At 38.3% G+C, this 72,089-nt stretch overlaps 3 protein-coding genes across 10 annotated transcripts in view; all 3 read right to left on the bottom strand.

Moving 5' to 3' along the window:
• Positions 1-9,024: 9,024 nt before the first annotated feature.
• LOC141427295 (pyruvate kinase-like) lies at positions 9,025-27,639 on the bottom strand. 3 transcript variants are annotated; one of them, XM_074086609.1, is made up of 10 exons: positions 27,526-27,639; positions 15,866-15,992; positions 15,172-15,395; positions 14,483-14,705; positions 13,951-14,057; positions 12,054-12,200; positions 11,102-11,203; positions 10,271-10,516; positions 9,591-9,813; positions 9,025-9,205 (listed from the first exon to the last, which is right to left on the bottom strand). In XM_074086609.1, exons 1-10 carry the CDS (start codon positions 27,556-27,558, stop codon positions 9,030-9,032), a joined length of 1,608 nt encoding a protein of 535 aa, XP_073942710.1. In that variant the 5' UTR covers positions 27,559-27,639; the 3' UTR covers positions 9,025-9,029. The 3 variants fall into 3 exon arrangements, with proteins under 3 accessions (XP_073942710.1, XP_073942711.1, XP_073942712.1); XM_074086610.1 differs by lacking the exon at positions 27,526-27,639 and adding an exon at positions 27,011-27,121; XM_074086611.1 differs by lacking the exon at positions 27,526-27,639 and adding an exon at positions 24,035-24,211.
• A 394-nt stretch (positions 27,640-28,033) lies between these two features.
• Positions 28,034-50,864, bottom strand: Usp1 (ubiquitin specific protease 1). Its single transcript, XM_074086613.1, has 11 exons — positions 50,598-50,864; positions 49,649-49,829; positions 48,321-48,528; positions 38,377-38,527; positions 37,617-37,731; positions 36,844-37,046; positions 36,150-36,310; positions 35,347-35,438; positions 34,127-34,237; positions 32,953-33,154; positions 28,034-32,286 (listed from the first exon to the last, which is right to left on the bottom strand). The coding sequence occupies exons 1-11, from the start codon at positions 50,854-50,856 to the stop codon at positions 32,116-32,118; spliced, it is 1,854 nt and encodes a 617-aa protein (XP_073942714.1). The 5' UTR covers positions 50,857-50,864; the 3' UTR covers positions 28,034-32,115.
• An 18,310-nt stretch (positions 50,865-69,174) lies between these two features.
• LOC141427299 (tachykinin-like peptides receptor 99D) overlaps positions 69,175-72,089 on the bottom strand; it is a 37,881-nt gene continuing 34,966 nt past the window's right edge. For all 6 annotated transcript variants that reach the window (XM_074086621.1, XM_074086618.1, XM_074086620.1 and 3 more), the window contains one exon: positions 69,175-72,089. This exon is cut by the window's right edge and continues 267 nt beyond it. The gene's annotated coding sequence lies outside the window, so the exon portion shown is untranslated.

A 72,089-nucleotide genomic window follows, 5' to 3' on the forward strand; every position in this document is an offset into this window, starting at 1 on the left:
GCTGTTACCGCCAGAGCGGTGCTGTGCTGTGTGGAGCATAGGTAGGTAAATGAAGCGTTTCTTCTTCATTCGTTTTTCTTACCGCCCAACTTAACTTTTTCTTTAAAGCCATACCTAACATATTATTAATAAATAGAAAAAAAACGGTCCAGCCTCTAATTAGTAAAAAAGATCCTGCCTGCCTGAGCTCCCTGCATCTTCTATTATTTCTCCATATTTCGGCTTTTAAACTTCAGAGAGAATTGATGAATGGCCGTAAAAATCACATTAATAAGTAATTAATGCATATGTGGCCCAGATGGGCATCCTCTCTCATCTACCAGGGGTAATCAATCATGCAAAGCTCAATATTTAAAAAGAATACATGTCACCGAGGCCACCCACGGAGTCGACAGACAGCCCCTTTCTTAATGTCAATGAACTTTAGCACCTCATTTATTACCAAACTGTGTGTGTACATAAATAATAATGTTAAAAAATTGACATACCTAGTAGATCTTTGTAAGCTTTCACGCAAACGTTTAAGTTAAATAATAAATTAAGTAGGTACGTTGTAATCACGATCACCGCCATCATCCTTTACTCTACATAATTCAGTATCATATCGAAAGGTACTTGGGACAACCGAGTGGACGTAGACTGGTTGGTCGTCCCGGGTACCGTTGGAGGGACGAGGTCCAGAGAGAGCTCTAGATCTCGGGGTCAAAGGCTGGCTAGAGCTGGCCCAAGATTGTAAAGCATGGCATAGTCTAGTGTTGGAGGCCCAAGACCCACTTCGGTCACTGCGCTGCGCCCAGATAGTAAGTCCCTACATTGAAAGTATAAATATATCACGCGTGAGCAAACTTAGCTTATTTATCAATTTTTTTTTGTTGTTTTTTTTTCATATGTAGAGTCAAAAAAGTTCATTCGCGCAGTCTAAAGTTTTTATCGAAGCATTATCATAAATAACATTTTAAGGAAATCTCTACTCTACTAACTTTAGGAATCAGGGACAGCATTGTAAAATGTCAGCCGTTTTTCCCACTAGGTACTGTTGGGTAGAGCAGAAACTTTCTCTTTTAATGAAAGATTCTGTGCTTTGAACTTTAAGAAAAGAAGAAGTATGGATTGGGAAGTTCAATTAAATCATAATAAGCTGCTTCGCTGCACCGTTGCATTGTCTCCTTTCATCAAAATAGTAATAAACTCGTAATAAAGTGTAAGTATTAAGTGAACTAAAATAATTTCCTTGCTCACCCGCGACCTTAAGCAAGGAAATTATTTTAGTTCATTGATATGGACCTCCGCAAAGTAACGCCTGATTCAATAAATTATTTAAGTATTAAGTATATATAGTTTGTTGTTCTTTGTTGGTTTGATCAATTTAATAGTAAAAATTCCGTGCAAAAATCTATACGTAATAGCTATTCATAAAATTTCGTCTCTGGATTCCGCACCTTCGTTATTAAATAATCAAGGTCAAAAGTTAGAAAATTTCGCCCTATCTTGTTTTTCCTAGTTACATCAAAAAATTATAGAGGATTTTAATACTTCGCATTCGATCATGTAGGATGTAATCGAAGTTCAAATAAACATCCCAAAGGACACATATATATATATAATAAGTGAGTACAGATACACATTAATGCACACATTCGTATTGTGGATAAACATCGTAATGTAGATAAACTAGGATAGGAGCCAAGACGAAAATATGCTCGACGCGTTTTTCCACCGGACTCGGCGCCCACAAACACATTGTTAAATCACCAAAAATGCAGGATTTTGTGCAATCATCACCTTTTCTGATGCATTGTAATCATTTCTGGTTAATTAGAGCTTATCCTAGAAACAGCCTTAGAATATATTTTTTGCGGACGCTTCAGTAATTAAGTACCTATAATAAAATTCCACAGCGGGAGTTTAAAAATTTATTCCGAAAAATAATTAGCAGTTTTGCCATAAAAGGATTCCGGTACCTATTAAGAAAATTTTAATAGGCATTCACTTGTCTCTCTAATTCAGTCATTTCTTAAATATCTACTTTCTCTAAATAAAACTTTAGGAAATCTAGTATTAACGAAATATTACTGGAAGATAGTTGTAACTAAGAATGGTATAATAATTGACAGAAATAGATTTTATTGTGTTTGATCTGTACCTACCTACGGGACTTTGAATCAACAGTGAGAACGCGAAGGAAAGATAGTTTCTAACAGTTCTTTTCTGTAACTATGCTATCTAGGTACTTCGAGACCAGAAAGCGTAAATCACGAAGAGTTAGCATGCAAGGTACAGGTACTCTATCGCAAATTTTCGAACGTACTACAGCTATTTGAAGTTTAATGAAAGTAAATAAACCGCAGTTATAGAACTTGTTTCATCGCCAAATTGTACGCTTACCCTTTCGCACTCGCTTGCTTAAAAGAAAACTATAATAGGTATCCATCTTAAACAAGCAATTGTTTAGATGAAATATAATTTCTTACCACAACAAATACGGAACTTGCGCTATTAAACAATGTTATGGCAAAGGGTATAATAGGGTATATTTTTGTATATTATTTATCTGTATTTATTTCGGGGGATTTGTAAACGATTACGGTGCTCTGTGGGGGCTTTTGGGGGCGAACGATCGATTTAACTTGGTCATATCTCTGAGAAAACGAGTGATTACAAGTAGCCCGAGCGAAACTCGGTCGCCCAGGTACTTACTGTGGCTTATGTTTGCAATAAAACGTAGCGTTTTATGCCCACACGAACTTTAAGGTCTGAAGGTGGGAGCTTCAACTATTTTGACGACCAAGCAGACTACACACTACTTTTTGTAAACAACTGAGAATGCATTTTTACGATGCTCTGGTTGATGATGTGAAATGTTTGACAGAATGGTTTTGTGGAAGATGCGGCCTTTAATAGAAGTAACGCTGTTAAGGTATCTAATCCCTGATTTCCCTGGCTAGAACCTTGTCACTGTCGGTGTTTAATTTCTTTACTTCATGGCTTACCTACTGTTACTGTTGCTTCATTTACTTTATGGCTTTAATCCAAATGGTAATTAAGAAGATACCTAAGCAAAATTGTAATGTAAATGTATGCATAAAAATACCTTAATAATAATACATCCACGACATCAACACGCCTTGTTATTACGAGTATACAATGTTTCTGTCTTTAACTGAATACCCCTTTAATTTTTTTTTCTGGATTTTCTTCTGTGGTCAATAAATGTTTCCACACATTGGTTGATGTGAAAAGTGTGCAGAGTCAAAGAAATAACTACTTTTTGAATCAAAACATACCTATGAAAAACCTTTATAGGCGTAGTCAGTAAAACTAAACGAACCATCTGCTGAATTATCATTTTAAAGGCATCTTGTATAGTGTTAAAATGACTTTAATGTATGTGTTAGTAATTAATGAGTGATAATCGTCAACATTTTAAACATTATGTATATCTTGTTGGAAAACTAGGATATCGTTACAGCAGCGTGTGCCGCCTTAAAATTAATTCTATGTCCACAGTATTGAACACATCGTTTTATTTTCAACGCACACCCGACATTATTAATTGTTTTGTATGTCAGTTTGTTGTTTCTTGAGTGCTCTTAAGATTAATTGTGACATTTGTCCTTAGAGCTCATTTTTTAAGGTTATTCAATGTAACGATCGTAGGACACCAGCTAAAAACCATTGTTTTGTCTTTAATCTGTGAGAGAAATTAAGATACTTATATAGATAGAGTGCTATTTTGATATTCAGAATCAAGAAAACATTTGGATAGTTTTAAAATAAAGTAACAATAAAAAGAGTCGCATAGCGATTCGGCCATAAAATAAGAGGCGTTTGATCTTCTGAGTGACAGGAGAGGGCGTCACACTGAGCCGTGAGAACGCTTCGAATTCCGAAAGATCTCTTCAGCTGCAGTTAAGATAAGTCTGAATTGAGGGTAGATTTGTGTGTTCGTATGGTGTGGGAGATGTGTTGTTTTGAGTGGTCTAAGAACTAGGTAGTATCTTTGTATAGTGTACCTAGCTGCATTGCTCTTAAGTTGTGTTCCAATTCATTGTGTTGTGCTGCGCGCTGTGCCGGCGCAAGGTCGCGCGGGAGCATCACGAGACAGGTCGATGCACAAGTCAAGGTGGGTACGGAAAATTTCATTCAACCAACTGTTCTATTTACATCGCCACAAATTATAAGTGGCGCATTGCGCGCACTTCCTTCACTGACGTAGAACGAACGGACCTTCGCATACCGTAGTACCGTTTGAACCACTTGAAATGTAATAGACGAGTTTAGATGCGTTCCTGGAACGTACATCCGGACTGACAAAAGGGACAACGCGATGGCTATTCGGGTGATACGGCTCGGCTTCATCGTGAGCTTCCGCGTTGTGGATGGGATAGTTAGCGTTAGCGCTCGTGTTTACGTTCGTGTTCACTGTCAACCGTGTTATGTGAGCAGGTGGCTGGCGACGCCGCGTGCTCCCGGCGGCGGCGGCGGCTATATTTGTGCCGCGCGGGCGTCGTTACATAAAACCATTGCATCCTCACCTCCTCTATCTTGAGGCTGGTGCGGACCACCTTGCGGGTGACCGCGCTCTCGTAACTCTCCTCAATAGTCTCCGCCATGGCTGGGTTTCGCGGGCGCTGCGAGCGACGCGCGCGGAAGTTTCGGCGGTACTGAACGGCGCGCGGTTATTTTTAGTCACTCGCTCGTGTTGCGAGCCAGCTGCAAGTCTACTGACGATCGGGAGTCGGGACGCGGGATGGCGCCACAGTTCCCACTGACAGTAACTAGTGTACTGTAGAGTGTAGCCCACAGTACCGAGCCCGCGTCGCGGCAGTACGCGTACGCTCCTCCAACTCCAAGGAGTTCAGAATCTGTACTGCTTCGGAGCAGCGTCATCTGTCGTGACGACTGCGGATGTAAATGGATGGGTGCCACGGGATTGATGCCTTTTGGATGCATTCGAATTCTAAGCCCGCTATTAAACTATTAAGATCATTGAAAGAAAGTTTCTGACAAACGGGACTGCAGATGTCGGCTAAACGAGGTTTACGACGTTTACGACCATCGATCCAGGCATGACTAATGCACCGACATCTGCCACTGATAAAAATAAGATAAATCACAGCGAATGCTTGATCGTCGGGGGTTGTTAGTTCGCTCTCATGATTCGAGTTGGCACTGATATCATCTGCCTACCTAGATTTTGTGGATTTTCTATACTATTTGTCATACCGTCATACGGTACTGCAGTAACATCGTCACGAACATTTGCAAACTTTCGTCATTGCAGTTATTTACTTACTCAGTTTAGCTATATTGATAGAAAGATTGGAAAATGAAATAAATACCTCTACTTATATACGAATATTTAAAAAATCCCATTAGCGTACTAAATAAATAATGTAAAATTGGTACCTACCTACTTAACTTACTTTCTTAAATTTTGAACTGAAAGGAAAATTGAAAACTTGACATGGTTTGTTGTAAAACGATCATTATTTAAGTATCTGTACATCTACATATAAACCTCAAAGGTTAAACTATTAAAACTTGTTCTTTTACTACAACCATATTCTTTACCTTACTAGGTTTTTTATATAATCATCGTCACAACACAGTCTTATAAAAGATACAGCCACACTAGACATTGACGAAAGTCTCTGTATGAAAACCCGATAATCATGATTGGTCCTAGATTTAAAAAAAATGGCCGAATTCGAATCGGACTCGCGCAGTTAGCATAGCCTGGCTCCTATGCAAAATATACGCAGTGTTGGTGTTGGGGTCATTTAGCTGTTTACCGACATAGACGAAATGACATAAACAAATCAGACTTTTCTTAGGGCCTGTTGTTTGATCAATAGTTAAAGATACTAATAGTCAAATTTCCTTTGAAATGCGTTAACTATTGTTATGTTTCCCATACAGTTTAACTATTAGTTTGTTTAACTACTTATCAAACAACAGGCCCTTATAGTACGCTATTTGACAGAGCTACCTTCATATCAAAAATCATTTTTCTAGGACTATTTGGAAGTAGGTACCCGTATTTATCGAAAGTATATTTTAATTGCGTTAACTTAGATTCTAAGTCACTCCTTAGAGATTTGAGATTTTCACTGCTCTAAGGAGTAGTAGACCTGATTACTTGATACCTCCATGTGTTCCTGAAAAAAAAAGGGTCTTGACTATATTTTATCAGAACTACATCGTAACGACATCAATCCAGATTCAGGTTTAGATGGCGGAGAACATTAACTCGGTTCCCCAAACATTGGCATACGTAGAGTTATTAGTAAATAACTCTACGTATGTTTACGTATTTGTGCATACGTTTTGTTATGTCTATTGTATTTTTTTTTAATGTGGCAATAAATGTCTTTTTTTTTAATATCACCAACAATTTATTTTGTTGATACTGAATCACTTATCAAAATTTATTAACGTCTATTGAAATATGGTACATACGGCTATCCGTATCTTGGTCAGGAAATACACCAGATGCTCGATTTCGATCGGAAACATACAAAGCTAGTGAGCGCCTCGTTGAACATTTCAAAAGACAGGCATGCATTCCAGGATCACAAATCTGAATCCCTGATCAGCATTATCAGCAAACCTGACGAGGAGAACGAACGTTTGCGCACACCCTAAGAAAGATATTGAAAATGTGGCGCCATCTCTTGAGGACCGGCTGAACTATCTAGAAAGACTGGTGCTGTGCGTTCGGATAGTTCAAAATAAAACAAGTGAATAACATATATGAATGACTAAAACTTTATTCTGCGTACGCAAACACGCAACAATACTCTTGCAATGTATTCACAATAAATAGAACATTATCCTAGCACTAAATGTATAATTTCGAGAAACATTTTTACAGATATCCATTTATATATCACTGGTAGCGTTCGCTTGGCCGCCGTGCTAATACTTAAATTACGATGTTTCTTCTTAACATAATACTCCATTTTTCTGTAAAAAAAAAAAATAGATTGTTAGAAATTTGCTCGATACAATCTGAATCTTATTTCACTCTTAGGGGCTGTTTCACCACCCATTGATTAATTTTATTTGACAGATTAATGTGATGCCGTCTCCGTCTATTCGAACAAAACAAACAGAGACAGCATCACATTTATCCGTCAAATAAATTTAATCAATGGATGGTTAAACAGGGAGTTAGCCTCATAATAGGAGCGTCGCCGTTTCTAAACATGCAAACAATGATTTTACGAATTAATAGAACTTGTTGGGCCGTCACGGACAAAACACGGTATGCGAAGAGCAGAGGCCGTATTGTCTAAGGCAGGGGTCTTAAATAATAAAAATTATTAGCTAAGTAAATATTTTTTTTTGTAATGATATTCTGATTTATAATAAACAGCTTAAATTTTTTTTTTCAAACTTTTTGACTCAAGGGCAGTGTGGCACTTAATCTAACTTCGTGCGGGCCAAGACTTTGGCTGGTCATGGGGGTAATACATTAGTTAAGTAGACTTAGGGGCTGTATCACCATCCATTGATTAGTGTTAACTGACGGTTAAATGTGATGCCGTCTCCGTCTATTCGAACAAAACAAATAGAAACGGCATCACACCTAACCGCCAGTTAACACTAATCAATGGATGGTGAAACAGCCCCTTAGTCTTCAGGGGGTACCTAGATAAGAGTAACGCATAAGAAACGCACGGTGTTGATTATGTTCATCGAGTGGCTATCTATGATTATGACCAATTACCGTCAGTGGCGGGTCTTCTAAAACTAGTTACTTGTAGCTTTATAAAATCGGACCCTATCGCGGGCCGAACCCTGGGCTCTCCCGCTTTCTTTCCGCGGGCCGGACTTGAACCGCGGGTCGTAGTTTGGCGACCCCTGGTCTAAGACACTGACGTTCGCGATCACATTGACCATCTCTTTGTACTTTCGTCTAAAGCTCATTTCCACCAAAATGCGCGAGGATGTGTTGCGAGAAATGAATGTGTTTTTCATTAAGAGCGTTTATACCTGCTGAGCTGGCAACGTTGCATTTTTGTTAGTTATTCTCGATTATTCCATAAAAAATTAATGAAAATTAAAAATGTTGTCTGATAGAACACTTCTTAATAATAGGTTGATGTGTCTACTCCAATAATTATTTGTTAAAGACTTTTATTTTCTTTAAAAACCGTTTATAAACATTATTTCGTTTTGCGTTTCGCTTTGCAGTCCCTCTACCTCCACACTTTAAGAACACACAAATCACACAAACCCATCCATCAAACCCATACGTAGACGACCAGATGGCATAGTGGTTAGAGAATCTGACTACGAAGCTTGAGGTCCCGGGTTCGATTCCCATGTCGGGGCAGATATTTGTATGAAAAATACGAATGTTTTTTCTCGGGTCTTGGGTGTTTAAAAGTATTTAAGTATGTATCTATATCTATATAATTATATTTATCCGTTGCTTGGTACCCATAACACAAGCTTTGCTAAGCTTATTTTGGGAATAGGTCAATTGGTGTGAATTGTACCGTGATATTTATTTATTCTAAACCGACGTGCATGCATGAAAAGATTGATGAATGTAGAGGAAGCGAGAGTTGTATGCCAGAATCGTAGCAAGTGGAAGGATGTAGTCTCTGCCTACCCCGTTGGGAAAGAGGCGTGATTTTATGTATGTATTTATTTATTTATCACCACCACCACACTACACTGACGCGTTTCGAACACAACCAGAGCGCATCTTCAGAGCAACACAACCGTTCACCATGTTACCAGATGTTACATTCGCATCTGATTGAGTCTAACACCTGCATGGTGAACGGGTTCGACTAACGCCTAGGCCGCACTAAGGCTAAACCGCCGCGGTTTTTAACCACGTGACTTTGTGAATCAAGTAAACTTAAAGCCAGCAGTGCGGCCGCATGTATAGTGTACTTGATCCACAAAGTCACGCGGTTAAAAACCGCGACAGTTTAGCCGTAGAGCGGCCTACGTCTAACATCAGATTGAGAGGACTAGAGACAACACCTGGGTTAACCTAACCTGGTCTACTGGGGCGGCACAGACACGACACGCATGGTGTTGGTGAACCCGGAGCCCTGCTGCCAGCCAGTCACCACCACGATGAGGTCCCCGGTCTTGATGAAGCCGCGAGCGCGCCCGAACCTGAGGCCGCATTGCACGCGGTCGTCCACGTCTTGCAGCCAGTTGCCACCCGCCGGCGCTGGGGAGAAACCACAGTTTAGTGGAAGACTGGAAGTGATGGGTGATGATGGAAAACAGCCTAAACATAAGTGTAGCTCTGGATGTGAAGGTTAAGAGGGGAAGCCTTTGCCCAGCAGTGGGACACAAATTCCACGAAAATTGTAAATGCGAAAGTATAAAACAAACAAATAGACTTACAACTATTTGTTTGTTACCTTTACACGTTTAAACCGTTGAACGATGAAATTAGATTAGATGAAATTTGGTACACCGATAGTTTGAGTCTCAGGGCATATAATAGGATAGTTTTTGTCCCGGAAAATTGCATAATTCCCTCGGGTTAGCGATAAACGAATTCTACGCAGCGGAGTCGCGGGTAACAGGCTAGTAACAATATGTCTCACTCTGGTATACTATGGGCAGCACGCCGCGGTAGAGATGCGCCTGGCGCGCCGTCTGCGGATGCCGCGTGACCGCTATGACGGGGCAGCGCGGCCGGTACTTGCTCAGCAGATGCGCCGAGCGGCCGCTCGTCGTGATCACAACTATGGCGGACGCGAGACACTTGGTGGAGGCTTCTACGGCCGCGATGGCGACCGAGTGCGCCGGGTCGATCGGGGCTTTCACCTGAAAAGTAGAACATGACGTGGTTAAGTATACATGGAAATACAATTTATACGGAATATTTCAGAAGGTATATTACATTGGTACTTTCAAAAAAAGGGCTTATACTTTCTTAAAAGGTCGGCAACAGACCAATGACTCTATCCTTGATTAGTTGGTATAAGTAGTGCCACGAGAGTTGAAGTGAGTGATTACACACACACACAGCTAGATGAAGAACTGATTGCACAGAAGGAGAATGAATGAGTGAATGTCAAAATCCCACGGCGGCTCATTTTCCTATAAAGGTTTTAGGATAGTTTGGCGAACACCCTTGTAAAGGTGTTTCATTTCCTTGAACGATTAAGCAAGCCCAAATAGTAGTTTAAAGGCTTAGAGCCTTGAAGGCCTTTTTTCAAGACTCGCCTCGCTTTTTGACGCGTACAGTTCATTGGGTGTAGTTGAGCGGAGAGTTTCTTACCTCACTGACGAGTTCAGTGAACAGCTGCTTATGCCATATGGCAGCTTCGGCCTCCTTGCAGATGTTAGCCATGGTGAGCACACACTCCAGCGGGTAGTCACCCTTGGCGGTCTCTCCGGAGAGCATGACGCAGTCAGCGCCGTCCAAGATGGCGTTGGCGACGTCGGAGGTTTCGGCGCGGGTCGGCCGTGGCTTCTTCACCATAGACTCTAACATTTGCGTGGCGCAGATCACCGGCTTGCCCACCTGTGGGATGCAATTATAGGCTATGGAGAATGGTAGCTGACACTTAACCAATATTTATAAATCATAACTAAAATCAAATTTTATTTGGATTTCATGGCTAAAAAAGTTGTCAGTCGGTGTTTTCAAACACGATTTCCAAGTTAACCAAGAATAAGGTTCATTACTCTCAGCTCCATACTCCTTCATATGACCATGAAAGGGTGACTTACTATGTAAAGTGGCGGATACCTATGATGTTTAAATATTATATATACGGACACGGAAAAAACAGAAGGAAAGAGAAGTGAACCAGGCCCTAAATAAAACATTTTTGGCCCGAAATTCCGAGTAATTTTAAATCAAGTTGTTCTTAGACGAAGATTTCATTTTAAGTTTAAAAAGTATTTTTATGCCGCTAGGTCAGCATAAATAGGAAGTTAACGAACATGAGAAGTGCAAAAAATCATGGAGGAAAGGAAAATTTCACAAGTAGACTCTACTCTATCTCTCTCTCATACTCCAAAATGGGACAGCTAGACTCTTCTAGGGACTTATTTGATTATTTTTATTGACTATAATCATGCTACTTATAGCAATGTGACTTACCCTGTTGCACCTTGAGATCATTGTCTTCTGCGCGAGGAACACCTTTTCCGGGGGGATTTCGATACCCAGGTCTCCACGGGCGACCATGATGCCGTCAGAGGCCTGAAATCATCATTTAAATCTAAAACATGTCAACAGACAAATTGGTGATGGTTTTTTTTGATATTCCGTATTGTAACAGTTGCTATCAGATATTTTGGAGAGGCCAAGGTGGTCAAAAATATCGGCACGTAAATGGGCTTCGCACACGTAAATCATTAGGTCCAGCAGCTGAATTGAAATTCCGGGATTTTTTTTAATTGTTGTTTTCATTGACGTTATATTAAAAACAATCACAGTCAAATTTCATGACTCTAAGCCCAGCGATTGTTGTTTCAAGGTTTTATCCCTATCCCGTGGGAATATCGGAATAAAAAGTAAGCTATGTTTTATTCCAGATGACCAGCTATCTACATACCAAATTTCATGACGCTAAGCCCAACGGTTATTAGTTCGAGATTTTATCCCTATCCCGTGGGAACATCGGGATAAAAAGTAGCCTATGTGTTATTCCAGACGTCCAGCTACCTACATACCAAATTTCATGACTCTAAGCCCAGCGGTTGTTATTTAGACATTTTATCCGTATCCCGTGGGAATATCGGGATAAAAAGTATCCTATGTTTTAATCCAGGTTATAAACTAACTTTTTGCCAAATTTCATCCAAATCCTTCCAGCCGTTTCAGCGTAAAGATAGGTAACGAAACATACTCACTCACAACTTTGCCGCACATTTATATTATATTAGTATTGATGGAGTAGAAATATATAAAATTAGAGTTCATGCTTCGATATTTTTGATCACCTTGGCCGCTCTGAAATATCCTGATGGCGATAGTACAGGTCGGCGATTTAACAGCGCTAGTATTGTAACTGACTTACTGATTGACGGAGATAGTTATTGGTACTCACAGCGATGATTTCGTCAAGATTGACCATGCCCTGGTGGTTCTCGATTTTAGAGATGATCTTGATGTTCTTTCCCTTCTCGCCGAGGATGGCCCGGATCTCGGCCAAGGCGGCTCCGTTGCGGATGAACGACGCGAATATCATGTCCACCTGAGCAAACGAACTTGGTTAATAATATAATTACTTAATTTAAATACACCCCGCAAAACAAGGAAACATACTAACACTAAATTTAAAATTAATTGTCTTTTTTTTTATTTGCAACTAACACCACTTCTTTGTAAACTTAGATTCTGGAAGAAATAAAGGCTTTTTTATTTTTATTTATTTTGTTTATTTATACCCCGCATACGCGACGTCTGTATATTATTAGAAAGAAAATATTCTTAATTAATAATATGACCCGCGTGGGAACTACAGCCTCTCATTCTGAGAGGAGGCCTGTGCCCAGCAGCGGGATGTATTATAGGCTGGGATGATGAATAATATTACGTAAAAACCAACTTGGGCGACTTTTCTTAGCTTGTTTTTGATAACAAGGGGGAGGGTCCGGATGGTAATTGTGTCAGCAATATAGAAATTAAATTAGCATAAGAATACTCTATAGGTAGTCCGTAAATTCTCTTTTTTTCACTTAAAAACTGCTTCTCAATAATAAAATACCACTATTCAATTTTAGCTCGAAAATCCCTATGTTGTAGGTACAGTCACCAGCACCAATATCTGACACAACAACCGTGCATAAATATATGATACGACTCTATTTCTAGCGCCGGAAGGACGTGTCAGATATTTTGAGATTTTTGCACGCTCCGCTGTGGCAGATATTAATGCTGGTGACTGTACCTACTTATCCCAAAACAGACAACGGATGTGAATGCCATTCATTTCATTAATCTGTCATCTCCCAGGATAACAGGATCAAAGGAATTTGGGCACAAATTTGTGCCTCTGGAAGAGGACAGGTTAAACGCATTAATATCAACTTTATCAATCCCTAGCAACGTGCTTGTAAACACCGACAAGCAATCACCTTACTATGACAACGTTCCATGTATGCTTTACATAATCCTTGCACCCAAGATAAAATTAATCAGTATCGTGACACTAATCATCGGTTAGGTCATTGGTCTGGGGCTTTTTACGATAATACATGCAGTTGGTCTCTCACTTATCATCGGCGAGTGATTTCCGCGTGATAAAGAGGTGCGAGATGCGTGTTGGGTTTATCAGTTTTATTACTCATGTTTATGATAAAAGTGATTCGGCTATGTCGCGTAAATAAAGTAGGAATATACTTTGTAACAGTTTAAAAAAATATATTTCTGAATTAGACTGTGCACTTACAGTCCACTAATTTTATTTCCATGCCACCATAGAACCCTGCCATAATGAAATTAACAAATAGACAAATAAAATTATTTATTGTAATCTTTGAACTAAAAATGAAAAAATGAAATGAGACACGGATATAGATCATAATCGGCTTCCCGTTAGAAATTATCTTGCGAAGGAGCCACGGTTTGGTTCGAAACAGGTCCGGCATATCTCGACTAAAGGAGCGGCCACACCACTGCTTAAAAAACGGTAACGGTACGGAATCGCAGTGAGGCATCGTATGCGCACCGTTTTTAACGCATGCCCTCCACACTGCGATTCCGTACCGTCGCCGTTTTTTAGTATGGCCGCTCCCCCTTATTTTAATGGTTAAAGTTGACACTGCACCTACGTTTATTTTATGTTCGTCCCTTGATATCTTAGACGCCTGTAAATGGTTTTCAAAACAATTTGTGCTGCTTTATCTACTCCAAGGAAATTATGGTCCTTGGTCTACTCGTAAAAAATATATTATACGCAGCTAAATCCCGGAAATTGTACTAATTATTATAGATATACTCACGCCCTGTTCAACACCAAACAGCAGGTCAGACTTGTCCTTCTCTGAAACAGCGGGCAGGTCTACTGGGAGTCCCGGCAAGTTGACACCCTTCCGGGAACCAAGCATACCTGCGGCAAGAAAATGTTGTGGAGACAGGTCACTTAGGATACTTTGTATACGTAACTTAAAGCTTAAAGTATATACAAAGCACTAGCGCAAGCGCGCTTAGTCCTTGTGAAAATATAATTAATTCTAATTATCTATCCCGTTTTAAAAACCTTTTCTTTGCATGTCTATTGTCCCGAGGACCACCATAATAAATAATAATAAAAAAATGTTAAAGTCATTTCGGGAATAAAGTCAAACTGATGAGAAACAAAAGATGTTCTACTATGTTACATTATCATAGGTCCATAATTCCTTTGAACTTATTGTGTACCATCTATTGTATTGTATATTTGGGCTGCACGAGATCAAAATATTCAAGGTATATGTCTGGCCATTTTCAAGTGTCTAGCTCCGGTAGTTAACGTGGTAGGTAGCAACATCTTACCTCCGTTTTCAATGGTGCAGACCAAACCGTCAGCTTCAACGGTCTTGCAGATCACAGAAATCAAGCCGTCGTCAATGAAGATTCTGTTCCCAGGCTTCACAACGTTAGTAATGTTCTTATAGTCGACGAACACTGCTGTCGCTGTGCCCTTCTCTCCCAGGGAGGGGTCGGTCGACAGTTTGATGGTCTCGCCTTTCTTTAACTCTACTTCCGCTGAACCACCCTGGAAAATAGCTGATTATAAGAATTATGGTTCTTTTTAAATCTTCCTCAAAGACAACTTCATACGACGATAAACTCACATTAGTTTACATTTAAAAAAAAACCTAAGTTTAAGTATCATCTTTACGATTTTGTAATGCCTATGAAAAAATTTGGTATTTTAGACAAATTACATCAACTTTTCACATCAATAGATACTAATACCTATAGATATCCTACCGACTGCACCAATAAAACAAAATCAATAGCAATACAAAACTCTGCTTTTAATAGTCGAAGATTTACTTTCATTGTTCGCTTATATTCATCAATATATTACTCATCTAAAATAAAATCCAGAACAACAGATTCACAATTGATTTAAAGTTTAAAAAGAGTCCATATCTCTTCTTTGGGGTCTAGAGTAAAAAGTAAATTGACTATTGACTATTTGGCTACATAAAAGTTAAAAGCTACAAACAACTTACTCCCTCTAGCAGGCCAGTCCTGATCTCCGGTCCCTTGGTGTCCAAAGCAATGGCCAAAGAGAAGGGGAACCCAAGCTTAGCGCTGTAGTTCTTCTCAGCAGCGCGGCAGTTAGCGATGGTCTCGGCATGGTACTCATGCGAGCCGTGGGAGAAGTTCATGCGGGCAACGTTCATCCCAGTCTCCATCATTTTCTCTAGCATGGCTACATCGCGGGATACAGGACCTGGGAAAAACTAAACAGTTTAGATCTAGCCCTTTATTAATCTGCAGTGACTACCCCTACTATATATTCTTTTTACAGGATAACCTTTACCTTTAATGAGCTTGAGTGATATTTTTAGGCGAGTTCAGTACGGTTATCACGTCCCCATAACAAACATTATCTAGTTCACCGCGAATCATTAACAACGAGTTCACCTCTTGTTGGTACCTAGGGTATCGTGGCCTGCTTTTTTTAATGGCTTTCACTCTTGCCGTTATAGCAAGACGTATTTTGTCAATGTCGACGTAGAGACATTACACACATGAGGAAAATGTTCGGTTTATGAAATTTTCATCTTGGGGAAGGAACAGCCTGCTTTAATTACAACTCACACACTCACGCACACGCACCCTCTACTTATCTACATAACTATATTTTCAATACAAGTAAGTATTTATATCTGTAGATATTTCTTTACAAGGTTCACTTACCAATAGTGCAGATGATTCCCGAGAGGCGCACATATGACGACTTGGAGTCAATATTGAGAGCGCAGATGTGCTGCAAATGAGTGCCCACATCGGCCGCCGCGAGCTGCATGCCGGGCTGATCTCCTGCCTGAGCACATTATATTAATATCAGTATCATCATCCCACTATATACGCCCCACTGCAGGGCAGGAAGGACAGGCCGCTTAGAGCGTTGGGACCGTAGTTCCCGTACGCTTGTACTTCACTTACACCGAATATCTTCGCAGGTGTGCGCAAGATGCTTATGGTAAATTTCGCACATAAATTCTGGGACAGAATCCTATATTTGTTTATATCTAAATTGATTCAGTGGTTTAAGTGTGAATAGGTACAGAAAGACAGTTCTTTTGCATTTATCATATTAGTAAGGATGGAGGTAGTACGTCTATGGATGTTTTTAGTGGTAGTCAGTCAGTCAGGTCTCTACCGAGTTGGTCGCTGGTTCGATGTATTAAAAAAGAAGTAACTTTATTCGACCTCCAAAAGTAGAGTACCGACTCTTAAAATAACATCTGAGGACGTCGAAAAACTTGACTCAGCATAATGCTGCAGTATATGTGCTTGCTACAGCGCTGATTCAGTCAATACCTTCATATCTTTGCATCTAACGTGTTATAGATAGTATATGGTATAGATTCAGATTGTATATCTTGGACAAAGGGAGTCCATGAACAACGGCGATTGCTTTGCTTAGCTTATCATCATCCGACCTCTTGCAGATCCAATGAATAACGATTTTTCATTAGCTTCATAAACTTCAGCTAGTTGAGATAGCACGATAATACGCACTTTTCCGACAGCATACGATGGCAAAACATGGTCCACTATATCTATACTATTACCCCGATAACATATGCCTTCTATTACGGCAGGTTACAAGGACAATATACGTACTGGCTGAATATTCCTCAAATTCTTGCTAACAGTTGAAACCACAGTGCAGTGCAACATGGCTGAAGCGGTATACTCAACTGGATACTGGGCTTACCAACATTCACAGTATTGAAATTTGAGACTGAGATACTAGATCGAACCACAACCACAAGTGGTTAAGCTACTAAAGTGTCAGTGAACAAAATATATCTACAGCAGTAGCGTGGTGCTTAGAGCTTGCGCTGCCTGGTATATGTATTTAAATAATTTATAGAATCAGGCGTTAATTTGCGGAGGTCCATATCAATGAACCAAAAACAATGACTTTACTCATCTGCAACCTTGTGATAGCTGCATCTATGCACGAAATGTGTGTTCATGCATTTCTTCCACCTCCATACTGCACTGTCGCGTTTCGATCTTAACTGATCTGGAAGCATGGTGAACGGTTGTGTTGCTCTGAAGATGAGCTCTGGATGAGTTAGAACCGCGTCAGTGTAGTCTTGAGGTGGTGATAGATGAGTTTGTGTTATTTGTGTGTGTTCTTTCTTACAGTGTGGAGGTGGAGGAACCGCATGAACACATATTTCTTGCATAAACGTAGCTATCGTAAGGTCGTGGGTGAGCAAAGTAATTGTTTTAGTTCATTGGCAGTCATAAATAACAATTTGAGGGGCATGTTAAATGTAAGTATACCGGATAACTCACATGAAACTACCGTGAGGTGAGACTCACTCATATTAAATGATACTATACCGGATAACTCACGTCTTAAATCGAGTTTAGCTCTACATGTTTCGGGCTAATCCGGAGCCCTTCCTCTAGGAGCAACGCGACCTACGCACCACCGCTCTGCTCGCGCGACTCACCGACATGTCGAACCAGTCGATGTGTGAACATGTCGAGCTTAACTCGATTTCAGACGTGAGTTATCCGATATACTATCATTTAATATGAGTCTCACAGTAGCTTCATGTTAAAAATATAGGCATAAAGTTCAATGAGGGTTTTCACAGCGGCGAAGTATCGCTAGATGGCGTTAGTATCGTGAGGTATATTTGACGTATGACGTTTGCTTGCGATTGGCTCATTTAGTTTTTTAACGTCAAACGGACCTCACGATAGTAACGCCATCTAGCGATACTTCGCCCCTGTGAAAACCCTCATTGGATGTAAAGGTAAACCAAAAATATATGACTATTGTCAAGAGGGCGCTATTGTTCTTATTTATATGGCAATAGTTCATATAGTCGGAACAATGACATCTTGACTTGTCTACAACGTTTACCTTGTTAGCTCTGATGTTAATTTGGAAAGGTTTTGTAGTGAAATTGTTTCATTCCCCAAGCGTTTTTTTTTTCAGTATTGGGCATGTTTGTTATTGTTCAAAGAAACCGCCACAGTGACACTGACAATCATTAAAATTATTGCCAGTGTAAGAAATTAGTTCCAATTAAATTCCGCAACATGGCGAATAATCATATATTTCTGGTCAGGCTTTAACTTATGTTGATTGTTTGCTGTTGTGTAGAAAAAATATGGCATTTACTACACTTCCTATGTACACTGTCGAGAGTGGCATTAAGTCCATTTTATTCAATAAATTATAGTCCATGTATTTATATAAACTTACGTTTTATTTATTTAGTATTTATTTGTGTATTGTATTTACTGGTAGAGATCCCTTAAAGGGATAAGTCCGCCTTTATACAAGTATCTCAAAGTTTGTCAAGTGTGTTTTGTTTCTTTTCTTTTTAACCCCCGACGCAAAAAGAGGGGTGTTATAAGTTTGACCGCTATGTGTGTCTGTGTGTGTCTGTCTGTGGCACCGTAGCTCTTAAACGGGTGGATTGATTTGAATGCGGTTTTTTTAATTGAAACCAGGTTTTCTAGCGATGGTTCTTAGACATGTTTTATCGAAATAGGTTCAGCCGTTTTTGAGGTATTGAACTTTGAAGTGACAAAGTCGGGGGTTTTCCAACTTTTTGTTGGTTAGTTTAGGTTATGTACCTACAATAAAGAGTTAACATACATGCATACATACATTTACAAAAATAATATCTTGATGTTTGATAAGATATCGTGACGTCACAAAAATGTTGCACACATTCTAAGTTATTATCAACTTTTGATGTCTTGACGAATCGTGGAATATTTTTACCGTATGTTGACTGTTTCTGATAAAAGTTGATGCTTGGCTGCGATTATTCATTACATATTGATCTAGATTGGCATATATATCGATTCTAAGGAATCCCACGCACGTATTCGGTAGACGATCAAGGACATTTAAAAATTACCTAGGCGATGGCATTCCTTACTATCCGCGGCCTAAAGAAATTCCTACCCAATCGTCCTGCATTCCTATTCCTAACGCGCCTAACGTCATTTACAATGTACCTACATATTATTCAAGTTTTTTTTTAGTTCTTTAAAAATTCATACATTTATAAAAACATACAACATACTGCAAGAGAACATACAATACACTGTAATCATAAGTAAACTTTTCAATTTCTTGAACAGAAAGAATAGAGCGTAGTACAGCATTTAATATCCGCAAAAATATCTGACACGTCATGCATGACGTGACCAGACGTCCCGTTTTGAATGGGACTGTCCTTTTTTTTGATTACGAGTCCCGGTGTCCCCAAAATGAAAACCGGTACGCGAAATTGTCCCGTTTTCAAAAATCGCGCGAAAATTCAGTTCTAAAGGCGATGTTGATAACTAAAAACGTGCCAAGAGTTTCATTCTTACTTAAAAGTATCACCAGCTGTGTTAAAGCAAATTTGTTCCTCTGATCCAGTCAATTAAAAAAAAAAAAAAAAAAAAAACAACATTTTGAATATATTTTTTTTATTTGTTATATAAGTAACAACAGTTAACTGTTTTTTTTTTTTCATCGACTAGGTACCTGTTAATTGACCTAAATAAACTAATGTCCCGTTCTGAATCAAAAGATAAATGGTCTGCACGTACGTAACACGGCCCTCCCGAGAAATAGAGTTGTATCAGACATTTAACCACGCTTTGTCGTGTCAGAGATCTTCCAACGGTTTGCTTTCCTCAAATTGGAACAGCAAATAGTCACTGCACATTGCAATGGGGTAATAGGGCTCTAACTATGCTCTAACCGAGTTGGCATTGAGACCAATGTACAAAGCTTGCTTTTGCTAATAGAAACCAGTTAAAACCGACTCGACTTCCTGAGTTAGGTTCGTAGAATATAATACAGCTACTAGTCTTCATACGCGGCTTTGCTCGCATTAACCATAAGATCCAGCAGTTGAATCGAAACTCCGGGATCTCGCAAAAATTCCCGCGGGAATTCCCGAAAATTATATCGTGGTTTTCCTTAACAAAAAATACAAATTTGAAGCCTTCGTGATTTTATCCAGATCCCAGGGAATATCGGAATAAAAAGTAGGCTATGTTTCATTCCTGAGATCCAGCTATCTGCATACCAAATTTAATTCAAATCCGTGCAGAAGTTTTAGCACACATGCACACACGAACTTTCGCATTTTATTAATAGGAAAAAAGATGGGTAGTGGCAAGAATAATAAAAAAAAATTGTAGGCATAATTACATCCTAAGGTCAAAAAAATATCCTACTATTTTGGTATAGAGCGGGTTGTGGAGGGAGTTGTGTGTGTATGCAAAATAATAGGACCGCAGTCTGTGAATAGTTTTTAACTCGGAAAAGCTTGCAAATTATGATTCTGAATGTTGCCAGGAGGTCCGGTGGCCAATTTTTTTATTATACCTGAACCCCTAAGACATCATGTATATGTCGAAAATCCAAACTGAGATATGGATACACAGAAAAACCAGAAAAAGAGACCAGCGCTGGGAATCGAACCCAGGTCCTCAGCAATCCGTGCTGCGTGCTATAACCCCTACACCACCGCTGGACAGGAATCTAGACACGAATTTTTCCTATGCATACATATCTCAGGTTACTTATTTCTACTACGCTACTTATGCAGCAGCACTAGCGCCATCTATGTGCCGCTCTCGTCGAGAGACCCAGCGCTGGTCGCTTTTTCTGGTTTTTCTGTACATCCATGTCTCAGTTTGTATTTTCGTTATGGTTTCACGGGATACCCGTGAAAGTAACAAATTTTGAGTTGAAATAAAAAATACAAAAAGACTCCAAAAAACCAATCATAATCAAATAAATGGACTGAAGAAATGCTTTTAAACAATTTTTATAATTATTTTTACAAGCTTTCATTTAACTTGCAATGTATGTATGTATGTCTGTCTGTATGTACAAATGTGCGGGTCAAATCTTGCAAGCTGAATTTGACCCGCTTCCAGTAGCTGGATTGACTTCAAATTTGGCATACTTATGTAAATCTGATGACAATACAATAATTGGATAGTGACATCCTGGTAGTCCAACTAGGATTGTCTCTGAAGGATGAAACTCTTCAACGGTTAATGGCATCGACTTGAAATTTGGCACGGAAATGTAGTTTAGATGACGATAAAAGTACAATCAACAAAAAGTACAGCCAGCAAAAAGCTTGTATTAAAAATATTTTTTTTAATGAAATACTTTTTTCTTATTATTAAAAATAAAAGTTATCAACTGACTGACCATATGTATAAAAGCTTGTAAAAAATTAATATTATAACGAAATTAGTCATTAAAATGTTCCAAAAGCAATTTCTTCAGTCCATTTACATGATGTTTTAAGGGATGGGGTATATAAAAAAAAGGACCACCGGATCTCCTGGCAACATTCAGAAACATAATTTGCAAGCTTTTCCGAGTTCAAAACTATTTACAGAATGCGGTCCCCTAATTTTGCATACGCAACTTCCCTTGGCACCTGCTCTAGTACCAGGGCTTGTTGTGCATTTTTAAGACTCTACTTAACTCTACGACTCTACCTACATTTCTTTACCAGTGTAGCAAACCAGACCAAGGGGGCAGAACTGAAAAAAGAATGCTGGCCGGCCAGTCAGACCTTTAAAACTTGTAGCTCAAAAACTTAACATGTATCTCACCATAAGATCCGAATATTCAAAATAAATCCAAAGTAATCTTTTTAATCCATAGAAATTAGTCCGTTTTTGAGAATAATTAAAATCAGGAAGTGAACACAAGTATGCAGAGCACTGTCTAAGCACTTAATCACAGACCTGCAATACTCTGGTGTTAGATAAGTATTATCTATGCATACTTGATAAGATATAGCATTGAAACAAATATTGTGATTTAATTTAGTAACAAACAAGCATGTTGGCATACATAACAGTTTGTCTGTCTGTGTGATGTCCTAAAGTCTAAACATCTAAAGCCTCTCTTCAATAAATTTGACTGGCAGCACTGACAAATGTGAACATAAATTCCGGTATAACAAGTCCTTCAATGTCTTTACATCGACATTGGCAAAATATGCCTTGCTAAACCAGCAAGGGCGAAAACCATTAAAATTAAGTCCTGGAGTCATTATTATTTTTGATTTGCCAAGTAATAAATGGATATGACAAGTGACTGCCCATTATGTGTGAATAGCAGCTTATTATGCAACAAGATTAAAACATTAAATTAAAATAATAAAAGAAAAAATAGAAAATAGTCTGAGAACAGCCAATTGAAGAAGAGCCAATTATACTATAATATTTAGTACTAGCTGTTTACCGCTATCCCGCTGGAACTATGCAATTTTCCAGGATAAAAACTATCCTATGTCCTTCCCCGGGACTCAAACTATCTGTATACTATACTGTATACCAAATTTCATCTAAATAGACTTACAAACTTTCACATTTATAATATTAGTGGGATTGTACTGTATTTAGAGTCTGCATACTAGTTGAAGAAATCAACAATTTTATATTTCAGTCTGTCCTTTCCTTACACAATGCAGTTTAGGTTGCCCATTTTTACTAGAACTAGTTTTCATTTTTATGTCAATAGTGTCAATAACTTATTATTATTATCATTATCATCATCATCATCATCATCCCAGCCTATATACGTCCCACTGCAGGGCACAGGCCTCCCCTCAGAATGAGAGGGCTTGGGCCATAGTTCCCACGCGGGCCCAGTGCGGATTGGGAACTTCACACACACCATTGAATTGCTTCGCAGGTTTGTGCAGATTTCCTCACGATGTTTTCCTTCACCGCAAAGCTCGTGGTAAATTTAAAATGTAACTCCGCACATGAATTTCGAAAAAATCAGAGGTGCGAGCCGGGGTTTGAACCCACGACCCTCTGCTTGAGAGGCGATGGGTCAAACCACTAGGCCACCACGGCATCATTATCATTATGTATATATTTAATGTGTAAAGTACCTACTGTTTAAATATTTTCCTAGTCAATCTTGAGAATTAATTAATTAATTTACTTTTTATAAAAATACTCTCAACAAGTTAAATAGCTAAACAAAAATACTATTAATACAAAATCTACTAAGACACACGCATGAAGTCTGTAAATTGCAAAACTAAGCAAAGAACATCATTCAAAAAAAAAGTCTTGCTCTATGTTTTTTTTTTTCAATACGTCTACCGGTTTTTAAGAATGAAGGCAGTGAAGTATGTGGGGGACCACCCTTTCAGTAAGACCTTGATTCAGCCCTTCAGTATGACCTTGCTTCAATGTCACAACAATAGGACTGCTGGTGTCTATGAGCGGTGGTGATCTCTTACCATCACGAGACCCACTTGCTCGTTTTCCAACGAGTTGAATAAAAAAAAAAAAGTGTTTTAAAACAGGAATAGTGTTACTAAGATTTCTGTGTGGATTTCAGCCATGTTTTTAAATGGAGATTGAAGAATAACTCGGTATTTATTATAGCTATGTTAGAAAAGTCCCAAGAACGAAAACATTGTATTGTTGTTGCCATACTCAAGATCAGTATTATAAATAATATCTATTGGCTCTGAAAACATTTCCTCATGCCATTTAACTATGTTACACAAGTAAGTAGTTCTGTTAGATTAATGATTGCAACAATGATTACTTTTCTACATAATGGAGACTTAACAGCTGATAAGATACAGTGAAACACAAAGATTTCAAGTACTCACTTTATTCATTTCTAATGCTAGTCACTTGGTATTCTACTTTAAATTAGCAAATTCAGCAAGGTCAACTGACCAAAAAATCGACAGCAATAACGCCTACGTAACTGAAGTAAAAGACCGGCAACAGCGAAAATATCGTCAAGGTAACATCAAAATCAAACTAGTATAACTTCTAATTGTAACGTAAATAGATTGCATGGTTCACCTCAGATTTTCCATCGTAGATCGTCGGCCAGACCATCCTTATGGTTTTACGGTGAAAATATTTATTACACAAACGAGGTAAGACAAGCGGCGTCTGTGATCTTGAACTGCCCTTCCGAGTGAAAAGGAGCAGACTGTTAGTACGTTTAGACTTGCGTACTGAAGCCCGCGACGCGGCGCGCGCAGCACCAGCCAAGAACGTCGCGACGCCGTTCACAACAAACCGAGTCGAAGAAGAATATCCAAACGGTATTTTTACACGTACGTACACAACACAAACCCTCAAAATTCAAGTCGTTCGATGCAATTTGTTGACCTACTGCAGTTTTTAGCTTACGGGTCCGACACGCATTTTGTTCTAAATTTAAACATTTGAAAAGTTGCCAATAGATTCGTGTCTACTAAACTAGTTGTTGCTGTTACATGAACTGAGTATGTAAAATATTATCAATAATAATAATCGTAATATTTTATACTTTTCGCGCGAATTTTTTGACGTTGACGTTCATCAAATATCAAAGCAAACTTTGACACCTTCATTTCCTTTTTCTTTTCAAAAGCTTGGTCGGTGTTTCTTGAACTTCCGGTTTTCTAAGCGGAAGTTCTTTGACTACTTCCGTTTATGGTGTACGTACATTTTAAAAGACATGACGTAATTGACGTAATTGGCAGGGCCCGGCAACATTTTTTTGATACTGTACTTGATATAGATTATTAAACAGTAATAGTTATGGAAGACCAGCGTCGAATGTTGTAAAAAACTAAAGTTTACAAAACATAACAAAAGAGAGCAATTTAAAAAAAAAACATTTATTTATTTATTATTTTTTCTTTAAGATCTTTTTTTAGGAAAGGTATCCTAACCCTGCCGTCGCTTTATGTTTTTCAAATAATCATGTATGTTAGGAAGAACATATTTTATGTGATTTTCCCATTAACGTCGATAAGCCAAAGGCTACAGAAACACATGGAAGCTTAAAGACTGGCTAAAATCAAAAAGTCGGTTCTGGAAAATTGCATACGTTTTTATAATAATATTGTAAATCTGTTTAAAAAAATATATATACCTCCTTGAGTTTCTTGCCGGATTCTTCTCAACAGAGAGTTTTTCCGAACCGGTGGTAGATTTTTTTTGACATTCATAAGTGCTTGTTATAGCCTAAATTGAATAAAGATATTTTGACTTTGGCTTTAAAATAATATGAGTAGAGCCATAGAAAATAAAATAACACCTGATTCATTGTGTTAATTGTTCGTTTTTTTTTAGATAGAACTACTACATTTTCCACTAATGATATTTACGAATAGCTCAACATTTCTAATATCTTATTTAAGTAGTGACGTTAAATAATGTGTGTCTTGAATTTTAAGTACTTCAATTAAGTATTTAATAATGCCGAACAAATTATTTGACCATTATTAATAGGTAAAGTATTATATTAAACATTACCTTAAAATCGTAAAAAGCAAGTTAATTAAGTTTTTTATAAAAAAATATTAAACTAATGTAAACAAAGTTGTAATTTTTTATTTAGCTTACTCATCTATACTAATATTATAAAAAGGAAAGATTTGGATTTTTGGATGTTTGTTAAGAATTAACTCAAAAACTACTAGACCGATTTAAAAAATTCTTTCACTACTAGAATGCTAAATTATTCCGAAGTGCCATAGACTTAATACCAGAAAAAAATAGGGTTCCGTACTAAAACTTCAATAATGTAACAAAGTGTAAAAAAAGTTGCCATAAAACATCTTTCATCGCATGCGCTGTGGAAACTATTGATGATAGAACAAAAAAACGTTATACAATATTAGAGAATATATCAATATCTACAAAAAACTTCGCGATACCATATGTCTAACTATTGTAGTTATGTCACTACAACTACTTTTAACATTTAAAAATATGTTTAAATACTCTATGTTGATGCGCCCCTGCTTCGTGCAATTCGGGTGTAGTTTTTAACCCCCGACACACAAAGAGGGGTGTTATAAGTTTGACCGCTATGTGTGTCTGTGTTTCTGTCTGTGGCACCGTAGCTCATAACCACTCACTCACTTTTAAACTAGTGTTGGGTATTAGGCACTGTAATTTACTGAAATAAGCGTTACTCTCTGTGACATTTAAATAATGTATGTACATTATCCTTTAGTATAATACGATTGAGTATAGTACGAAACGTTTTTCAAAAATTTGAGTAACAATAAGGTGGCTGTCACCTTTTGAAATATTTAAGTAGTAGCAGCAGTTACACGCGCTAAGAAGGCACAGTACATGTGGCTGAGGTAGTTATTAAATTCTCTGTGTTGAATATGTGAAAATGAATGACTCTCTTTTTCTCTATCTATAGTTTTCAAAATATTTAAAACAGATCAAAAGCGGACCACAATAAGATATGATAAAATATGAGTATTTGTAAATATGTTCGTAATTATGTCTGAACTGTGTCTGAAATTTAAAATGAGCCGCGCATAGCCAAATTAGTTTTACTATCATGCATAAATTATTATCCAGCGAAGCGAAGTATGAGCTCATGGCTCAGGCCTTTGTCGGCTGATAGGTACTAATAAATAACGCATATAATATACTGACATACAATAACTTTTCTAGGTTAGAAACTGAAAAAAAGCAAAAACTGTAACAAAAGTAATTTTGTCACGGAAATAGTCTTTGAAATATTGCTTTTTCACATAACTAGATCATAAAACTGTCAAAATTATTAAAAACTCATAATTAACTTCAGTCAAAAGTCAAAAATAATGTGACTGAACTGGGAATAAACCTTAATTATCATTGACGGAAGAATAGTCTCATTTATTAGTGACACATTTATCTTTGTCGCAGTCGTTTTTCATTGTTGAATACAGCCCTATCGTTCCGGTCATAATAATAATTCAGTTCATAATAAAACTTCTATGACAATAATAATCTTTTGCGTTGCATTCGTTAATAATAAGAGAAGTGTCAACTTACCAATGCCATAATAAATTATAAAAAACAATTAAAACAACGAAATGTCCGAAATTAAAACTATGTTAACGCGCCCAGTCGCTAACACGTACTTTGTTTGACAGATATAAAGTTAAAAAGGACTTTAGAGGTCACGCAATGTCACAGGTAACCACCAACGCGGTGAAATAGTTTTTACGCTTGCTACATTGATGGAATTTCCTATTACAGTTGAAATGTTCCAATTTAGTTAATGTGTTATTATTTGAATTCCAATAATTGGACAACAATTGATTCCGTTAAGAGTTGTCAACTTAGAATTATCGAAAACGAATTATTTATTATCAAAATTATCGAAAGGAATGAAGGTTTACGATTCCTGATTTTTGATATCCGTAAAAAAGTTTAATTGATATACTTTTAATTTATGAAAATAAAAATCAGTATCAAGTAATAAGAAATTAATTAATTTAATGAGTTATGAAAGGAAAGATTATTTATCCATCTCGTGTATACATATAATAATTCGAAAAGCTTACCGAAAAATGCTTCCTGGTTTCTACAGCTTTCATTTTCCGTTGATTTCTGACAACCTATTCCCAATAACTTTAAAACCTGTCTGGGAGCCGTCCTGTTCGACCGTGGTTTATCACGGACTGATAAAAAACAGCCTTATCAAATAGTTTCTGTGTATGTCATTTGAGGTAATAAATAAATCATCAATAAAGATAGATTTAAGAGTATAGATTAGTAGCGAGTAGTTCGCAGCAATCACATGGTTTTATCTTAGTAGAATATTACTTTGAGAAGTTTTCTGAACACTTTTTCTATTTTTTTTATTTCCCTTTCCATCTTTGACGGATAAACCATTGATAATCGTTTACAAATAAATGTATCGAATCGTCACATCACATATTTTTTCAGTTTACTGTAATCTTGTTTTGTTACCATGATAACACCAACGAATAACGCGTCTGTAGGCCTTATTCTGTGAAAGAGTAAGTACAGAAAATGTTCATTTTTACAGTCACAATAAAACTGCAGATATCATTGAATATTTTTTATTTCCAAATCCAATTTACAATAAAATCAATTCAAATAACATTTGTTCGTTAAAATAAACATTATTACAGCTACTGACAAGAATATCACCTTTTTGAATGTTTATGAAAATGGCATTAGCAACCTAATTAAATTAAGAGCGTACATTTTTACCAATTTCTCTGAAGAAAGTACAAAAGTGTAGCTGCACTCGATCTTCCTGTACGGCTAGCACATATGGTCTAAACTCGTTTTGTCGTCATCGGTACTTTTTCCCAAGAATCCAATCGACAATGTAGCAAAGGCATGATCTGCTAGCAGTTCAGGTATAAAGAATTAGAATAATCAGGAATTTTTTGCTCATTAGATGAAAATACATCGTTAAGTAGAAAAATAGCACAATCATCAAGTGTATTCAAACAATAGGAAATGACCAGGATACCCCAAAAAAATACATTCCCACTACTTTTTAAGATGCTCCTGCCCAAGGCCGACTTTAAAATATGGGTAAATAACAATTTTCATTTATTTCAGACTTGCTTCCATAATTTGATAATTAAAAGAAAAGTAGACCCCATAGTTCGCAGGGCCCTAGGCAGTTGAAAAAGGGGCGTGTTCATAACTCTTGTTCTTTTATTGTTCTCAGTCAAGCATTCGAAGAAGTCTATCAAGAAAAAACAAGATGGGACAGAGGAGCCTTTTTAAAGTTTTTAACTTCATGTTTGGCTCTTACATTTAAATAAGTCCGAGTGTACATTCCGAATAATGACACGCTTTATATGCGTTTAGTATTCACGAAATGACCAAATAAACTAGCAATGTAGACCAAGCTCAGGGCTGCGTTCCCACTAGAGATGTGTGAGGAATGTGTATCTCATAAACCAATAGACGTGGCTTGTTAGTCTAACACCTAGTAGCATGGTGTACGTACGGTTATATTGCTATGAAGATGAGCTCTGATTGAGTTCGAAACGAGTCAGTGTAGTGTGGTGGTGGTGATAGATGGGTTGTGTGGAGGTGGAGGAACTGCATGAACACGCATATCATAAGGTCGCGGGTGAGCAAAGTAATTGTTTTAGTTCATCAATAGAGACGCTTCAGCTTCCTCGCTCCGCCCAGCTGTTGACTCCACTCCCCTAGAGCTGTGCCGAGCGAGGATAGGTAAATGAACCGTTTCTAATGGTCCATGACAAACATATTCCTCGTAACACACCCTCGCACATCTCTGGTGCAGCCTTAAGTTCGGTAAATAGTACACAAGACCCACCCCAAAACTAAGTATACATTGGGTAATATTTCGCCATCGTTTTAATAAACGTGAATCCCCACAAACGATACAGAAAACTTATGCCATAATAGTACTTATCAATAAAGGTTTAGAATAATAACAACAAAAAAATTAAAACCCTTCGTTTTTACAGCGGTGATTGTTGTATTTCACAAGCGCGCATGGTCTATGCTTGTGTGTTACCTCTAGTATATCTTAGTGTGCGTGACGAAGTAGGGCATTTGACGTCATTATCATTATCAGATAATACCAAGACCCAACTCTCACAAAAATACCATTTAATTTTAACACACACGCTATTGAAGCTTTGAAATAAATAATAGACAAAAGCTGGCAAACAAATGACATTCAAAATCGATGGAGAGAATGAGGAATCCCGCTTTGAGAGCTCATATAAAGTAAGTAAATTGATTGATGGTCGCAACTAGCGATAGGCACAGACACGCACACTGACACAGCCAAACTATCACACAAAATTTTGAAGTTATTATTACATGCTCTATTAACCTGTCCTCTCCCAGAGGCACAAATTTGTGCCCAAATTCCTTTGATCCTGTTATCCTGGGAGATGACAGATTAAGAACTAAATATTGGTTTTAAATTTAACAAACGACAGAAGATCATGACTCATTTTTTTAATGGCAAGTAAATGCGAGTGCCATAGAAAAGAGACGGGGCCTATGTAACTGTAAAATAGGTAGACACCTCTCACTCTGCTGCAACTCATTTTGAATTTCAGTGGGATCTTAGGTTTTTAATTGTAGGCACAATTATCTGTATCTGTAGTGTACTTGTTCAAGAAAATAGTTTGTGGCTATCATTAAGCAAAAAAAAAAAACAGATCTAAGTCTGTACATATTGGCTTTGCTGCAGCGTACGCCCAAGGGTTTCATTCTATTGTGTTATTATTCTAAGAATAAAAAGTATAAAAGGAAGCAGTCGTGTTTCAGCAAGCATGCAATACATCGTTGTATTCTTCATACAAATAGCGATTTACAACTAATCATGTGCGCTATGTTTGTGACAAAGGATTATTTCTCTAACAATTTCTATATTCCATTTATTTATTGCTTCGTTTTGATAAATATAGTTTTTTTTTTTGTTAACGAGTCTCTTATAAAATTCGAAGATTAGAATAGCTCCTGCATACACTACGAAGTAAACTTGTGTTTTTCTTTTGTTTAAACAAAACGAATACACACATAGGTTGGGCTGCGTAAATTCTTTATTTTGGTTCTTTGCCTTATTGTATGTTGGGAAACTTGTAAATACTAAAAAAAACACCTCAGCGTGGCGTAATTATTAGCTGATTGTACACTGTGCGAGCTACAACGCAAGACTTAGTCATTACCAAGTGTGACATTTCACAGAACGTAATAATTCAATTCAAATTTAGGAAAAGGTGGCTCGACCAATTTTTTGATGATGCTGCCACTGTTGTGGTTGGCTAAGACACGGCATGTAGGCGAACGTCTTGGTCAGAACATAATAAGTACTTAGTAACTGATTCGACACTCGTTTGCCAATAGTAGTCACTGACACAAGGATGTCAATAATAGTCACTGTACAGTCGCCACTACATATTTCTGAGCGACCAAGGTGGTCAAAAACATTGGCACATGCACTCTATTATTAAGGTATAATATTTGTTTTTCATTAAAAATAAGTTTGCTCAAGGAAATACTAAGATTTTTTTGAAAACGAAAAAGATTTTCGGGCGCTCCGAACGGTACTACCCCCCCCGCCTCCTGTTCTCCTGCTATACGCACCAAGGTGTCCTGCCAACTAAACCACCGTGTAAACCGATCATCATTGACTACATTTAAGTCTCAACTACTAACTCAGTCATATTTAAAGTTTCTGTAAATATCGTGTTGCGGTAACAGCCGCAAGTCTAAAGTGTGACTTATACAAAACTCCGGCTGAATTCTAGCGAAGTTAGGACATCAAAAAAGGTTTGGAATGTTTGCGATGCAAACGTTCGACGGAGTCTCGGTCGACATCTCGGCAACTCGCTCAGTGTACAACCGGGTATAAGTACAATTTAATCTGTTTTAACAATTTCTAAACTTTATTGATTTTATTTTAAGTTAGAATTAATATTAGTATACTGCTGTGTTTTGTGTAATTATCACGAATATGTTTTTTCTTTCTTTTTTTATGATCATTGTGTATGCAAGACCTCACTGAACAATGCAACATGGCGGAAGGAATAGGTTCGGAGCTCACAATCATATCAATACTGTCACAGGACCAACTTGCTATACTATCAGAATAAAAAAATATTCACCGGAGCTACTTCACGCCATTACCAATACTATTACTCCCTAACATTATATCATGAACAACACTTGGTTCAAAGCATATTTGACGAATACACAAATTATCGTTAATGTAAATATAATTTAGGCCAAAATTTGCGATAGCTAACTATTATAATCTTTTAAACTCTATGAAGATACATACAGTATACAATGGAAGGTATATCCGAACTATTACATTTTGTTTCGAGTCCATATTGTCAGATTGTTATGAGTGAAAATAGTGAAATATTTATCATACACTTTACAATATACTTTGATCAATTTCTATTAATATCTTATATATTTCAGCTACATACATAATATCACTTCAGCTGACAGTTTACAGTCTGTCTACTTTCTAAATTGTCTTTTTAAGCATCTAAACAATTCGAACGAAATGGGGACTTTATTAAAAAAATCAAAATTTCGCCACCACTGTGGAAGCTGCCCAAGAGTCGACCTATCTTCTCTTGATCGCGTGTACAGTATGTTCTTCACTAGCCAACTTCGCTCTTGACGTAGAACAATAGGTACGGGGTGGCAGCGGATCTCATTTTGGGTTCCGCGGAAAGCAGGTCTTCAAACTCCTCGTTGGAGATGGGCTTGACTTGTTCGTCGTCGCACGCGAGCCACGAGGCTTCCGGCCGGGGGCGGGGAACGCAGCACTCCTGAAAATTTCCGGTTAAAACCTATAAATTAATGAAACCACCTTTTTTACCACTAGATAACTCTCTCCAGTGTCGTCACAGTGTATGTTTTTATGAGTTAAGTTTTAAATGGGTCCCACTGAAAGACAGCGTTGTAGCTTACCGCAACATTATGCTGAGTGGGACCCACTTTATTCAATGTTCATTTGTATTCTGTGTGCCGAATATGTGTAAAAAAAATTATATCCCGTCATTTTTTTTTTCAAATTCGTTTGTAAATTTCATAGCCGTTTTCTGAAGTTCTGCATCGTATAGGTCGATTCACAGAGCTTGCACGAATTAACCCGTGTTGTACCGCACACGTCTCCGCGCATAGCCGCAGCCGTTGGTGGGCGGGCGCGGGCGGTTGAACTAATTATTAACTTACCTGTTAAGACACTATCACGGGCGCACACCATTCGTAAATTTTATATGAATTTATTAATGACTGTCAATTTCTCCGGTGGTACTAGCGTACCTATGGTACATATTGTCCCCCGTACATAACCATCTTTCATAAACAGCACTGGAAGGGGTCATATTATTCCCTAAACTATTTAGGTCCTTAGGTAGCGGGTGTTTGACATGAGTATAGTTAATTCAGGACCCGTGTTGTACTGCACACATGTCCGCTTGTTTTATACGCACCTTAGCGCCGCAGCCGTTGGTGGGCGGGCGCGGGCGGTTGAACAGCGTCCGCATGAAGCTCGAGCCGGTGGTGGCGGTCGCGTCGCCGCTGCCCTCTCGCTCGCACTTGAACTCGCCGCCGCAGGAGTCTCGCGCGTAGGCGACGTAGTGACCGCCGGTGAGGCTCTGACCGAGATGCATTATCACCGCCCACAGCATGTACCTGCAATTTTATTTGTACACTCGAACCAATGAGGGCTATCGCGTATGAATTCACCGCTAGAGGCGCTAGTGTAGCGTGAGGTCTACGAAATGTCAAATCTCATAGTTTTTGGGTGAGCTAAGCGGGTTTATTTATAATTAGAATAATTTTGTGAATATTTTGCATTACCTGAAATTAATTATGGCAATTATGCGTTACGGGGCAATGAATGTCTGTGTTTTGAGACAGTTTTGTCTTTCGGAAACTTTTGTCTTCCCTTTTTTTCCGAACAAAACGGGAATACGCAACACTGTGGTTGCTCGATATTTTTATGGTACGGTTTTAAGGTATATTAAATATGATTTTAATCTAAACTTTGTAGTCACGCCCGTAATAACAGACTTTGAAAGCCACACTTTAAAACCTAACACAACAGTGGCGCCATCTAGAAAGACAAAAAAAACGATAGCCCTCATTGAATCATGACCCACAGTGGAACCTTTTCCTAGAAGAGTAGTTCTGATAGAACTGTTCATAATATATAAGTTAATGTGTCTACTCCAATAATTATATGTGATAGACTTTAATATTCTTTAAAAACAAACAAATGTTTATTAACCGTTTTTAAAGAAAATAATAGTCTATCATAATTGTTGCAGCAGCTAAATTAATTTATATATTAAGAACAGTTATATCAGACCACATTTTTAATTTTCATTCAATTTTTATGGAATAATCGAGAAAAACTATCAAAAATGCAACGTTGCCAGCTCAGCAGGTATAAACGCTCTTAAACAACATTATTCTAAGATTAGTTTTTATTTTTGTATTTTTTAATTCAATCCCAAATTATTGTTACTTTTACCCATATCGAAAATACAAACGTGCCGAGGACCTGGGGTTCGATTCCCAGCGCTGGTCTTATTTTTCTGGTTTTTCTGTGCATCTGTATTTCAGTTTGTATTTTCAACATTATTCTAATTAAAGAGTAACCTGTGCGTCGGCGGATGGTCGCTCGGCCGCTTCGCGCAGACTTCGCAGAAGCACGGCATCAGCAGCGGGGTCGGCGCGTGCCGCGTTATCTTCTCCATGCCGCCGCTAAACCTGGCGGCGAAACAACCATGTAAGGTAGTGCCACGAGAGTTGAAGTGAATGATTACACGCACAGCAATTAACTGAAACAATAACTTTGCTCACCCGCGACCTTATGATATGCGTGTTCATGCAGTTCCTCCAATCCACACTGTAAGAACACACAAATCACACAAACCCTCTATCACCACCACCACACTACACTGACGCGTTCCAGAGCTCATCTTCAGAGCAAACTATGGTACCAGATATCTGGTACCATGCGGTGTGTTCTTACAGTGTGGAGGTGGAGGAACTGCTTGAACACACATATTTTGCATAAACGTAGCTATCATAAGGTCGCGGGTGAGCAAAGTTATTGTTTTAGATTCATTGATATGGACATGGACCTCCGCAAAGTAAAGCCTGATTCAATAAATTACACACACACACACACAGCTATATGAAGAATTTGAAATGAATGAGTGAATGTCAAAATCCTCTGTCATTACATGACTCTGGTGGCACTACCTATAACTAGACTTTATCCGCGGCTTCGCTCACGAACCCCTTTATATCCGGCAGTTGACTTGGGATTCCGAAACTCTATTATAACTGCCGTGGGATTTTGCAAAAATTACATCGTGGTTTTCATAAACTTTAACACAGCGGTTGAAATTTCGATATTCTATCCCGGTCCTATGGTTTTTTTTTTTTTTAGATTAGCCTATTTTTGTGTCCCACTGCTGGGCAAAGGCCTCTCCTCTCTTGCTCTACTCCTGCCTATCAAATCGGGATAAAAAGAAACCTATGTCTTTTTCCCTCCCGAATCACATCTTTTATCTTTGTCATTTTTAGTTTGATTGATCAAAGAAAAGATACATGTCTAATATTTCCTGATAGTAACTGACTGAATTGTTAGAGATTGTAAACCTCCTTGTGTTTAAAACTATGTGTACTTTGGCTGTGTCCTAGCAACGCAGCAGGGCTACTACGAAACTCGAAACTCGAAGTTGGTGTCGTGCGGTCCCTCTGACACTTATACCATTTAATACGAGAGCGAGAGGGACGGTACGATACGAACTTCGAGTTTCGTAGTAGCCCTGCTGTTGTTCTTTACTTGATCTTGATTATAGGGTTACCTTTTCAGTTGCAACACGAGGATGCGCGGGAGGCGGGAGTAAGCCACGCTGCGTCGCGCTTCGTTGTAGCGCAGACAGCGCTCGCACCAATACTGGAAGAGAAGCGAACTTTGTTCTAGTATAAAAAGAAAACAAACATTGTCTTGCCATATGACTTTTTTTTAAAAGATGTCCATTTTCAGTTGTCCACTTATAAAAAAAAAACCTGACGCTATTTTCAAAACACAAAATAAGTAATATTAAGTTTAAATATATACAAAACCTTGTGGTAAAGGTGATAAAAAGTCAGATAATCTTTGTTGTTGGATCCAATAGAAAGTTTCCATGTAGTTAAATTACGATTTTTTTCTCACAAGATTTCGGGACGTTTTCCTAACGTCAAGAAATAATGGATGTTTTATGCAGTTTATGCTTGATGATCTCATCCTTAATTTATTGGCAAACTGATTTCTTGTCAATTTCATGACGGGACAACTTATAGAGAAATCACTTTGTTTTTTTTTATTTCCGTCAAACCCCCCTCCTTGGTCGTCGTTCCGTTATATTTATCCGTTACTTAGTACCCGTAAAACAAGCTTTGCTAAGCTTACATTGGGACTAGGTCCCGTGATATTTATTTATAACTTCGGCAGACGGCTCAGTTCATTGATTTGAGCTACCTGATAATTACCTTTTTAGTATTTTTTTTTGTTTTTAAAATATATTCGCGCGTCAAATTGAATGGCAATCAAGAAAAGTTGACATTTGATTAGACATTATGTTCAAAACGTTGTACGCGGGGGTCTTAGGAGGCTATGCCATACCTTGTTCTGGTCGCGCAGATACTCGCTGGAGAGGCAGGCGGCGCGGAAGGGCTCGTCGCCGGGCTCGTCCTCCCCCACCGGCACGCACAGCTCTAACACGGCCTGCGCTTTCTGCGTCACCGCTTCGCACTCCAAACATTGGGTGCGGACAACCATCGTACCTGGAGAATAGCCATAGATATAGACATATAAACATCAAAATGTACACTGACTCTTAATGCACAAATTACAAAAAACATTTGATGATGTCGAAAAGGTAATTTTCTCAAACATCCAAGGAAATGTAGTCCTTATCTTCGTGATCATAGAACGCCTACTACGTCATTGTATGAGTATAGCACTTATTGAAGATTCGTTCTATTTTCTTTCAAATTAGAGGATAGTAATGGAATTTCATACAACATTGCCGGCCAAGGCCAGCAAAGAGATTGTCTTTTGTTTCAGTGGGAAAATAACAAGAAATAAACCCTCGTACCTACCTTCAAAGTCATCAGCCACGAAGTCCCATCCAGGTCTGGCCCGTTCCTCCCTCTCGGGGTCCGCCGGGGACGGGGCCCTCTCTTCAGTGGGCGAGTGCCGCTTATCACTGGCCTTGGTCTCCTTACGCTTCTTCCACGACTTGCGCAAATTGCCTAGCGTTGGTTTGTCTTTTGTTTCAGTGGGAAAATAACAAGAAATAAACCCTCGTACCTACCTTCAAAGTCATCAGCCACGAAGTCCCATCCAGGTCTGGCCCGTTCCTCCCTCTCGGGGTCCGCCGGGGACGGGGCCCTCTCTTCAGTGGGCGAGTGCCGCTTTTCACTGGCCTTGGTCTCCTTACGCTTCTTCCACGACTTGCGCAAATTGCCTAGCGTTGGTTTGCTGTCATCGAGACTAGGCTGCCTTGCGATGCCGTTGCTGAAAGTTCGGTGCAATTTTAGGAAAATAAACGAGATTTCTCTTGCTACTGCGCGGTTGTTGGTGGTATTGAAAAATTGTTCTTTTGCTTGCAGCAATGTTATACTTGTAAGAGTAATGCAAGACAATCGGCATATTCACCTTTATTCTTTTCTCTTTCACATGTCACTTTTTTATATTACCAGCGCTTTCAGAAAGACCATGATTACCAAGAAGAATGAGCCCGGAAGAAACTTGGCAGGCAGTAGTTATAAGTATATTAAAATTATATTATTAATTGATTTAATTTAATTTTGTAATTTTACATGTGCTATCTGACATTAAATAAAATATATTACAATTTGTTGGTTCTAAATTGAGTAAACATATTTTAACTTTCACTTTGATGTAGGTTGACTGGAGCTTATACAGCCATGATAATTTATTTGACCGATTTTGTCAAAAAATCCTTTTAACAGCCATACAAGACGACCGACAATTAACTAAAATTGGTCAATTCCGTGGCTGTCCGTACTATGGTAACATCGGCACCCTTTGGGTACACAGCTCCAAGCCATAGGTGCAAGTTACCTGTCTCCGTTCTCAGGCACGTGCAGCCTCGCGCGGTCCGCGAGCGCGCGGCACGTCTCGCGGATGTTGTCCAGGATGCAGACCAACAACTCGTGGGCATCTTGTTGCCGGTTACCTGAACAGAAGTACTTTTCAGTATCAGGAGTCCGAGCAGAGCCTTAACCTGCGATTTCTCAAGGGATTTTTTGTGAAAACTACTTACGTGTGGAAAAACATTGAAAATTTGATAAAAAAAAATGCATGGAGATAAAATCTTCCTGTGACTCAACTTCCATACAAAATTTAAATTGTTTTTTTCTCATTATAACGTTTTTTCACTTGTATCGTATAAATAATCAGTAGTCTTAATGCGAGTCAAATTATCGTACAGGTTTTTTTTTAAATGATGTATAAGCGAAACCTCGCTTACATCTATGAAATTTACTACTGGGTATTACTCGAGTACTGCCTTTTCGCAACGTAACGTTTGGCAACCTGTTTCATTTCGCAACTTTTCATTTCGCAAACTCTATAACTGTAAATATTTCATGATTTATTTCAGGGCCATCGTGTACAACCCTTTAGGTTAGGTTAAGTTACTTTTATAAAAATCCTGATATATTTACAGTTTCAGAAATATTTAACAGTTGGGAAATCAAAAGTTGCGAAACGAAACAGGTTGCCAAACGTTTTTCGCCGAAACATTAGTAAACCAGGTATTACTATATGAGTAATTTATTACTGGGTATTGGGTAAAATATAACCGAGCTGAAGCAGTTACCTTCGAAGGTAGGATTGACATCCTGCAGAGCAGTGAGGAAAGCGTCAGCGGCGAAGGGCTCCGGAGAGGCGTCCGTGGAGCTGCTATTGAAACACTTGCTCTCGGCTGCCTTCAGGTTAAGATACGTCTCATGCAGCTTCTCCGTTGCTATCTAACGAGGAAGGAATAAATATTAATATATAAATAAATGACAGTAACTAGCTGTTTCCCGCGTCTACACCTACGAAGAATTCGCTTATCGCTATCTCGCGGGGACTAATAATGGGAGTAATTTTATCAATTTTTGTCTTGAAAACAATTACTTTGGTCACTCGTGACCGCGAAGTCGCGTTTTGGTCGCGACTTCGCGAGGGCAAAGTAATTGTTTATATTACATTGATATGGACTTCCACAAAGTAACGCCTGATTCAATAAACTAATCTTTGTCTCCATTCTTGCCTTCCTCAGAAGTCAAATGAACAAAATCATATTCTGAAGTACAAAAATAAAGTTTGGAACTTTAGTAGAATTCAGACAGAAGTGACAGTGAACATTTAATCTTTTGTTAGTACCTAATTATGCATTTCCAATACATATTTTTGAAATAAGTAGAAGGTTTTTATGTAGAGACAAGTGTAAGAATATGAACTTATTTAAAGTTTCAAAAATAAATACCACAGACTCTTATTCCGACCCAATAAGGCCCTATTAACATATTTTTGAGTGGTTCGAATAGATACGTATTTTTGCACTTCACTGTACAGTGGTTGGTATTAGTTTTGTTTTTCAGACTATTCGGGAAGTGTAGATAAATTGTCTTTAATTGATAGGCTATTTTTTGCATAAATACGGAATATAAACTAAAGAACAGTAGATTAGATAACCAATTATGATAAAGAAATAGGTCAAGGTATGAAATTAATATCAGAAGAAACGCTTCATACAACATTCGTTTAAAAATTTCCAAGAATCAATAATGTAGTCTTAGCAACATTGTACTTAAAAACTAATAATTAATACCGCTTCCTTAAAAAAAAACTCCATATACTTACAAACATCACTTATCTTGATAGTAACAGTAATATAACATAGTTGCCAGAAATACCACTTGTAAACCTTATTACAAGATGACGTAAGGAGCAAGAATAAGAATCTCGTTTTGCTTAGCAACATGACAATGTACGCAAATTTCTTTAGCCTCCTTACCGAATAAAAATATTTGTATAGCGAGATAATAATGGCAATTTTAAAGTGTGTAAATTGTGTCAGCGTAATTTTATCAATGCATATCTACTGAATATATGATGTAGGTTTTAGTAAGAACAGAGCTGTTACAATGGAAGTTAAAGTTAAATTAATATGATGAAATCTTTGGTGTTTGTGTTTAAAATTCAAACTGCATTAACAATTGTCAAAGGTCTCTAATAGAAGTTAGCCATAGCTAAAATTGGTTCTCGTTTGATACTAGGTTACTATTTATTTTACGTATTTATGGCATCCCAGCCTATATACGTCCCACTGCAGGGCACAGGCCTCTCCTCAGAATGAGAGGGCTTGGGCAGTAGTTCCCACGCGGGCCCAGTGCGGATTGGGAACTTCACACACACCATTGAATTGCTTCGCAGGTTTGTGCAGGTTTCCTCACGATGTTTTCCTTCACCGTAAAGCTCGTGGTAAATTTCAAATGTAATTCCGCACATGAATTTCGAAAAACTCGGTATTTATGGCATATTATTGGTGAAAACGTAAGAATAGCTCTTCCTGCACTGTGCGAGAAAAGGGAAGTGGACTGTATAGAAATTTCGAAAGAGCAACGAGAGGAAAGTCGGGATGGTGAAGGAACGTGCCGGAAGCAAAATATGGCGTCCCGCGACAAATTAATAAATAAAATGAAAAAGCACGCGAAAGAATAGCTGCTGTAGGAAGCTCTCACCTGAGAACTCCTCGTCTGCTGCAGGGCAGGATCTTAGGGCGTCGGTAACGGGCACCGTTGGCTCGAAGTCTTCAGCTCCTCCGGAATCACTGTTAACTCTTACCTCTGGTGTCGTACTTAGCCTTCAGATCAGCGCAGGGGTGCAGGGAGGCTTCAGCAGCAGCACTGAGCTTACGTTGAATTTAAAAACTACGGTTTGAAGGAAAGCTTGTAAAGTTTGGGCAGCGTAACGGCTGCTTACAATTCAAATTCTTAAAATAATATTTAAAAAAAATAGAGAATGAATGGCGCTCCAGCTGACGAGTCAGCTGGTTTTGTTATCGAAAAAGTGGAGGGGAGCGGTTATTCGGATGTCGGTAGTTAAAACAATCAAGGTGTGGCCACCGTGAATAAAAAATATTAGGAGGTAAAGGCTCCTGACATCTGGCAATACTGAACATTTCCGCCCACCAAAATACGCTGTATTTTAACTAGGTTAAACGATAAGAATAAATAAAAAGTAAATAAAGAGATGGAAAGTAGGATTACTACGAGCGATAGTAGCGATGGAGTTAGGTAGGCAGGGGGCAAAGCTTTACGACTGGTCGTTTATAAAGACCGCAAGCGGTGCGCACGGTCACGACGCGCACTATGCCGTCAGCTCCAGGATGGGTATCTACGATGCGACCTAAAGGCCACTTCATGGGGCTGGTTTGTTCGTTAAGGACAAGAACCAGTGCGCCCTTTTCTAGGGCAACCTGCCTATCGTGCCATTTCATTCGCTGCTGCAGCGTATGCATGTATTCTTGGGACCACCTTGCCCAGAAATCTTGATGCATTTTTTTCCTTGATCGGAAACTAGTCTGCGGCAGTGTCCGCGGCGTGCTACGAAACGTCTTAGTGCGGCGAGGAACGCTTCTGTCGTAAGTTCGGTGGCGAGTTCTGCATGAACGGCCTTAGTAGCTGTGCATACAAAGACGCAAATGTACGCTTTGTACGTTTTATTTCCCCGCCCACGACCGAGAGATACGTCGGAAGGTCCGCCGTAGTCGACGGCGGCGCTTAAGAACGGTTTTAATGCGTTAATTCTGTAAGAAGGGAGGTCCCCCATGAAAGGTGCAGACGCGCTTGTAGGGCGAACGCGAAAGCATTTTAAACATTTCGATACGACTGCCCGGATCGCACGCTTTGGCGAGAGTATCCAGAAATTCTTAGCGAGCAAGTTTTGAAGCGTTTGGACTCCCGGATGCATAAATTTTTGGTGGTACTCTTCAATTAAAAGCGCGGTTAGACGGTCGTCTCGAGGTAGAAGCAACGGGTGCTTTATATCGAAGTCGACGGATGCGCGAGATAGGCGACCGCCCACCCTCAAGAGGCCCGCTTCATCTACGAAAGGCGATAGTTTTTTTAGAAGTTTTCGGTAGAGAATTAAATTTATGAGCTTTCAAAAGTTCGATTTCCGACGAGAAGTGATTCATTTGAGAAAACTTTATTAAAGCCATAAGGGCTCGCGTGACCTCCGCCGGGGTTATGGGGCCGGTGATGACCTTATTTTTAGATAAGCGGTGTCTTGAATTATGGATGTAACGTAGGCAGTATGCCACCACACGTTCTAAAGTTTTTAACGACGAGAATTTATTCAACAATATTACGGATGGGGTTTCTTCACTAGAACGTGCGACCAGAGGGACCAGTTTTTGCTCACCGAGATAAGAATCCGTATCGACTGAGGAGGCTGACCGTGGCCAAGCGTCAGCTTCGGCAGAACTGACCCGGATCCTAGCTTCCGGTGGCTTCCATCTACGCCAAAGGATGCGTTGGTATTCCGCGTCCTCCGGGAACACTAATATCTGCCTATACATCTGCTTTACATCAGCAGTGAAAACCACGGCGTGCCACCGGAAACGAAGAAGCAAGTGGAAGATAATTTTTTGTAGTTTGGGTCCCGCTAGCAATGTGTCGTTTAATGAGATACCTCGCACGTCCCTGGCGCTGGCGTCGAATACCACGCGGAGAGGGGTACTAGTTGAAGAGAGCCTCAGAATCCCGTGATGAGGAATGTAAAAACAATGACCGCTATCGTTTTCCGGAGGGTCACACCTTTCCAGATGACCACACGCCTCGTAATCCTCCATGAATGCCGCATAACTCTTCGAAAGTTCCGAGTTTAGCTGAAGCTTCTTTTCCAACAATGAGAAGCGCTTAAGCGCGATGGCACGAGAGCCGTTGAAAATTGGTTTACTTGTAAGGTCGGCGAAGGGTTGTGGAACAATATACCTACCCTCTTCCGTACGACGATAATTCGTGGCAAAATGTTGCTCACACAATGCGTCATTCTTCGATAGAAGGACATTGGTCGAGGTGTGAACGTCCTCCAACTCCCAAAACCTCCGAATGGAGTCATCTAACGATAGGTTTTCTGTGATTTTTGTAGTGACATGACAACTGCCACGACGAGGACGAGAAATATCCAATGCGCCACCACCCATCACGATCCAACCGAATATGGTTTTGATAACCGTGGGCTGACCCGGGTCACCCTGGATCAATCCTGGACGTAACGATGATGCGAACACGTCAACACCTAGCAGCATGTCGATCGGACCCGGTTCATTCCAACACGGGTCCGCGAAGGCCAGGTCTCTATTCGTTAACCACGACGATGGTTTAATATGTCCGGTTGGCATGTCGGAACATATAGTCGGCAAAACATATGCCTCGAACGAAAATGTACTATTATGTTCATCAGTATTGGATGAAATAGTACACGACAAAGTCCCACTAGGTTCCGCTAGCGCCTGGCCTATACCGCTAACAATGTGCTTCGCTTTACTCGCTTTCAAACCTAGCCTGTTTACACACTGTTCCGATATGAAGTTGCAAGCGCTAGCGCAGTCTAGTAGCACACGCACCGGAACCCGTTTACCGGTTCGATCTGTGACCAAAACTACGGCAGTCGCAAATAAAGTGGGTCCGGTCGCCGGGCCGGCCACCATGGCGATGGCCTCGTCAGCCGCCCCAGCCGATTTATTCATAATGCTAGGTTGCTCCGGTTTATGAAAATGCAACAGAGTATGATGCGAGTACCGACAGTGTTCACATCGCTGCTTCGAGCGACAACGCTTCACGGAGTGCGCTCTCGACAAGCATAAGATACAAAGTCTACTCTGTTTAGCGAATGTGAACCGGTCACCCGGACTATATTTTAAAAACGTTGGACAGGTTAGGATATGGTGCGACCCCTTGCATACCGCGCATGACACAGCAGCGGCCACGAAAGCCGTTTTATGTTTAGAATTCGTTTTATTCCCGGCTGGCGTTGGTATGTTCGCCGGCGGTGAGATCGTACCTACGTTTTCGAGCGCCCGACGCCTCTTTTCGATAAATTGTCCTAACACGTCAAAGTCCGGAACCCCGTCGGAATTATGCTCTAATTCGAACTGTTCCTTAGTAGCCTTGTCTAGTTTCGACCACAGCAAGTGCACTAACATAAAATTTTTGTCCGGTAGCTTATACGAATTTAAAATCATTAAATTCTCCGTAAACGTCCGTATAACCCGATCTAAGTCTCGAGAACTACGAACCGGTTCACAGTTCACGAGTTTCTCAAAATAAACGGTCGCGATTTGTCGCGTCTTATTATATTTCCTACATAAAGCGCTATACGCGACACCGTAACTCTCGTTCGTGAGCGGGTAATTCTTTATTAAATCATACGCCTCGTTTTTTACGATTGTTAGCAAATAATGCAGCTTTTCTACGTCGGCCAAATCCGGGCGCCTATGAATCAATGATTCATACAACTGTCTGAACGACACCCAATTTTCTAATTTTCCGTCAAAGTCTCGTATGTTGATTTTTGGAAGTCTAGCAGCGTGAGACGGAGGCGCTTCTTGAACCGGCTTTACAGCTCGGTCCGATTGCAACTCAGCCCAACGCGCTCTAACGGCTCGCAAATTCGCGTCAAATACCTGCGTTGTACGAAACTCTTCGCGATGCATGTTTAACGGCATAGAACATAAAACCTGACGCATAGCACTGTGATATTCGCCCGAAATTGTCTCAAAATCGTTATCAGAACATAATCGCAACTCACCATCGTTCGCCGCTACTAAATATTCGAGACGCATTAACGCGTAGTCTCGAGCTACGCGCGCAGGGTCGGCTAATTCAGCTCTCAACTCTGTATCTTGAGTTTTCGACATTTTCCGCACTTCTCACTCTAAACACACGCGAAATATCACACGGAATTACTTTACTTCAATTTATTTTAATCTTCTACACACAGCTACAGCAACGAACTAAAATGGCGCCGACATGAAAATAACTACGGGTAGACGGAAATATACTAACAACCGCCACGGGAAAATATAAATGTTACCAGTTCGAAAAATATACTTAACCGCCTCCAAACCGCACCGTAACGGTTATGTACAGGAGATTAAAATGGAAACGAACGGAAAAAACGGAGTTTAATAAATAGGGCCAACAAAACCGGAGGGGTCGTAAATACAACCGATTTTGATGAAAAATTCGATACGCTACCTAACCTTGAGGACAGATAAAATGCCTCTGTGTGCTAGTTAAATTTAAACCGGCTGTCTTATCCCCTTTACCGAAACACAACAGCGCGAACGCTGTTATTTCACGGCAGGTTCACGGATAAGATGGTGGTCCCAACCCGGGCGGACTTGCACAAGGTCCTACCACCGGTAATTTAATACGCAAATGCGAAATTAACGAAAATAATAGTAAGAGGTGGTAACGTTAAATATAGCAAACCCCTCCCAACGACAAAATATAAATGAGGGTTGCAAATTTAAATTAGACCTACCTTTTTAACGATAACGAAAAAATTAACAGGAAGGATAACCACAGACCAACACCCTCTCAACGAAAAAAACGAAAGCGATAAAAGAATGAGGGTTGTTAATCTATCGTGTACCCGACCCAACGACAGCGACAATTTTTAGTTTAAAGTAACTAAATTAAAATAACGGGAAGGTATTTAAACAACAACTAACAACCACTCTCAACGACGAAAGAAATAAATGAGGGTTGTTAGTCTCTTGTGTACCCGACCCAACGACAACGAAAAATTATTATTTAAAGTAAATATACTAAAAATAACGGGAAGGTATTTGAAATATGGACTAACAACGGTCTCCAACGAAAAATAAATAAATGAGGGTTGTTAGTCTATTGTGTACCTGACCCAACGACAACGAAAAATTCTTATTTAAAGTAAATATACTAAAAATAACGGGAAGGTATTTGAAATATGGACTAACAACGGTCTCCAACGAAAAATAAAATAAATGAGGGCTGTTAGTCTATTTCCTACCGAACCCAACGACAACGAAAAAACGGGAAGGAATACTACAGACCAGTAACCGCTTCCAACGACAATATATGAGGGTTACCAGCCTATAATTTATCCGACCCTAACGACAATTTTGTAACGAACTTTACAAACCTTCCGCCAACTTATTGACGCAATATTTTGCTTACCCGACAAAGGTTAAGGAATTTTTAAAGGATAGTTACACCAAACGAACTTTCAACAAGTGACAACGAAAAACGACGAAAAAAGGTCACTTATCAAAATATTCGGTTCGAAGACCAAAAAATGTGCGAGAAAGGGGAAGTGGACTGTATAGAAATTTCGAAAGAGCAACGAGAGGAAAGTCGGGATGGTGAAGGAACGTGGCGGAAGCAAAATATGGCGTCCCGCGACAAATTAATAAATAAAATGAAAAAGCACGCGAAAGAATAGCTGCTGTAGGAAGCTCTCACCTGAGAACTCCTCGTCTGCTGCAGGGCAGGATCTTAGGGAGTCGGTAACGGGCACCGTTGGCTCGAAGTCTTCAGCTCCTCCGGAATCACTGTTAACTCTTACCTCTGGTGTCGTACTTAGCCTTCAGATCAGCGCAGGGGTGCAGGGAGGCTTCAGCAGCAGCACTGAGCTTACGTTGAATTTAAAAACTACGGTTTGAAGGAAAGCTTGTAAAGTTTGGGCAGCGTAACGGCTGCTTACAATTCAAATTCTTAAAATAATATTTAAAAAATAGAGAATGAAATGGCGCTCCAGCTGACGAGTCAGCTGGTTTTGTTAGCGAAAAAGTGGAGGGGAGCGGTTATTCGGATGTCGGTAGTTATAACAATTAAGGTGTGGCCACCGTGAATAAAAAATATTAGGAGGTAAAGGCTCCTGACATCTGGCAATACTGAACATGCACATAATAACGAACAGATCAGAAGTCCTACTACGAAAATCGAAGTTCGTATCGTACCGTCCCTCTCACTCTCGTATTAAATAATATAAGCGTACGATACGAACATCGATTTTCGAATTTCGTAGTAGTGCAGGGGCCGTATTGTCTAACGCGCTGACGCACGCGATCGCATTCAGCATCTCCTTCTACCCTCGTCTTACGCCGTGTGTCAGAAAGAAGTGGAGAATACGATTTTGATTCCAAGTGTGATAGACAACAGGAGGTCTTATTAAGGCCTCTGATATGGAACATATTCAATTTTTAGAATGTGGAACATCCACTTGTGTGTATGCATGCATATGCTACTACATAAAAAGGCCATGTTTAAGTTTTTTTAAGTATACTATAGTTTCTTGATAGTTTTCCAGAGATGGTAAAATTGTAGTACAAACTTCCAACTTGTTGCATACTAACTGACTCTGTAAAGAATTTGTTAGCCATTATTCCGCGGGAACTATGAAATTTTACGGGATAATAAAGAGAACTCCTAGTCCTATCCAGGGTCTCAATTCAAACCATCTCCATAAAAAATATTATCAAAAATCTCACCTTTCTTCAGTGTTTTAAACGTGAATAGGTTTAACAGACTTACTTTTTCATTAAGTAAGGATTTAGTTGGACAAAATATGGTTTTGTTAGATCAATATCAGACAAAATTGACACTCTAGATTACATCTAGATTATGGATTAGATTGTACATGGTTATGTATGAATCACTACTGTATTACATCTGGACAATCAATATTATGTTTAAAATAAAATAATCTGATTAGTGGATAATGTTGCATCATTTAAAAGAGGTATGGTTAAATTACAACCTGTAATTGTTACACCCAGTATTATGAACAACAGTAATGTATGACGTGATAATTCATGCTCTTAGGACATATTAGGGCCCGGCTACAATGTTGAAACTTGTGCAAAAATTGGCGCAAAAACTATATGGCGTCCAAAAGCCACTTCTGTGGTATACCGTTTTGCCGTCTTAATGCACATGCTTACTTGTCAAATCGGAATTTGCGCAAGTATGATTGAGTATATAAGCCAGGGTTTCTTTAACTTTTTGCACTCACGGACTAATTTCACGATTTAAACATTTTAACAGACCCCTGTCAATTTTTTTTTTATTTCTAAGTAAGTTTGTTTATAGACTGACTTACTACAGACCCCTGATACACATGCTATGGACACCTAAGAAACCCTGATATAAGCAGACCCTTACATGAGAGAATCAGAGCTAATCTGATAGCTGTATCAGATCGTGCATTATTGTCATGCATTTGGGGTCAAAAATTACACTGTATACATTAACCGCACCCAAAAAAAACATATTGAAGTTTAAAACCTATACACTTAAACCAAGTACTACTTCTATCTATTAAATATTAATATGAATAAATAAAATTACAACAAAAGACCCACATAATAAGAAACTACATGCAGAATAGATAATATTGCATTAACTCCAAATCTGTACACTATAAAACTACTACCAGTAAATTGGTTGGCAATTGCTCAGGCCTGCTTATAATCGCAATAAGACTCTAAGGGGCTGTTTCACCATCCATTGATTAGTGTTAACTGGCGGTTAGGTGTGATGCCGTCTTTATTTGTTTTGTTCGAATAGACGGTGACGGCATCACATTTCACCGTCTGTTAACGCTAATCAATGGATGGTGAAACAGCCCCTAATTCAAATTACTCATATTATTTCCACAGCTATTCTTAAAGTCAGAGATAGGCTCAAGGAAAATTAAAAGTATTAAAAAATGTTTTACCCTTATTTTGCTTTTTTCCGCACTGGTGTCAGATTGTCCCAATGACAACAGGTCCTTGTTGCTCCAAGACCTGGCTCCGGACGAGGCGAGGCCAGAAGCACTCCTGCCGAGCGATGAGCTCTTCAGCCGTATGCTACCGAGCTTCTGTTCAACGCTGGTCAAGTCGTTCACTAAGTGGTGGAGGTTGTGTAGGAACCTTGGGGCATAGCTGAAATAGGAATGTTAAATCTTAAATTGTATAGATTGATCGATTTCAACATTTCTTTGTGTGGAGGTTTACATATAAGGATAAATTACAATTGTATCACCTTCCTAATTTAGTAAGGTTCATACATTGTAAATAAATAAAAAAAAATATTACTTTGTTTTTAGTTACCATTAACACCAATATTTCTCAACATTTTTGAGAGTAAACCTCCTAGCACTTCCTTGTGATAGGTGCTATTTTAATTTAGTCTGCAAACCCCCTTGGAAGACCATTGACCCATAATAATGAGCAAGAAATGATGAAGGTAATTTGTTTGTACATTAGGCTACAATAACAGCTACACAAATTAATTGCCTCTTGAGTCAGCCAGAAGCAAGTCTGTTTAAGTTAAAGTCAAAGTCAAAATATCTTTATTCAATTTAGGAAACAAGCACTTATGAATCAAAAAATCTACCACTGGTTCAGAAAAACCTGTGTTGAGAAGAATACGGCAAGAAACTCAATGAGGTATATTATATGTTATGCCCTTCATTCTCTCTTTGGTTGTGTTTCCTTTTAGGGATGAGTTTGGCTTTGTACTCTTTTTGTTTCATTGTTTTCTTTTTGTATTATTTTTATGTTTTATGTACAATAAAGTACGTATACATTTTTTAATCTAGCCAATTGAGTGTCCTTTTGCTGGGGAAAGACTTGTCCTGCTGCTATAGGTTTCTTTCAAAAGCATTCCACTGACTTTTGATATCATATAGGTTCAATCTTACTCTGCATCAATGGCCATCCAACAAAACTCAATGAATGTGTTTTGGCACATTTATTTCATAATTTCTGTCAACTGGGTGGTAGGACCTTGTGCAAGGTCCGCCCGGATTGCTACCACCATCTTGCTCGCTAATCCTGCCGTGAAGCAGCATTGCTTGCACTGTTGTGTTTCGGCATGGTGAGTAAGACAGCCGGTGAAATAACTGGCACTTGAGGTATCCCATCTTAGGCCTCTAGGTTGGCAACGCATCTGCAATACCCCTGGTGTTGCAGATGTTTATGGGCGGTGGTGATCTCTTACCATCAGGAGACCCACTTGCTCGTTTGCCATCCAGTCAAAAAACTTACAATAGAAACTTACCGTAAAGTGTAGAGCACACTGTTGAGAAAGCAAGTGTTCCCCAGGTTAGACAGGGTAGCGATAGGGATCTTCCGTTGTGTCCCATACTGATTATCATTATTGTGGTGGCCATTCAACATGGCAGTGCTTGGTACTGGCGTTTTGATGATTATCAGTTCACTATCTGGGTTTGATTTTAATACTGAAAGTAAAGTAAGCTGTAAGTTGATATTTCATCACACTTGTTCGTAAAAAGTGTTGTAACACGCAGGCTACCTTGGTTGCAACCCCCCAAATAAAACCCTCAACCTTAATGTGCTTGGCATGAAACCGTGGTCGGTAAATGAGTCATTGCCCATACAAATTTTCTTGTCATGAACCCCAAGGTTGGTAAATGACTCATTAATAAAGGTAATTCTATCTATGTCACACGGGCGGTACTAGAATTACGAACATCAACTCATTAAAGCCTTCAGTCTTAGACTTCAGGCTTCTAATAGACTCTCGTTCGTAATTCCTTATTTATTTACCGCCCTTAAGACACAATTTACTATTGCATGCTACCTTGTCAACAGTGGTAACAGTGGCACAAAATTATTTTATTTAATTAATAATTATTTATTTACCAGTTTTGATCACATTTAACATGGTTACTTACACAAAGTTACACAGAAAATTGGTTGGTTGCGCTGCGCAACAGGTTAAAGATTGGGTGGCAACAAGTTGGGCAGACCCAACAACCCCAGCTACAAATATGTGAGTGTTTATAGGAATGAAATAAGAGTTGCAACCTTCAGTTAGTAAATAAGTATGAGTAATCTGATAGACATTTGTATGACCAATATAAAGTGATGTTTACATTTTATCATGGGTCTCACAGTAGAGCCAGCTAATTAGGTATGATATTAGCAGTGGCTAATAGCATTAATAAATCCATTTTAAATGAATTTAATTCTGAGTTATTACATACCTGGTGGTTTGGTTGATTCTGATAAGGGTTTGAGCTTCTTAGCAGAGTTTAAAGTGTTATGGTACGTGCTTTTGAAAGGCCGCTTTACCGGCTTGTTTTCCTTATTATTGTTGTTTGAGAATTTAGCAGGAATTGAGTTCTCTTTAACTTCAAGTTGTCCGTTTTCGTTGCTCAGATATGTTGCATTATTTTTAATCAGGGACAGTGAAAACTTCGCTTTTTCGACACCTTTTTTCGTTTCAAACAAGTTAACTGGCATCTTCAGGATACCTGCAAGGAACGTGCAGAATAGTAATTGCAATTGAGCATAGCGCAGAGGCCACGACTTCGTAACTTTCCCGAAGCATGTGAAGGTTTTTAGCAAAATTCTCCTTATATTTCCATAGTACTCACATTAAAGTTTTCATGAGGCGTATTGACTTACATTATATCGTAAGACAAGAATGTATCTTATTACACTACTAAAATAAACAGAAATTTAAGAAAATTAACCGCGAGCACCCCCGTTTGTAGCAGACAGCCATATTGGATTATTTGATTGATGTCAGTGATGTGATGTCTTAAAACCACAGGCTACAACTACATGGAAACCAAGAAATGTCAAAGCATTTTGCCCAAATTAGGATCAATAAATAATTCATTATAGTCAGTTTCGATAAACTAAAGTCCAATTTAAATCAATGCAATGATTAACAAGTGCATTGCAACAAGTTGAAACAAAAATGATTGATCTTGATCAGTTAAGCCCGGTTCACATTTGTATTTTATCCGTCGTGTTGTGTCGTGCTGCTCTCTGTCTCTTTCTCTCTCTCTCTCTCTTGAACGAAATTACAACTTTGTGATTTGTGCTCTATCACCTTCATTACACCAGCTTTTCCTGTTATTACCATGATTATGACTAGAACTAGGGGATCATTGTGTCAATTTTCTCCAGAATCTATATTAATAATTTCGTCCAGGGGTACGGTAGACTCGAACGAAATGCACATCAAATTGAAGAGCGTAAAAAATTAGTCGATCCGAGTCGACAACATATATCCGCAAAATTCGGATTATGGAGAATTTCGTTAAATTCTAATGGCACTGACAAACAAAACAAACCGCAGTCGCCATCTTGGGTAGTTAATAAACGTTCCGTTTCATACTAGCTAGCTCTTAGATACGGCTCGCCTTCAACACATCGCGTGCGTCACGCCAAAAAAGTATCCATTACAAAGAACTGTGACTCATGTGACTGTGTAAAACGAAACGTCTTGCCGGAAAACTTGAATGGATCTTATCAAATACTCAAAACTATCACCAACTACCTTCAACTATAACTATCTTCAGTTGTTGACGTTTGTTCCGAGTCGACAACTTGTAGGTAGAAAATTCGGATTTAGCGAGTATTTTCAATAAAAAATGGAATAAATTACTGAGTATATATAATGGCGTTGCGAAGTAAACATGTCAAAGTCATCACATCAAAGTGGCGTGAGTGTCACGTCATCACGTGTCACAGGTTTGCATTTCGTTCTCCATTGTGACCTTTTAAGGGCCCCACACACGGTACGATTCGTCGATTTTCATCAGATCGATCGTACAGACGGATCGTACCTTATATGGGGCCCTTTAGGTCTAATTTCTTTGATTATGAGACAGACATACGTAGTCGGTCCCAAAGTTCTGTCACTGGCACATTATTTTTAAATTTAAAACATGATTTTAAGAAAATTTGATTGAATTCCATTTTTGAATGTTTGTCAATTATTTTAAAACAATAAACAGTCATTCGCTCAATTCGCTGCAATTTCTCACGATGGAGTGGACGTTGAAAGAAAACCGAATAGCTGTTTTAGCATTGCACCGCTGTGGGCACTCGCCAAGTACCATTTTCAAGTTGCTCAAAAATATAAATATAACGCTTAGGTTTGTGTACCGTACGATTGACAGGTACAATGAAGTCTCCAGTGTTGAGGACAAGAAAAGAATTGGCCGGCCTCGCTCCGTACAAACACCAGCAGTGATCAAAGCGATCAAGGCACGCATAGCATGAAATCCTGTCCGAAAACAGAAGTTGATGGCTTTGCAGATGGGTGTCAGTAGAAAAACCGTCAAAAAGGTTTTAAACGAAGATCTTAGTCTGCGAGCATACAAAAAATAGAGTGGGCACTTACTTAATGCCCGTCTAAAAACAATAAGGTTTAAAAGATCCCGGAAGTTGTTAAAGCGGTACGCGCAAAAACGACACCGTGATATCCTCTTTACAGACGAAAAGATTTTCGATATTGGAGAAGTACAATAAACATAATGATAGAGTGTACGCTTGGAGCTCTGTAGAGTATTCTCTGATCTTATTACGGGCCAACTGAGGTTCATTTTTGCGAAAAAGGGGTCAAAATCAGTGCGAAAGTGTACCAAGAGACGGTTTTGGATAAGCATGTCAAAGATCTGCCCAACACGCTATTTTCAGGTCATAATTTTGTGTTCCAGCAGGATTCTGCGCCAGCACACAAAGCCAAGACCACTCAAGCCTGGTTTGGCCGTCAAAAAATCGACTTTATAAGACACGAAGATTGGCCTTCCTCCAGTCCGAACCTTAATCCTCTGGACTTTAAAATTTGGCAGGTCTTAGAGGGGAAGGTCTGTGCTAAACCCCATAAAAATTTGGAGAGCCTGAAGTCATCTTTAAGAAAAGCAGTCGCTGAAATAGACATGAAAATGGTGCGTGCTGCGATAGACGACTGGCTGCGCCGATTAAGGGCCTGTATTAAAAACAAAGGAAGTCATTTTGAATAATTTTAAGTACATTAAATGTACTTTAAATTGGTATATAATTTATTAAAAACTGATTGGTACTTTTGTTTTTATCATTATTTTCATTTGTGACAGAACTTTGGGACTGACTACGTAGGTAGTTATTTGGGCAAATAAGATTTAGGAGAAATATCTACTGGTGAAATACCGATACGTAGGTTAGCCGTTAAAGTGTTTGTGATAATAATTAAGGCTGGGAATATACGTCAGATTTTTCGATAAGTACGACAGTCTTTACTGGCAAAAAAATTTTTCAAACATATTATTATGAGTCTACATTTTACCCGAGCGAAGCCGGGTTTTCATCTAGTAAATAAATAAACTAGACTAAACCCACAATTTAGTTTTTGAGTAGGTATGTTTCCGAGCTAAAAGAAGCTCGAGCATACATATATCAATATTTATAAGGTGGGGTAAGGTTTAAAGAATAATTACACTAATAATGTGAAGTTTGAATAATAGCTTACTTCAAATAACGTACCTACGTACATTAAGTAAACGGTGTTAAATATTTTTTCTTTCAACTATGCCTTAATTTCATCATAATCGCACTAAATACCCAGCACAAAGCGGGACGTTTCTGCTCTAGAGCAAAAAAAATAATGCGAAAATCTTTTAGTGCATTGTTTTAGATTTTTTTTTAATTGCATCACCAAAGAGGTAAAATTAACCTGCATAGTGCAAAAAAGTATAGTGTTAGGGTGGGCAATCTGACGGTCTTATGAAATTTGACAGATTACGTACAAAAAATGGTTGCTACCAATCTTATCAAAAATAGTAAGTAGACGTATTTAAAGGCCAACCTGGCGCCCATCCGAAATTTAACAGCAAGGCTACTACGAAACTCGTAACTTGAAGTTCGTGTCGTGCGGTCCCTCTCACTCTCGTATCAAACACTGTAAGTGTCAGAGGGACCGCATGACACGAACTTCGAGTTTCGAGTTTCGTAGTAGCCCTGCAGATCGCGGGTAATAATATCGGCTACTAACTCTGCCAAAAAAGCAAGAAATAAAAAAAAAACAAATTGGCGGGAACCTTGCGAATTTTCCATGGACATTTTTTGAGAGTGCGTATGTAAACTTTCGAAAATGGAATCATCGAGTGCTACTGACATTTCTTTCCTATTAATTGTTTAGCATGAGTTTTTTTTCGTCTACTATTCCTGTAATAGTTGAAAGAAAAGCAGATTATGCACCTCGCATTAAGTAATTTATATTGCCCTCGTGGTTCTTAAAGCTCTCACTCACGCTCGGGCTCCAAATCGGCACTCGGTGCAATAGTAAAAAACTTTCTGCTTTGTGCAATAATCTACTATTATTGCACTTGGATACTTACTTACAGTTTAAAAACAATACAAACAAAATATTTATTAAGTTTTCTGTTAATAATCCGGTTAATTAGCTTTTTACGAGATTTTAAATTTGCAAAATCATTAATTATATCGTCGTACGAAATCTTTTTCATTAGTTCTGATTCTAGGATATATTCTAGGATATAAATCATGGAATGTGTTTGTCATGAACCAATAGAATAGCTTCTTATCCCATCCTATCTTCGCACAGCACAGTTCTACTTTAAAATTTTAATAAAGCGTTTTAATTGATTAATTTTATGAGAAAACACTTTAAAAAAAATTATTAGACTAAATTTGCCGCCCCCTAAAATCTGCTGCCCTAGGCTCCAGCTGCTGGGGCTGCCAAGAGCGCAATCAGTGGTATCGGCAATTTATGAAAAAATAATAGTTTTTCTTTTACAAATTTATAATTTCACTCGCAAATGTGATGAAAAACATTGTATGTCGCACGGGCGGTACTAGAATTACGAACATCGACACATTAAAGCCCTCAGTCTTCGACTTCGGGCTTCTAATAGACTCTCGTTCGTAATTCCTTATTTACCGCCCTTAAGACACAATGTACTATTACCTACAACTTTCCGCCTTGCTACTCCGCAGTAATACGGATTCGGGCACACCAAGTTACATCTATATCAGTCATTGGGGATTAATGCGATTGCAGCTCAGTAATTGAAGATTTCGAGAAAAATAACAATGGCGCAACGCAACGGCGTAATTACCTACACGTGTTCTGGAATCCATTATATTTTCGATAGACTTAATTGAAAATAAACGCCTGCGGTGGAGCGCCCTGCAAATGCAAATGCCCGGGGCAATAATTGTCGTTTACGCCGAGTCAATGTTTACCCGGCAACCCTACCGCGGCTATATCCGGTTTAGCACATCACTATCAACTGTAGAGCTACTACGAAATTTGAAAATTGAAATTCGTATTTTACCGTCCCTCTCACTCTCGTATGAAATAATACTAACGTCAGCGGGACGGTACTATACGAACTTCGATTTTCGAATTTCGTAGCAGCCGTACCTGTCCTGCGTAGCTGTAAGCTAAGCTTGTTGTGCACGATTAATTAAATTGTAGTGAGATTGTAGTAATACCTTAACTCCGTAATTAAAACATTCATACTTACCTATATATCGATGGCAAAAAGCGGAGACGTAGTACCTAACCGCCACCTGGTAAAAAAAAAAATATTGCATAGGTATTCGGAATCAGTGAATTTTTTTGCCTCGAATGGTATGGGTTTCTTAGCTCTGCGACGCTTAGAAATAACTGAACACCAATTTAAAACGAATCTATTTTTTGACTATTGCTACATCTAATTGATGTAAACACAGAAAACAGCAAATTTGTAACCAAGTAAGCTTGTTCTAATTTCAATTTTGCATATTTCAACCAGTACGACGGTTGCAGCGTTGCCGAAACTCTGTTCAGAGGTTCAGAGGCGGAAAAAGCTAATCCTGAATCACATACTTATAGTGTATATAGGTGCCTCGACCTTTTAAAATGGTATATATTTTACATTTTGAAAGTACACCCATATTTATATATATCAGTCTCTAGAACTTAACTATCTACACACGCTTTCTTATAATAACGAGTATCCAGATAAGAGGTATTATTCTGAACCTAAAGCATTCTTACTACATACATGTGACAAATGTTACTTAAATTTATTTTTCATCTCTCCTGTTCAGAAAGTTTAATTTTCATGGGTAGATAGCCGGGTGAAAAATTGCGTTTTCATCTCTAGGGTGGAAAGTATTTTTTTAAAATTTTTCGGTTAGCCACGGAGTCGAAGATAATTGAGTTACCTATGTCAATTACACTTTTTTTTTCACGTTTCGGCATGGCCATCTAGATACACGTCGTGACCAAGGAGCTTATATACAACACTGGAGGTTGAACGCCGAACATCCGATTGAAACAAGAAATTTGATCTTTATTACATCAAGAACATATTCCATCTCTTTCTTTAGTTAGGTTAAGAAAGAGATGGAATATATAAATAAGTAATAAAGGTCACTTATTCGTTCGGCGTTCAACCTCCACTTTTGTATATAAGCTCCTTGGTCGTGACCAACTCGATTTTTTTTATAGTTGGCCGTGGCAAATGGCCAGTTGAAAAGGTACCATTGGAGGTTGGATAAAGGTAAATTCAATTGATTATTATCCTCATTTTTTTGTTGTATTTTACTTTCCTCACAGTCGAACGAGAAAAGTAGAGTGTCTAACTCGGGTGAAATTACCCATTTCCCCTCGAATTATTGGCGCTCGAACGAAGTGAGAAATATCTCGGGTGAAATGGGTCACTTTCCACCCTTGGTTATCAATCTACTATTTCAAAATGTCCTTTCCTTTTTAGTTCAAATCAGAATTAAGACTTCCACTGTCGGACTCCCACATATACTTACCTCCGGTTACTTCGGTGTGTTTTGGAAGCGGTCTACATCCTCCGTGAATCTATTTGACTTAATGTGTGTGTGTGTGTGTGTGTGTGTGTGTGTGTGTGTGTGTGTGTGTGTGTGTGTGTGTGTGTGTGTGTGTGTGTGTGTGTGTGTGTGTGTGTGTGTGTGTGTGTGTGTGTGTGTGTGCGAGCGAAGGAAAACATCGTGAGGAAACCTGCACAAACCTGCGAAGCAATTCAATGGAAGTTCCCAATCTGCACTGGGCCCGCGTGAGAACTACTGCCCAAGCCCTCTCATTCTGAGATGAGCCCTGTGCCCCAGCCGTGGGACGTATATAGGCTGGGATGAAGGATGACTTCTACGCGTTCCTGAGATAAAGGGTACGTTTTTTACACTCTCTATTAACAATTATGTACCGACATCTAGAGGGTTTTCACAGAGGCGAAATATCGCTAGATGGCGTTAGTATCGTGAGGTCCGTTTGACGTTTGCTCGTGATTGGTTAATAGTACATTGTGTCTTAAGGGCGGTAAATAAGGAATTACGAAGGTCGAAGACTGAGGGCTTTAATGAGTCGATGTTCGTAATTCTAGTACCGCTCGTGCGACATACAATGTTTTTCATCACATTTGCGAGTAAAATTTTATATTTGTAAAATAAAAAATATAATTGTTCCAAATATTGGCTATACCTTAGGCTGCGCTCTTGGCAGCGCCGCCCTCCCCCTCCCTCAGCATGTGCCTGAGCCGCGTGTGCATGTGGTCCTGCTGCTGCACCATGCGCAGCACCATCAGTACGGGCACTGACTCATTTACCGACCTTGGGCTTCATGACAAGAAAATGTGTACGCGCAATGACTCATTTACCGACCACGGGTTTCATGACAAGTACATTAAGGTCGAGGGTTTTATTTGGGGGGTTGCGACCAAGGTAGCCTGCATGTTATGACACTGTTTACGAGCAAGTGTGATGAAAAAAACTAAATGAGCCAATCGCAAGCAAACGTTTCGCCATTGTCAAAACCCTTATTAATATACCTATTTACTCGGAACCACATCGCATGTTGGCTATCCTCGTCACGGTATCAGGTATCACAGAAACCGTTATTACGAGGATATCCGATATACTATCTACAGTAATCTACACATTGACAGCAGAAGGGATAACGCTGTAGTCTTTGGGATAACGACTTGCCCTTTAACACTGTACGCAGAAGACATGTTGCTGACAGTAGAGTAACTGTAAAGCTTGTATCGATATCCATACTAATACTAATATTATAAATAATAATAATAATAATAATAATAATTTATTCAAAAAAACTCATGTTACATCATATTTAACTTAAGAACTAAACATACTGTAAAAGAAATATTTACAACAAATGCCTGAACTAGGATTCCCTGTGTTTCAGGCAAAATAATTCTAATATATTTAGATATAATTTAATCAACTTCAAAATCAATTCCAAATTAAACAATGATAATATTGTCAGTTTTCTTAATACTAACCTAATTTGAAAGTATAAGCGACATTATAATTAAATTCTTATTCCTTATGCATAAATATAATAAAATTACCGCGACATAATTAATTAATTAATGCGACATTTTAGTGATATAAAACAGAAATTATTTTACTATAAATGCGTAGTATGTATTTGTGTATTTGTATGTTTGTGTGTTTGCATGTTTGTCGGTCTTTCACGTTGAAACGGAGCGACGGATCGACGTAATTTTTGGCACAGATGGGCTTTTATGGGCCAGAGAGTGACATAGGCTACTTTTTATCCCGAAAAAATGCACAGTGGGAACAGTGCGCGATAACGGAATTCCACGCGGGTATCTAAAGGGTGTCCCAAAAAGAACGCAAGATTGAAATTGATGAGAAACACATTTTTTTTTGTTATCATATATTTGTATATAAAATCTTGAAATACATAAAATAGGGTTATTTGTGGAATAATACGTCAGGCAAATGTCCTCCTAGGCTTTGCTGGCACATACGCACTCTTTTGTCAAAATGTTCTATGACCATTTTGCATAGATGCAGCTGAATTTCTCCAATGCAGCGTCGAATTTCCTCTTTTAAAGCATTGCCATTTGAACGGCTTATTTTTGGACGACCAGTGGAATGAACATCATGAATTGATCCACTCTCCCTGAATTTTGCAACCACTCTGCTCACAGTTGATGAAGTCAAGTCAATATTCCGACCATATTACACGAAATTTTCGAATCGTACACGCCAAACTTCTTTTGAAATATTGTTCAATAATAAAAACGCGTTGATCTTTCGTATAACCCCCCATTTTTACAAACCCTAAACATTCAGCTGTCAAATAGTTTTTTTTAGGGTTGCCAGCACTAAAATACAAAAATGGCGGCAAATTGAAATCTTGCGTCCTTTTTGGGACACCCGATAGTACTAGATAATTATAGTGATACTAATTTTAACTTCCGGTTTCGCCCGAGTTAGAAAGTACAATGAAAAATTGGGCAAGTGCGAGCTGAAGTCGGCTAGAGGCGAAAAATATTTTAATAATTATTTTAAACTTTTTTTAATTGAGCCCCCATATTTCGTATGTTTCCTGTAATCTATATAGGTATAGAAAAATGACAGCTTAGTATTAATTTGATTAACTGATTTACTGTAAATTGCCACTAGTCTCTCTGATACAGAGGGCCTACTCCGAAATTGGGTAATCGAAGTTCGTATCGTACCGTCCCTCTCACTCTAGTATTAAATAGTTTAAGTATCAGAGGGACGGAACGATACGAACTTCGATTTTTGAGTTTCGTAATATCCCGGAGGCCGAGCCTTGATGAGCCTTTATTTTAACATTGTTAAGTATATTTCAAATATTCATTATTTTATTCTTATTCTTATTAGAAATACTTATTTCCTGTATTTTTTTCAGAATGTTTTGTCCAGTAGTTATCGAAACAAGGGGGCGGGATGGTAAATTTAGAAGGAGGAGGTATTTTGGAAGTGTTTAAAAATAATTTATTTACGTTCCACGTCCGTCCTTGGGTTCCATTCCATTTTTTCGTTTTGAGGTCCGGAACCCCGAAATGGTGTCATTTTTGATGCACAACGTTCGGCCAGACAACGCTAATGGATGAATTCACCGAATCTCGGACCCGACAAAATAATCCTACTGCCGATAATATGTTTTCTGTGACCAAGTCCTGACATAATATACGTTGTGAAACTAATGAAGAGGAAAGTCATAACGACAAGCATATCTATTTGTATATATGTACGTACGGTCACCATGGAACCTTTTCAAAGGAAAAGTCATTACGATTTTCCTCGTTAATTAATGCGATGTCACTGTTTACTGTGAAATGATTACTAGATAAATGTATAAGTAGTTTATTTAGATACCTTAATTATATAAAGTTAATTTATAAGTGTTCCTTAAACCTCTTCCTAAAAAATACATGAGGTTAAAATAGCATAATATGTTATGTATAAGTTAATTCATGTAATTAATTTTAAAATTTGCCGCGCCCCAACAGGGCATCATTTTTTATAATTTTTAGTAAAAGGTGTTGCAATAAATAAATACTGAATACTGAATACTGAATGGTGTCTCGAGATTAAATTATATACAGTTGGTGATATTTTGTTTAAAAAGTCAAAATGATTTTATTATAATACAATAAGTAGGTACCTACAATGTTTTATTACTGAACAACACAGGTAGAAAGCAATACAGAAAAAGCGGCCAAGAGCGTGTCGGACACGCCCAAAATAGGGTTCCGTAGCCATAACGAAAAATGTAAGTAATATTTTTCCAAGGATTTTGTATTTTGTACGGAATATTCCAAGTTTAGGTATATTTTATACCTTAGGCTGCTATTTAAGAGTAAAACTACTAATAATTCTGAAGCAAACTAAGTTGTTATAGTTTTCCTTCAAATTTTGATATACTTACTACCATCCTGATTTTTTTCAAATTTACCACCCACTGATTTAGATTTTAGAGGGGGGGGGGGACGCTCGATTTTAATGAAAATTTGCACTTTAAATTTGAATATTTCGCAAAAAAATCAGTGAATCGAAAAATCGTCTTAGCAAACCCCTAATTGTTTTATAAGACCATTGCTTTCTAGCATTGATAGTCCCTGAGCAAAGCCGCGGACGGACAGACATACAGACAGACAGACACATAGGTACAGACAGACAGACAGACATGCCGAAACTATAAGGGTTCCGTGTTTGCCATTTTGGCTCCGGAACCCTAAAAAGAGGTAGGAACATGGATCCAAAATACTAGTTCAGCGATAAGCGGCCCTATCATTGCAGAGCGCTTTCTTCCAAGCAATCTTTGACGTAGAAAGACCTAGGAAAAGATTTTAGCAGGTGGTGATATTATTTACAGCATATTACTTTTTACTTTTTTTTGGATCATTACGTCGTTTATTTACGACCCTGGTAATAAAACAATTTACACAGCTCATTGCTTCATAGCAACGCATTGCTCGGATTTCCATACGCCAGACGTTATTCTTAAAATATTCTTGGCTAAAGCCTTGGAATCTAAAAAACGGCATGTATTTTTAGGTATTCAGAACAATTAATTATTTGATTGTTATACTTTTGCTAGCTAAAATGGGGATTGTTTTGCCTCAGTGTACCATCAGCCAAATAATTGGTCTATCACTTTTTAAACAAGTACCTATCAAATATGTCGAACTTTCAAGTTGACAGACACGTCTTCTTCTTCTCTTTTAAAATATGACTTTTCTGTCCTCATTAATAGGACAATTTCGCCAGTGTCAAAGTAAACTCTCTTTGAGAGGCACGTTGTACGGTGGTTGTTGTTTTTGCAACTTGATAGTAAAATTCCAGAAACCACGCGGAAACAACTAGCGCATTAAAAAATGTAAGACACTCTCGTGTCTCTTGCAATATAGAATTTTGTGATCACTGTTCACTGTTAAGGTTAATCGCTGCATAAAACACTATAAATTATACTTCAACTAGCCAAAGAAACAGAAATAGCAATATTAGATACTAGCTTTTACCCGCGGCTTCGCACGCGTAAACTATTCGGCCTTGTAGTTGCAATTGAAATTTTCAGGATTTTACAAAATTCCCCTGGAAATTTACAAAATTTATATCGTGGTCTTCATTGAAGTTGTGTTGTGAATAACTGTACAAAATTCAAGACTCTAAACCCAGTGCTAAAATTTCAAAAAATTACCCTAGCTAAATTCAAATTAAAATCATTTATTCAGTAAATAAGCCGCAATGGGCACTTTTACACGTCATTTTTTAAAATACCAGCGCTTTCGGAAAGACCATCGTTGCCAAGAAGAATGCGCCGCAAGAAACTTGGCAGAAAGTCATTTTTTCAAAATAAAATAATCCTACTAATATTATAAATGTGAAAGTTTGTGAGTGAGTGAGTGAGTGAGTGAGTGAGTGAGTGAGTATGTTTGTTACTTCTTCACGCTTAAACGGCTGGACGGATTTGGATGAAACTTGGCGGAAAGTTAGTTTATAACCTGGATTAAAACATAGGAAATTAAACGTGGAAATATCGGGATAAAAAGTAGCGTATCTGTTATTCCAGACGTCCGGCTACCTACATACCAAATTTCATGCCTCTAATCCCAGCGGTTATTATTTCGAGATTTTATCCCTATCCCGTGGGAAAATCGGAATAAAAGTATTCTATGTGTTATTTCAGAGGTCCAGCTACCTACATACCAAATTTCATGGCTCCAAGCGCAGTGGTTGTTATTTCAAGATTTTATCCCTAGTTATCCCGTGGGAATATCGGGTCAAAAAGTCACTTAAGTGTTATTCCAGATGTCCAGTTGTACCAAATTTCATGACTCTAAGCCCAGCGGTTATTACTTCGAGATTTTATCCCTATCCTGTGGGAATATCGGGATAAATAGTAGCCTATGTGTTATTTCAGAGGTTCAGCTACCTACACACTAAATTTCATGGCTCTAAGCACAGCGGTTGTTATTTCAAGATTTTATCCCTAGGTATCCCGTAGGAATATCGAGTCAAAAAGTTGCCTATGTGTTTTTCAAGACGTCCAACTACCTACATACCAAATTTCATGACTCTTAGCCCAGCGGTTGTTATTTCAAGATTTTATCCCTATCCCGTGGGAATATCGGAATAAAAAGTAGCCTATGTGTTATTCTAAAGGTCCAGCTACCTACATACTAAATTTCATGACTCTAAGCCCAGCGGTTGTTATTTCAAGATTTTATCCCTAGGTATCCCGTAGGAATATCGGGTCAAAAAGTTGCCTATGTGTTATTCCAGACGTCCAACTACTTACATACCAAATTTCATGACTCTAAGTGTCTCTTAGCCTAGCGGTTATTATTTCGAGATTTTATCCCTATCCCGTGGGAATATCGGGATAAAAAGTATTTTATGTTTTAATCCAGGTTATAAACTAACTTTCAGCCAAATTTCATTCAAATCCGTCCAGCCGTTTCAGCATGAAGAAGTAACAAACATACTCACTCACTCACTCACTCACTCACAAACTTTCACATTTATAATATTAGTAGGATGGTCTACATCCGCCATGTTCGAATGCTACAAATCGAAAAAGTCACACGTCTATTTGGCTTTATTGTTTTGTGACATGCAATCAATTACCTACCAACTTTAGGGTGGTAGACTACATATTTGGCTGATGGTACTACACCTATGTTTATACTCGTAAATTCACCTACTAGTATTATTATAGTTATTACTAGCTACCTGCGACTCCATTAGCGTAGAATTCTTTTTTCACAACCGCAATGACACACCTTTGTGTTGTTTTTTTTTTTTTTGTACATAATAATTTTGTTGTCTTGTGTTGTGAATAAATGTATTTTCTTTCTTTCTTTCTTTTCTTTCTTTCTTTTTTCGCTATCCCGCGGGAACTATGCAATTTTCCGGGATAAAAACTATCCCATGTCCTTCCCCGGGACTCAAACTATATGTATACCGAATTTATTAATCTATATCGGTTCAGCGACTTAGAAGAGATGAGGTAACAAACAAACAGACTTACAAACTTTCGCACTTATAATATTAGTAGCTGTTGCCTGTGGCTCCGTCCGCGTGGAATTCGATTAGCGTTATAACTATCTCTGTCCTTCTCCGCGACTCAAACTATCTGTATAGCGAATTTTATCTAAATCAGTTCAGCTGCTTAGACGGGAAGAGGTAACTAACACATATATATAGGTATGATTCATTATTGAAATAAAAAAAGTGCAATAAGTAGTTCCTTTTAGACGACCAGATGGCCTAGTGGTTAGAGAACCTGACTACGAAGCTTGAGGTCCCGGGTTCGATTCCCGTGTCGGGGCAGATATTTGTATGAAAAATACGTATGTTTGTTCTCGGGTCTTGGGTGTTTAATATGTATTTAAGTATATATCTATCTATATAATTATATTTATCCGTTGCTTAGTACCCATAACACAAGCTTTGCTAAGCTTACTTTGGGACTAGGTCAATTGGTGTGAATTGTCCCGTGATATTTATTTATTTATTTATTTTAATGGATTTTGCATCTGAAAACACATGCAAAAAATAGTAAATTCCTATTATCATAACTCCAAATTTTAGTGTGGGCAAAGACTAAAAAAATAATTTGAAAAATCTAAAATTCTCGAAAACGGTGGGACTTTTACTAAGGGCATTTTTTGTATTTGTTAGATGACCTGTCCACTTAACTCCTCTTAAAGTTTGTCGTACAAATTACGGGACAACCTGTACATAGATACATATATATATTACCTACCTACCTATATTACCTACTTAAGTAAAACAATATCGTAACAAGGACCTGAGTAAGATCCAATTATGTTTGTATGTAATGCGATACCAAAGTGACAAACGTTGTTGAAATTGCTCAGAATCACATTTAGCTTTGAGGTGTGTAGATTTAACGGAATATATTACAGATACTTCCTAAATGCATTATGAATGCCGTCGGTTTTGGTATCGTTTTATAAATTTACAGAGTCTAAACTACAGAATAGGAGATTTTACAGAAATATGAAACATACTATTTAGGCTACTTACTTACTTATAACACCCGGGACTTAACAATTATTATTTATTATCCTTATCGTGTTCATGGTCGGCTTTCCATTCGAGCTCGCCTTGAAAATGAACTAGGGATGTGCTCGAAACATGTCGGGCACATATTGGCTATTAATTGTCTCACAGTAATTTTAATTAAATCATTATGCTCTCTACCGAACGAAATACTATTTACTCCAGAATGGTGCATGTAACGGTTAGAACAGGAATGTTAATCTGGATGATGGATACGCTCTCTTCTGCACGGACCCAGTGACAGGTAAGTGAAGGGCGTCAAAATGTACCTATGTTCGGAAAAATCAAGGGATTATGTGTTTGGTTTGAATTTGGTTTTTATGAAATAAGACTGCTACGAATGTGCTACGACCACTGCTACGGCCCTTGCTACGGCGTAGAGCAGCGTAGCATTTGACACATTTTTCGGCGCCTTTTAGGGGCTGTTTCACCATCCATTGATTAGGGTTAACTGACGGTTAAATGTGATGCCGTCTATGTCTATTCGAACAAAACAAATAGAGACGGCATCACATTTAACCCTCAGTTAACACTAATCAATGGATGGCGAAACAGCCCCTTAGTATAACTTTTTTATCGTGGTAATTGTCTCGAACGCAAGTTTCAAATGTGAACAGCTTGTTGTCAGTACGTGCCGTTAGAGGCGCTAGTAATTTTGTCATAAGGGTGAAGCCAGACGTTGTGAATCGCGTAATTTCTGCTGCATTCGGTTTTGTACAAAAATCAAAATGAGTAGTAGTACACAAATATGACTTTTGTATGAAACCAAAATAACGCGACCGAAAATACGCAACTCACAACTCGAAAGATTACGGTCATCTGGCTTCACCCTAAAAGTAAAAGCCAGCGTAAACAGCCGAACGAGACCATGAGACCAATCGTACACTGCGTGAGACATGAGAGCGAGACATTTTCGACATATTTTTGATAAAAGTGGCAAATATGTTTGTAATCACAGTCAAATAATCAAGACAGGCTTGCATCTTCTTTAAATCTATAAATAAAAATGAATCGTAAAATGTGTTGCTAAGTGCAAAACTCGGGAACTGCTGGACCGATTTCGCTAATTCTTTTTTTGTTGTGATCGTTATTGTCAGGAGAAGGTTTTTACGAAAGGAAATACTTATAGAAAAAAAATCAACGGGGGCGAAGCCGCGTGCAACAGCTAGTACTTGATAAAAGTAATGTATCGAATGAAATGTGTGACAGAATAATGGTTTATCTTATCATAACTCTTTCTCTGAATTCTGAATTCAATAATTGTTCGGTATTGTTATAAAACAAACCTAACATAACATATAATTTTCTATAGGATGAAATTTCAGAAAAATTAAAGGTTTCAATGGTAAAAAATATATGACAAACGATGATTCAGATAAACAGCGAAAAGTATGCGAACTTTGGCGCTCCCTATTTAAATAGATCATGTGTAGTTACTAAAACACAAATCATATTTTTAATTATTTATTTCTCAATGTCACATAGGTTTTCTTAAAACTTTATTACATACCAACTGTTACTGGGCAGGCATTCTACATATTCAATACATGAAAAAATTATTTACATTAATTTTAGTTTATTTACATTTGTTTATCTGAGTATATTATTTTATAATATTACACTTATAACTTATACTCTTAACACGTATTTATTAAGTAAAATTTATTTTATATTACATCACAGAAGTATTTTGAATAGAATGATTATTCAAAATTACTGCAACTATTCATAGTTTAAAAATTATCTTTACATGTATCTGGCTCATAAACTTTTTAATACGCCGCCTAAGGAGTTATTTCGTTGGAATTATAGCGAGAAATAAACTGACGGTGGAGGCGGAGCGGGACTTGTGTTAACATTATTTTGTCTTTACTTGTCACTGACATTTTGTCGGGCACATAGGGTGATATTCTTTCCCGGCCCAGATAATACCGACCCTGATTTTTGTGTAGGTACCTACCATCAGCCAAATAAGTGGTCTATCAATTTTTAAACAAGTAAATGAATATGTCACTAAAGTCGAACTTTCAAGTTGACAGACACGTCTATTGGCATTATTGTTTTATGAGATTCAAACCATTATCAACTTTAGGGTGGTAGACCACATATTTGGCTGATGGTACCGTAGGAACTAGGCTGTATACCGCTGGCAGGTGGTGAAATTGACCACCTGGCAGGTTAGATTGACTTTGTTATGTATAAGGGTAGGATTTTTATATTGTATGTTTCTAGAATTTGACTTTAAAAACGATTGACAGCGGTATACATGACGGAGGACAGATTGCTCCCGAAAGCCTGAGCGGCTGGAACCATCTATGTATACATATTTATAAGTGCTACCAAGTTCCACAATAAATCTAAATAATTGAAGAACAACGTTGTTTATTTAATGAGTTTTAAGTCACGCGCGTAGATCCCCATTACCTAAGCTCTTACCAAGTTACAGTCCCCACAGTACATACACGCCCATAGAAACTGGCATGAGCTTCTATGGGTGTGTACACGAAAAACTGGGTCGGTATTTCCATGTCGATATTATCCGGGCCGGGAAAGAGTGTCACCCGGGCACAGGTAAACTCCAAATTATATCCTACGTTTGTTGCTTTTTGTGCAACACAACAAGATTAGTGACGAAATAATGTCAATTGAATATCTCAGTACGGCATTGACTTATAGAGGTAGGTTGTACTATATTAAATTATAATAATCTCAATGTAACATTTACAATAAAATTAATCATTAAGCTCAACCTTAGACTGTACAGTCATCATTAATTATGGTGTGAGTGGCCAAAGTGTCCATAAATACCACATCACGAACTAACAAGATATTTGACACGCTTAAACAATTGACTAACTTTGAGAGCTTTAAGGGCCTTATCACTCTTGCGATTTGCGAGCGAGATGACAGCGAGGCGAGCGCGCAGCGAGTTCGCTGAGAGCGCGTAATCGTTAAGCGCTCGCGGTGAAACCGTTACGTGCTCGCAGCGAGCTCGCCGCGTGCTCGCCTTGCTTTCAACTCGCCCGCTAATTGCAAGTGTGATACGGCCCTAAAAGACGAGATTTCCTCATACATTCTGCAGATATGGCAATACTGAGCTGTGAAGTTGCTTTTTCGTCAACTTAATTAACTAACTATACTTGGTTTGGATAGGTATTTAACTAAATGTAAACAAAACAACGTCAATTGGTGTCTTAAATATTGAAATTCCCCCATTAAACTATCTAAACATTTACATTTCTGTATTGAAATACAGTAGTCTAGTTTGTATTACAATGATAGATAAGTACTAATGTATAAATGTTTAAAATCCTTAAATGTACCAAATCTGCCAGCTGAAGTTTGTTTACATTTAGCTAAATACCTATCCAAACCAAGTACTTATAGGTTTGTAATAAATGTTTCCAGGTAATCAAATTAAACAATAATTAGCGTGTTATAGCTAAAATAAAGTGTTTTTAGTAGAGTTGTCTTTGAATTTTTGTTTTTAATTGTGTCAATTATCCTGTACCTACTCACGGACGTCAGTTCGTGTTCGCAAAATTTTGGCCCACTTATAAAATGGCTGCTTCAACTTATAACATGGCGTCTGTCGATAGTCTTTTATTGTATCTTTATAGATGTAAATTGTATGTTGCCTGCCTTTTATTAACTTGTAGAGTCATCACTTAGAATATAGAATCAATCAGAATGAAATAGCTATAATTATATTAATGATGAATTTTGAATAGAAGCTATTTAAACAACAGACGAGTACGGTTTTTGGTTAATTCTATATTATAAGCCATTTAGAATATATTACTAAAAGCAACAAATTCAAAAAGCAACGTGGAATGAATGAAAGCGATCGGTTCTCATAATTTCAATACAGTCCCTTCGTTTTTCCATTCGTAAAAAATATAAAACATAATCAATATCGATTTTAGCAACAGCTTATTAATAAATAACGGGCCAAAATAACATCCTTGTACTTATTGTCTGCAAAATAATTGTAGATATGTTTTTATTTACACGAAACTGACCGTGATTGAGCCTATCTCACCTGATTGATGAATATTAGTAGCAATTGTTATATGTTGTAAAAAGAAACATTTTCACTCGCGTTCTATAGACTTATCTTGATATATCATCTCGACTGCGATATACTATAGAGTTGTAACCATTATATTATTATGATTTATACAATCTCACAAAAGACATGGTCTGAATGACATCGAGAATTAGTCTAGCTTCATTTCGTACCTAATAACTAAACAATACCCTTTTCAAGTGTATCTCCAGTCCCCATATTTCATATGGCTACTAAAGTTATGGCTACACTTAAACTTAAATATTAAAATGCACATTTTACCCGTTGGCACGTAGATTAAAATGTACTATTTTTCGATGACAAAAATAGAGTTAGCATACCTAGTTTGCACTGTTAAAGTTTCTGTATTAATTAGTAATTACATCGTAATCCCCGACACAATCTGAGTGGCGTTACTAGCTTAACGTGCATAGATACTCGTATTTGTGTCCGTTGGCCGTATTGTCTAAAGGTCTGTGGACCCACCACATTTGTATCATTTTGCCAATCACGATCACGCGTATCGTATCGAGCTCGCGTATCCTAAGTATGGACGCTCACTTTGGGCATACCGTATCACAAGCATCGTCGCGTGAAAAAATGCGTCCATACTAACCGTAGCGTAGCAGCGTATCGTATCCTAACGGCGTATCATTAAGTGAGGACGCTATCCGTATCCCCTTTGATAATCGGGGAAAAACCATCTCGAGAGCGATCACGGTGTATCGCGTATCAAACCATAACTTCGTATCGTGATACAGGATCAAAACGCGTCCATACTTACCGATCTTGATACGCGTATCCGATCGCGAGTGTGCGGGGTATACTACGAGGGGTATATATGTAATACGCGTATCAACATCGATCCCGAGCGATCAGAGGGCCTACTCCGAAGTTTGAAAATAGAAGTTCGTATCGTGCCGTCCCTTTCGCACTCGTAATAAATAGTAAAGTGTCAGAGGGACCAAAAGATACGAACTTCGATTTTCGAATTTCGTAGTGGCACGCCCCATGTTCGCGCTGTTTTTGCGTCCACACTAGTGATCTTGAAACGCATCGGAGCAACGCGACGGAGATACGATACGACAAACAAAATGATACAAATGTTGACGCAGCTTAACGCCCTGATGTTCGCGATCACATTCACCATCTCTTTCTACCCTCTTATAACACCGTGTGACGGAAAGAAGTGGTGAAAGCGACTGTGATTCCGAGTGTGTTAGAATAAATGCAATAAAAAATTTGAATTTGAATTAGACACCACAACACCACAACACACCAACACACTGGTAACATTTTTCTGAAGCCAGAGACGAGTGGAAGGAGAAAGGGGAGGCCTTTGCCCAGCAGTGGGACACTTTATAGGCTATTTAAAAAAAATAGACAATAAGGCCAAGTGTCTCAATAGAAATCTAGTTTTAACTAGATAATTTTCGATTTAGTTGTATTAAAGCCATCACTCAAAAATGACGGTTTATTTGTTTACGAAAGCGGCTGAGGAGTTCCCTAATATCTAAAGTCAGGGATGTAATGAGAGTGGAAAAGGTTTGGTCCTTCCTAGACTTCAACTTTATTTTTATGTATATCTTATTTTATTATAATATAATTTGTGCGAAACGTCTTGAAATAATACTGAATTAAAAAAAAAACTATTTATATAACGTTTTAAACTTTCGTGATTCTCACTCATAGTCAAAATACCACAAACGAGGTAAATATTACTTGTGTAATAATAGTGTGATAAGTCCCGTTTGTGGTATTTTGACTATGAAAACTATTTATTGCCCAAAACCGCCACTTACGAAAGAAATGGAAATGCACACAAGGATTTTGATAACTTAGATGAATGCGGCTCGTAAAATGTACCATAACGCACTGGAAAGTGTAACACACAATATTGTTCGCAACACGCTGGAAATTCTGTAACACGCTGGAATTCTGTAAAGGCGAGATTACATGGAACAAGAATTGTTGGATTTTTTTTTAAATACTCTTATCATAGTTACGAGTTCTTATGTGTCTAGAAAGGATGAGAGAAGATTTAGCATTTATTATTATGAGTGAAAAACACCACCACTTTAAAAACACTTTTCATAATTGAAAATATTTAAAGTATAAATATAGTAAATCCCGATCTCGTTAAGAGCCAACCTCTCGAACAAAGCCATTGTATTCTATTGTGCCCTCAACCGCATAATACTCAGTTTAAAATGAACGGAAATATAAAATAAAATAGTTCATTGCAATAACGACTTTATTGTCTAGAGCAGAAAGTGCATTTTAAAATACATACACGTTCGCAGATAATACTTTTCCATAAAGACCCTCATACAAAAAGTTCAATTTTAAAGTGGTTCTTAAGATATCTTCTGTTGATATAGACAAGTGTTACAACAAGACTAGATAGCTCGGTTTTCTAATATCTTCTAGCGTTTGAAGAGTTGCCTTGCCGTGTGTTACTGGCTGATTCAGAACTGAACATAAATTACTCTTTAACAAAAAATACAAGTATTTACTCAATATAATGATCAAGTCTGATTTGTTAAAATATCTCTCCACAATTTCCAAATTACCAATAAAACTGTTTCCTTACCAATAGCCTAAGCATAAATGCATTTTACATTGTACGTTCCATACAAAATTCAAAACTAACTGTCAAAGGCTGCCAAGCTACGATTGGTCAGCGCTATCCACAGATATAGATTACACTAGATAACGCAAACACCTCAACCTGTATGAAAACCAACCGTGTCAC

The sequence above is a fragment of the Choristoneura fumiferana genome, chromosome 4 (assembly GCF_025370935.1).
Source record: "Choristoneura fumiferana chromosome 4, NRCan_CFum_1, whole genome shotgun sequence".
NCBI lineage: Eukaryota > Metazoa > Arthropoda > Insecta > Lepidoptera > Tortricidae > Choristoneura > Choristoneura fumiferana.

What these genes read in the sequence shown, in the direction of transcription:
- LOC141427295 (XM_074086611.1), bottom strand. Translation starts at nt 24,070, where the DNA reads ATGGTCTGGCCGACGATCTACGATGGAAAATCTGAG. An exon ending in GGACTGGCCTGCTAGAGGGA is followed by an intron (nt 14,706 to 15,171) that starts GTAAGTTGTTTG and finishes GCTATTTTCCAG; the next exon opens with GGTGGTTCAGCGGAAGTAGA. An exon ending in TGTTTGGTGTTGAACAGGGC is followed by an intron (nt 12,201 to 13,950) that starts GTGAGTATATCT and finishes TCGTTTGCTCAG; the next exon opens with GTGGACATGATATTCGCGTC.
- Usp1 (XM_074086613.1), bottom strand. Translation starts at nt 50,856, where the DNA reads ATGCCAGTTAACTTGTTTGAAACGAAAAAAGGTGTCGAAAAAGCGAAG. An exon ending in AGTGTGCTCTACACTTTACG is followed by an intron (nt 48,529 to 49,648) that starts GTAAGTTTCTAT and finishes TTCCTATTTCAG; the next exon opens with CTATGCCCCAAGGTTCCTAC. An exon ending in CGGAAAAAAGCAAAATAAGG is followed by an intron (nt 38,528 to 48,320) that starts GTAAAACATTTT and finishes CTTCCTCGTTAG; the next exon opens with ATAGCAACGGAGAAGCTGCA.